Below are 65179 nucleotides of genomic sequence, written 5' to 3' on the forward strand. Positions count from 1 at the left end.
ACACACACACACACACACACACACACACACACACACACACACACACACACACACACACACACGCTCACACAGACAGGTAGACAAACACACACATTCACAGTCTTGCCACCGCAGCCCTCATGTCTACCCACTACGCTCCCAACCGGGGGGACACACCAAACACACAAAGAGACATGAGGCAACATCCACCTCCAGGATAGCAAAGTTTCTCCCCCACCACCCAGCATCCCCATATTCACAGGGGTGGCATCACAGGCTTGTGGGCTCTTTGTGTTCTCTTCTTCTGCTGCAGCGCTACGGGGAGAAAGTGACACTCTGAAGTCTTAATTGAGGTTTACCTGCTGTTTTTTTCCTCAGTGTTGTTGTGCGTTAAAGTGTGGTTAAACTTTATAATCAAGCCTACAGGGTTTACGGTGTGAAGCGCTGAAAGCGAGGAGCGTGTGATGACATTACAAACACAGTTGTTTACTGGGCTGCTAGCAGCTGCTGCAGCTAGCTCGCTCACCTGCACCTACAACAACAACAAAACTCTGCCACACTCTCACTGTCAGTCAACATCCCTCTAAACAAACCGCTGAGTGTTCCCAGAAAAGGAATTCGAGTAGAATGCAACTATTTACTGAATCTTTGGGAATGCTTGAATGGCTCCCTCTCTTTTCACTTTGCACTTGGTCCCCCCAATTGCTGTCTGTCAGTCTGTCTTTGCAAGATCTGGAAGGGACTGAGAGACTGATGTCTCAGCTCCTCCAGGATCCCACCAGGAACGCCTTTTGACAGTTGCAGGAGCAGCAGGATACAGCGCAAAGATGTTGCTGTAATTGCACCTGGTTGCGTCATGAAAAAGTAATAATTTGCTGTCAAGGACGTCAAGGTGTCAGCGTTCGGCAGGAGTTGATAAGGTATTGACTGCCTCCAGAGTGCTCACTCACTCACTCTCAGTCACACTCCTTTATAAAGTTGACTCCCAGAGAAAGAGGGAGACAGCCGAGGTTGGGGAACAGAGGAGAAAGAGAGAAGGAAGTAAAAGAGAAGGAGTGGGGTTAAAAGCAACAAAGAAGTGAAATGAGCAAAGCAAAAATAGGCTAAAGACAGTCAATGTGCACACTCCGAGCTCCGAGGCATTAATTGCACTCTGTTTGCCACTTCACAAACCCCGTTCATTCATAATGCATGCACAGATTGCGTTAAATTATACATAAGCGATCAACAGGCTAAAGCGGCGTGGCGTGCTCTCCTGGTAAGTTGAATAATACACAATTACCACCTGGCTCACTCTTCCATTCACTTTGATTACCGTCACACGGGTCATAACTCACTGCTGAGTGACACTCACAGCCTAAAAAAAGACAAGAAGAAGAAGAAGAAAAGAAAACACAGAGACTTCTTGTTGTGAAAATGACCCTACTGTTCTCTTGAACCTCAATCTTGAGAGAGAACACAAAACCTTGCAGGAAGTTTCCACCTCCACTAAAAGCAAATACACCCTTGTGTGGTGCCGAGCTGGGGTTGAGAACAATGTGATAATGGCTCCAATGGTATTTAGAGAGACTTGTGAATATGAAGTTTGGATGAAAAAAATATTTAAATATTTAAAAAATGTGATGCTTTAGTTTTATAATAAAATGATATGCAGAAACTTTATTCCTTTAAGAATATTCAAAAAAGCATTTGAATCTTTAAGTGACCTAGAAAATGAACTTTTCGACATGTGGTTAAGATTCAAGATTAATTTTATTGTCATTCAGCACTACCTCAAGGATGCAATGCAGAATGAAATGATGTTGCACAAGCATGAGCATAAAAACATATAAAAGAAATCTCAGTACAAAGATTAAAAAGAGGCATGTGGAATATATAAATAAATACAGAAGCAATGGTACAAATTTAAAAACACAAATAAAAAAAGATTTAATTGTTGCACATAAGAAATGCTGATTGAACTGAAATTTTTGTTGACTGATTTGTGATGTGTAATAACCTACAGAATAGGATCTGTTTCTGTGCTGTTCAACAGTCTGATGGTGATTGGAAAGAAGTTTCCACAGATCCGCACCGATCTGCACCTCTCGCTACAGTAACGTCAGCCGGTTCCGGTTATGCTCTAAATTGATGTATTTTAATCTAAACCATCATCTTTCTCAAATTCTATCCAAGTAGCTTTGCTACCTAACCAAACTATGAGTGAAAACAGAAGTAAACACTGAGTAAAATAAAATTTGAGACCCAAACTCCAATCTCACCACTGCCACCACCACAACATGGATTTTTCATGGAAACCCTTCCGTGCAAATTTAGGAAAGCTCTCTGTTTAGATGATAATGAACAACCATAATAATCACTTAGTTTGAAGACTAATATGGATATTTTATTGGTACATTTACTGGGTGCTGCAACACATGTGGTTTATTACCAGCTCACTAGCAGGCACCATTGACTCAAACATGATTATATAACAATTATAGGTAGAGGGAACAGGAGAAGCAACTATTCATATGTTGGTTCTGATAAATGATCTTTAAAAAAACAAACAAAAAAAAGATACCCAAACCAGGTTATTGAATAGCTAGAAGATATTTTTGGGCAGCACTTAAGCCATTGAAAACCAAGTTGTCCATGGCGTACAGCCAAACTGACACATTTGGTTTTTAATCATGTAACTTTTACTATTTTTACACCTCACTACTCTGCCACTTTTAGAAGCCCAGAAACTGTGATTGCTGGAAATGTTATTGACCACGTTTTGTTTAAAAAAAAGCTGCAGGTTTGTTTGAGTCTGGACGGCCAAAAATGCAATCTGCTGGAAACAGTGATATAGAATCACTGATTTACTAAAGTTCAGTTGAAACATTTCAGGTAGACTTACACACCTTTTGCATTGTTACTCTTCTAATTACCACAGCTTCCTCTGGTGATGGATAATGCTTCTGTCTCTGCTGTAATATGTTGCTATATTTGCTTTGCAATGACTCACACGATTTCCAGTGCCATGACCATGGGCACTGGTCAGTTAGTTTCAGTAATAATTCGACCTCATGGTTGGCCCAAGCATGACAACATGTGAGTGTGGATATACCCTTAAACAGCTATTCCCAAAAAAGACAAATTGATGAATTTGCTCTTCTCTTCTGCACTTAAAGCTGCTGGATACATCAAACATCTAAACCAGGGGTGGGCAACTCCAGGCTTCAAGGGCCGGTGTCCCTGCAGGTTTTAGATGTGTCCTTGAACCAACACAGCTGATTTAAATGGCTAAATTAGCTCCTCAACATGTCCTGAAGTTCTCCAGAGGCCTGGTAACAAACTAATCATGTGATTCAGGTGTGTTGACCCAAGGTGAGATCTAAAACCTGCAGGACACTGGCCCTCGAGGCCTGGAATTGCCCACCCCTGGTCTAAAGATTGGAAAGAGAAGAAAAAAAACACTGAGCTTTTCTCTGATTAAAAAATCTTGTCATAAATTTGAATTACAAATTGCAGAACATCTGCATTTGGGGGAAAAAAAGTTGCCACTGGCACAGGTTTTTCTCAACTTTACTTGGTGATGGAAAACTGTGGTTTTCAGCAGAGGCAGAAAAGGGGAAAAACTGAACAGCAAGGAGGAAATCGCTTAATTGATAAGCTGAACTGCTAATACGAACACTCTCGCACTGAATGTCTAGACACTGGCATCCTGTGCTGCAGTATTTCAAGACAAATCACTTGTCATCACTAGCCACCCACTGGAAGTGAGAGTAATTTTCACCATGAGAAAGACAGAGGATTTTACTGTTGTTAGAGCTATAAAAAAATATAGCTACCTTGTGCTTTTCTCTTTTTTTGTGGTTCAGAAATTAGCCAATTACACTTCTTCTTTAATAGTAGGCTGAAATAAGTATGACTCTCATATTCAGTGATCTCTAAATATATATTTACTGTTGTGCAGTTTAGCTACAAATGGTAATCAGTCAGTGAGGCTGATGACCAGAGCCAGCCACAAAAACTACAGATGCTCGACAACAGTAGGCAAGCGACTGTTGGCTCAGCATGTCAGAGACACTCCAAAAGCATTCATTAACAGGTGCTGGCATGCTGGCTACTACGGGGATCAAACCTGCAGGCTTCATTTACAGGACTGTCTATTTCTCTTCCACCCAGCTGCTCTCTGATCTATGACCTACTGCTCCATCTTTGATCAGGGACAGGCCTTCTGAAGTGGGATGATGCCCTGGGCTCGAGGTTTAATATCGAACTTCCCTCCATTTCTCTCCTCTTTGTATAGTCCCAGTCATTTCATCGTCATAGGTAGATGAAAGACAGATTGCTCATGTATGTTTGACAGCTAAAGCATCCACATGTGTGAGGAGAATAACATCTGCTTCAGTCTCTGCTGCTTGCTTTTCGAATGAGGCTTAGCATTAAGGAGGAATGCCCTCTCCTTCAAAGCTGGGCTGACGTAAGATAAAAGCTCTCACTAAGAGTAAAGAGAATCAATGCAGCAATGAAGTAGTTATCTGTCCTCATTGTCACTTAATGAACCGTCAATGGAGCAGCTTGGACCAGCTTATAGACTTCTCATTGTTGCACAGGGGCTCCCAGGGTTGATAGATTCAACGTTAAGGGTCAGGATTTGTGGACTTGGAGGCACAATCCTTCGGCTATTTCCCAGAGATCTAAAAGCTGGTTAATCAGCTCCCCCCTTCATGATCTCCCTGGCTGTTCATCTTCCCATGGACGAATTCTATCATTCTTTTTACCGCTAGCCTCTGCGTGGTTTCTGTGCTTTTCTTCTGCTGTGTTTGTGTTTGGGATTTGCCCAAGTGGCCCCCAGATCAGTTGACCTGACCCCTGCTTGGCGGAGAATGGTTCAGGTCTTAGCCGAAGCCTCTCTTACATTTTAATCAGAGCCCTCTGGTTTTTCCACTGCCACACACGCAGAAACATAGAGAACTTTTTTTTCTTTTTTTTTACTCAGTTAAATTATCAGCATGATAGTTGCTGTGCTCCTTCTCTTTAACCTGTACTTTTAAACTGTGGTGATGATGAACTAATCTCTCGCAGTGCCTCCTGTAATTAAGCTTGCTGTCTTTATTTCTCTTGGATCACCTTGCATTAAAAATTTCCCCCTGGATATCAAGTCCCCCCCCCCTGTCCCCTCCCTCCTCCCCGTCTCACTAGCATCTCCCCCCTTCCTGTGCTGTTTGTCAGCTGAAGTGATTGCCTCCCTCTTCCACCCCCTCAGTGGCATTTAGCTATTCTCATTTGCATGTACATGCCCTCGCTGTGCGGCCCATGGGCTGGCGAGATTGATCAACAATGCCACACCGTGTTTTATTACACGTCAGTCGGAAAGATGGGTACCGTGCGTCGCGTGAGAGCATGCAAACGTGCATCTTGGTGGGTAAGCATGTTGTGTCGGTCGTGATGCTTGCAAATAAAAACACGCACATAGCTCGTATGTCACTTCAAGATTGTGACAAACGTATGCATACGCACACGAGGCACACTTGAGACCTGGTTAAAAGGTATTGAAAACACACACATCATCTTGGACCCTGTGGGAGTTGATGCAACTGAACATGTATATTCTTGCTCGGTGAAGCCTGTGTTTACGGCTGTACTTTAGCGTAGCCTAAGCTTTCATCTCCTCATATTGCATACTGAGCTGACAGATATTAATATGCAAAATAGGAGGATGCTGAACAAAATGCTGATAATTAAGCGAAGATGTTCTGGGTAGAATCGCGCTTAAGAGTGTGCATGTGGGACCCAGCACATGGTAAGCCATATGCCTCTGCGCAGTTAGCGCTATCCTTTGGGGTAGAGGGGGTTGGGGCCTGTTTCCACAAAGGCACAGTACAAACGGCGCATGGGAGACATGAACTGTATCCTTATCGTGCTTTTATAGAGTCATCACAGACGAAAGATGCTCATCTAGGAATACAATGATGCTTTATGTGAGACCGGCACAAAGGTCAAAGGTCACTAGGATCTCCTCACTCTGACATCACTGGTGTGACCTTATGAAAACCGGTGCCTGCGTTTTATCTCATAAAGGCGCATCTCTCCTATCTCAGGTTGGCTTCCTTACCCAGCAGCTCCTACTTCCTTCCCATCCCCTGGCTGATCTTGCCTTCCCTCCCCAGAGGGAGTGAGGGAAGTAGGGAGGATTTTCGTGCTGCCGGGGGCGACAGGCTCTCTGTGCCATCCACTTACACAAACGGCAGGATCAGCGCTCCACACAAGAATAATTAGAAGATAATGGGTAGTAATGCAGCCCGATCTGTCCCGATTATCTCCTGGCACCAACCGGCACAGCGCCATCTGGTGCCAGATCTCGGGGCAGCGGCTGCTCTGCCACATGAAAAGAAGGTGGGCTTAGGCTTAATCTCACACCCCATTCTGTTATTGACTGTCTGTGTGGTGCTGTATTCAAAAGTGAGCGTGTGTGAGAGTGTGTGCGCATGTGTGCCAGTCTCTGTCTGCTCCTCTGAGCTGGTTGATATATATCACAGAGAAAAAGTGAGGTTGCATTTATATTACATGCATAGGTGACAGGCGGTGTTGCTGAGTGTCTTGGTGATCGACAGTAAAGCAGAGTGTTGTTGAGAGCCCGGTGTGAGTTTCTGCAGTGCTGTTACATGGACAAGTGTCTGTCACACTGGGCTCTCTTTCTCAGCTTAACTCCCACCCTGCGTCTTCTTAACCAGCCTCTCTCCCACAGCTCTGGGCCAATTCAATATGACAGTCCATTGTATGGCCAGTGTGGCCTGAGATTTAGCACGTTAAGGCGTCTTTGTGCTTTCTGTTTACAGACGCTTTATGTGCCCAGCAGAATTCAAAAGCCCCTCGCACACCCCGCACCTTTACACAAACCAAACGGTCTAATTCCCATAATACCCCTGCTATTATCTGTTAGCCTGAGCAGAGGCACGTTGCTTTATCAAATCATCCTATCACGTACGTCCAAGCCAGCCGGTGCCATTTAGGAGAAGTTCTGGTTTTGCACTTTAAGGGAGGGAAAGTCCTAAAAGTGTCTCATTGTGTTACTCACCTGAGAGCAGTCATTTTTTATTATTATTTGAAAAAAATGCCAAACACTCACTCATTTCTGCCTGTGAGAAGTGGCTTTTGCTTCTCCCAGTGTGACATCACTGTAAATTTAAAGACAGTTGGCAAAATAAAATCAGCATTTTATGTAATTTTCTCACACTGTATGGAGTATTTGCAGTCTAGAAATGAACACTTGATTTTCTGCTCATATTATTTTATTTGAAAAGTACATTAATTTAACGGCTACATCACGTTTTTTGCCCGAGGTTATTTCCTGTTATAAGAGAGGTTTTCCTTCTCTCTGTCTCCAAGTGCTTGATCATAGGGAGTAATCTGATTGTTGGGGTTTTCTCTGCATTACTGTAAAGTCTTCATGTTAGAATAAAACAGGCAAGTGTTCATCTGATTAGGCGCTATATAAAGAAAATTGAATTGAATCACACTAAATAAATTGGGTACAGTCCATTTAATATTTCACAATACATAAGAAAAATAAATTATTATTTTAGGAATTAGCTCTTGGTTGAATGTTCTTACCAGTATCCAGTGGCAATGATTAAATGGTTGCATAACTCACTCTTGCAGCCGGCGGTTCCCCTTACAGCTGCTTTTCTTATATTATTTGCTTATTGCCCTCATCCTCTATCAGACAAACAATATCTGAACGGAGAGACCATGATGTTTAAATTAAGTAAAGGTCCTGGGAACTGAACCTGGAACCAGTTGGTATCCTAACCACTTGGCTTTCATCATCTATACAAAATACACTCCCCCCAAAAGTTGCAAGCTCTGGCAGATTTCTGGCAGAAAGCAAAAACACATCTGTTTTTTGCGTTCTGACTAATATACATAGACTCTGCATAAAAGAGAGACATAGCCACGGCAATGACACCCACTGATTGAAGTCCAGTCTTGGGTCATTTTCTCCAAGAAATTTATTATAGTAGTACAGGCCCATACTCAGTCCCTGCTCTGCTATATGAATATCACTTTATTCTGTTGGTAGGTGGTTGCTAATCAATAGGATGAGATCATAATATCAAATAAAGATAATAACATAATATTACAATTTTTGGGACATAAATTGCATTGCTGTCGTTAAAATGAAATGATTGTCTTATAAAGTGTTACAGGTGTATAAACATTACAAATGAGTCATTTTAACCTGTTGGTAGGTGGTTGCTAGGCAAGATGATGATGTCATAGCATGTGCCCCTGCTGTTTATTAGAAAGATTGCAGCTTTGAGCCTTCATTGGCTTCACTAATATATAAATATTGTTTTAATAATTTGTGTGATTAAACATGAACTTGTCAAAATGTAAACATTAAGAATTATGTCATTTATCTTTAGGTGTATTATCACCATAGATACACACATTTAGTGCTGCATGGTGTGCATATTTGGGGACAGATCTACTCCTATAATGTAACATCAATAAAACAGTTGTCTTGATCCACACTAGGAATGCATAGAGACTATACTGGAGTCTGTCATTTTTCTAAGTCAGTATCTTTGACCAGCAGGTCACTGTGCAACCCCTAAAAGACAGAATGAAGAGGTTGCATGTCAGGAGCTACCATGTCACCCTTTAAATTGCCTTGATAGACCACAGTCACATGCAATTTGGTACAGTTCGGTAGATCATAGTTTAACCCCACCTGGTGCCAGTTCATATGACTTTCTTTTCCTTCCTCCATCCCACTAATTTGCTCTCCATACACAATCTTTGCTTTTTATTGAGATGCTAACTCTCTTTATGAGCACGTAATCCCGGGGCAGGGAGGATAATTTATGAAGCATTTACATGAAGAAGCCCAGCTAATTGGAAGCATGTGTCTGCGTAAGCCTCACCACTGAAGAGGCACACTGCAGATGAGCAGGCTAGGATTCTCATCGCCTGAAACATAAAATAGTAATGATCGCTACACCTCAAAATAAAGAAATTCTCCATGACTCTACAAGCCAGTGAAGTGCACACTTAGTGGTGCCATATGTCAAGGAGGCCAAGCTATTGCTAGACAGTCCGGGAAGCTGTCTTTTGTTTGCCTGGACATGAACGGAGGCAGTGTTCTTCTCAGGCTAACTGCCCCATCAACAGAGAAATGAGCCGTCGGAGAGGTACTCAACACTTCTCTTAAGGCTTGACCCACAGTCTGCCAAGTCCAGGTTGAGGTCAAAGGTCAGGTAGGTCAGTCTTTGCCAGCCAGCCAAGAGGGTACTGGCAATTTTCATGTCAGATGACACCCTCCACTCTTCATTTGCTGCACCCCAGCTTCCGTGGCCCTATTCTCTCCAAACCGAGCCTCCCTCGGAACACCCCCATCCTCATTTACATCAGGTCGTTTGTTATGACTTTATGATTATATATGGGGCTTTGTCTGGCTGTGCATGTACCTTCACCACTCCCAGCTGGTCCCCATTAATAACAGGGCCCCGGTGTAGACAGAGCCGGAGAGACGGAGGAGCTTGTTAGCGTCATAACCGAGCGCAGAGGCTCAGCATGTGAGAGTGGAAGGGCCGACAGGACAGGAGGGAGATGTACAGTACACACATATACACACAAACACACACACAGAGTCACCTGGAGTATCTTTTTACACTCCAACAACAAATTTGAAGTACATGACATGATGTCCGGCATTTGTCCTAGCAATTGCACAAAGCCATCACGACGTATTTCTGTGGAGCTATATGTGTAAATGTGTCAGTCTGCTTGTGTCTGTGTTTGTGTGTGTTTGTGGGCAACTGGGCATGTGTTGGGGTGAAATCATAATGAGGCTCACTGGACGAAGTGGGCTGCCATGCAGACGGGCTCCATTGTGGGTCCCAAACGGCGGCAGAAGCCCCTAAAATCTGCGTCCCTGATCTACGCTCCAGGAGTCGGTGGGGAATAAAGGCGTGGAAATAGGATTTATTTAGCACGCCTCATCAAAAGGGAATTAGCAGGGTTTGGGGAGGGAAGACGGGGCTCTGTTTAGAGCTAGGATGAATGGCAGGATCATCTCTGTAATCCTGGCCACCCCCCCACTCCTCCTCCTCTCCTCATGCACCCAGGAAAAAGAAGAGAATCACCCACATAGGCTCTGAAACTGCCTTCTGTACCCTCATTCTGAACCTCAAACCAGCGATCCAAAAAGAAAAAACTGTTTGTAAGATCTTGGCAGGTAAGGTTAAACCACAACACCTGGATCCTTTCTTCCTTTTTTTCCCACCCATCCCTATTTTCTAATTCCTCCTCTCCCTTCAAAACATGGCCGCGAAGCTGTCAGACGTGATGATAGCGAGGCTGACGGCACAGAGCTGGCGCACCAACATGCAACAAACAACGAGTGAGCATGTAAACTAAAGCAAACAAAGCCCCTCTCCGCTCCTCCAAAGGCAGGATCCCTCCCACCTGCCACCCTGCGCCGCTGATGAAACATACAGTAACAGAGAACAGCCATTAAATGGGCGAGCAGTAAAATCGGGTTGTACAATTTGAGGGGGGCTTGTTGTGGCACATCCCGCTCCCAGTCACTCGCACACACATGCACACACAATCTTGTTCATTATTATCCCTGCTCGTGTTTGTGTTTTCCGACTCCTCTTCTGCCTGAGACAAGGCGGCATGAGGGGGATTTGATACCTGGGAAAAGGTGACAGGCTAAAGGGTGCTTGACTGGCAAATCTCTGTCAATGAGGCAATAAACTCAAGTTTTGCTCAAGTTCCAGACAAATCTCATCGACATTCCTCTCAGTGTTTATATAATCAGATTTGCAGGCGGGGGTATCAATAATTGACAGGGAGCTCAGTTTCCTGCAGTTGGGCAAAATAAGGTGTAACCATCCATTTTTAAAATGTCACAGAACAAAAAAAAAGAAAGTGTTGTTTTTATTTCTGATGAGCTGCAAATGCCTCCTGGTCAATGTCTTAATTTCTCCCTTTAAAAAACTACTAAGCCACCAAAGCTTAAATGAGGCTAAAGTCCACACATTTAGACAAATGAAGTTTTAATTGTGCTAAAATATGCAACAGTATTAATCTACATTTTCTGCTCCCAAGGGCTCATCTCAATCCCTTGCCGCGTCTACCTCCTCCACCTCCTCTTCGTCTCACCAGCGGGGCTGATATAATGGGCTTGGCCAGAATAAGCAATGCTACTGTGCCCATATATATCTCATCGCCTGGGTAATTCCAGCTCAGTTTATGTGTTCTTGAAGCTGCGACGGAGCCCCGGCAGACCCATAGTTCCTTTATGTAACACCCAGGAGAATCTGCCCCCTGCACAGGTACAGGCCTGTGAGAAACAAACACCATCAGTAACCTGTCTGCTGTACACAAGGCTGCTGGGCCCACCTACACCCCTCTTCCTCCTCCTCCTCCAATCCATCCGTCCTCTCTTTTCGCTTCTCCCTCCATCTCCGCACTCCACAACCTAATCATCGCCGGCCCCCATTCCCATGATTTATCGCTCGGCACGCTGCTGAGAACCAATAGATCAGGCTTGCAGCAGGGAGCCCTGGAGGCAGAGAGGGACAAGGGATGGGGATGGTTGGTGGCAGGGGGGCCGGATGGAAGTGGAGGGGACCTGGAGAAAAACCCACCTAAGATGAAGTGCTCTGTGACCCCGAGGAACATCACAGCTCACAGTTGCCGTCCTTTGGTTCCTATGAGCACATTTCTCTTTCTTTCCTTCACTCCATCTCTGTGCAGCCCTCTCTCCACTGTCCTCCTCTGTGTCGGTGTTATTCTCATTTTTTTTCTTTATGGATAGCCCCCCTTCCTTGTTAGAGCCCTCGCTGTTACTCCATAAGGAGCACATGGATAATTTCCACAATTAGCTTGGATCAGCGGCCTGTGCTCAGTGATCACTGATATGGAATAGGGCCATGGCCAAGACTGTAGTGCAAATGTTCTCCCCGAGCCCAGCCTGTGAAATAGCCAAAGAAAACCCCTGAAGTTCTCAGAAAAGACATGACCTCAGTGTTCACAATGGCAGTCGTTTAACATGAAACCACACAATTGTGGTGTGTGACCGCTGAATATGACACAAGCTCACCAAAGATCTACAAGACGCCTATGTGTTCATCCTTTCCTAATCCTGTCATGCACTTGTTTTCGGTAGGCCATATGTCATTTTACTTGTGTAGTAACAGAAATGAATTTTATCTAGAATGTTCTAGATAAAATGAATCTAGAATATTTATTCAAAATTTAGATAGCAGCGTGGAAATGGTCCTAGTGGAAGAGAATGGATGGATGCACAATCTTTGTGATATTTGATCACATTTTTATTAGCTGTAAATCCTTCTCATTTCACCAAAGTGAAAAATATATTATAACTGATGAAAAATGTGAAAATGTATGGTTGTATGTTTGACATCGTTGGTGTAAAATTTATGTAAAGTAGTGCTCATCACAGACTCTTAAATTGTTTCAATTTTCTTTGATCAAAAATCCAATTTTTTTTTTTTATCAAACTAAAGCGAGAGCATTAACAAAAGCTAATTCTTTCAGTGATTACAGCTGGTATAAAAGTTAAATATATGACTATAATCATTATTTTTCTTGATCAGTGAGTTTTATGAGTTTTTGATTATCCCAAGTAAAAAGTAAAATACATCAAATTTATTGTTTACTATCCGTTTATCTAGTTACAAAGTTTTGTGGTTTACATCCATTAGTGTTTTTTCAAAGGTGTAAACCAAACTCCTTCATCCTCAGGAAGCAGAAGAAATCCTCACTTTTAAAAGTCACGCAGGTACATGAAACACTTGACCTACTGGCCACCTGGTGTCTGCGTCCACAGCAGACGCATGGTGTTGGTCCTTAGAGAGCACACTTCATTACAAACATGGATTGGATTATGTCTTCCAAAACAGACTGACCGTGTCCAATCACTCTACTGCGTCTTTGAAAGAAGAATATTCACCTTATGTCTGGACTGGTGGATCGGGAACGCTGACACGCACACACATGCTCAGAGACCGGCCCTCCTGGGGACTGCTACATGGGGCTGATGGTGGAACAGCGGGGCATGAAAAGAAGCAAAGGTGTGTGTGTGGGTGGGGGGTGCAAGAAAGAAAGAGAAATGTCTTTTAAATGACATTACCATTGTGAGCTGGAGCAGGACGATGGCACTTTGCAAAACTGCTAACAATGAGCGTGGTAGAAATCCCTTATCCTACAGGGGCCTGGCAGCATGCTCACCATTACCATAGTCATTTAAATACAGTAATCTCATTTTCTGCCTCAGCCGAGAGGGCATGCTAAATTTCCCAGTGTGAAAGGAGGAGGGAGGGGAATGCACAGCGTTCAGGGCCAGCAGGATTAGTGACTTTTCCCAATTTGTGTGTGTGTGTGTCTGAGTTTATGAGCTTGTAGCAGAAACACACTGCAAAAAAACAAAAAAAACACAGTGTTTTCTAACCCTTAAACTCTGATTCTCCTGTATTTGAACTTAGACCACCGTTTTGTGGTTGAGTCAAAAAGTCAGGCTTCAACTACTTGAAATACTCTGTTTTAACAGGTTTCTTTAATCTGGGCTCCCTGTGATCTCAAAGAGAGTGGACATCTCTAACGAACACAGAAGCCCCACCCATCTGTTTGCAGGGGGAAAGCAAAACACAGAATTTGGTATAAAAATGTATAAGTATAAAAAAAGTATAAGTGGAAGTATAAAAAATAAGAAAAGAGTTCCCCAGTTCCCAACAGATGAACTTGAAGACTGCACGAAGACCCAGTATACCATTAATAAAGACTGTCTGTCCAGTAATGCCAATGGATCCAAGTTCTGTGTGATGCCAGTGGGTTGACTGAAAAAAAACATTGCACTATTTGACACCACAAAAATGAGACTGTATTGAATGACTTAATCAAAAAAGATGTTACACAGGTCAAGAAACACATGAAGTCGGATTTTCTTCTATTAGTGGCGGACAAATTAATGAGAATGAGATTCAGTTTGTCCAAGTTATCTTTTAAAACATGTTTTTGTTTCAAGAATTAAAAAAAAAAAAACTAAACCAGCAATTTGTTTGATTAATTCCTAGTCTAATAAAGTGCAAAGATTTATGATTAAATCCCTGACTAAAATTTAAAAGTCCAAAAATATTTAATTTACACTATAAGAAAATTTGCTTCTTTTTCCCCCCAATTAAAGGGTCATTTAATCAATTCAGAATTAAACATCTAAACAGGTGCATTGTTTTAACTTTGAGCACCTCATATGATGCCGTCTCAGATAAAGTTGCATACACCATTAATTATCAATCCATCAATCAGTTTCCAACTATGGTTGTGTGGGTTTGGGTTTAGAGCTAACCCCCGCTGACAGTCCTAACCCAGAGGGAAAAATCATCTGCACCTGTGGTCAAATTCAATTCACCAGATAACTTAATGCGAATGAGATAATAGAACTAACGGCATCTTGTCTTTGAAAAATGTCAGTCAGATTTTTAAGTATCTAGTCTTTAATTCCAAAGAAAAAGAATACATCTAAGGCTAGAAAGAGCCTTCATGAGACATAATACGAATCTGAAATAATGAAAATCAAGTATCTTTTTAACTTTTAAGACTCACTGACGGTAAGTATGCATGTAACAAGCCCGGACATCTTTTGCAGTGCAAAGCGTGCCTTTCAGGAGTAGAGGTGAAGTGTGTGTTTTTGTGTGTAGGGGTGGGGGTGGTGATAGGGGCTGCTGCAGCAGCTTTGGGGATATCATATCAGATCGAACAACAAAAGAAGAGCTAGGGAGAGAAAGCTGTTTCCACACAACCTGTTTTCATTCTTCTCTGCTTCCGGTCCAGTGGAACAGTTGATGAAGTTTAAATGAAGCAGAATTAGGAGATCAAGCAGACACAGGAACCAGTGTCGATGGTATCTGCGAGCTCCACCTGCCTTCCCTGCACCCAGGAGAATCGAGCCACGGACAACTGACCTGGATGAAATTGAGAGAAAGAGAGCCGCGGTGGAAGGAAAAAGAAGGGCGAGGAGGAGCAGGAGGGGTGGGGGGAGTCGAGCGGGGCGGAGCAGAGAGAGATAAGGGGATGAAGTATCTCCTAAATGTGATAATCTCCAATCACCTCTAACATCAGTTCTGTCAAGGCCCGGGTTAATGAGCTCACACCCGATCAAGCGTTATGCACCACCGCCCCCACCATCCCCTGATTCTCCCTTTCTCTCCCTCGCAGTTGCTCTCATCATCATTGTTGTTCTTTTGATTTAATCCCTCTTACTTCAGCTGATTTGAGCAAGAGGAGAAAGCGGGATGGAGGGAAGGGAAAAGCCTATTACCCAAGCTCCTCTGCTCTCAACTATCTAAATGCTAACGATGTGAGGGGGCGAGAGAGAGGAGGGAGGGAGGGAGTGTAGGAAAATGATGATAGGAGGAAGACACCGAGGGGAAATGGAAACGAGAGTGCGGACGTGTTGGCAGGAGAGGACAAGACGCAGCAGAGGGGGGCTAATCTGCTGTAGTACTGGGTCTCCGGGATCAGTTTGGTTATTTTGAAAGCAGGTTAGCTGAGGAGAGAGACCAGTGTCCTGTGTCCTGACCTTTCATCTCTGGGGTCAAACCACCTGTTCTCGGCTGTTTACTTTCACTCGAGCAGTTTTGACACAGCAACACTAAGAATCTCCCGCCGTGTCTGTGCTCATTTTTACCTGCTTTCACTTTTCTATTGATTAAAACACCGGGGGAGCACGTGTGCGTGCCGCACTGAATCACATCTTATATGTGTCTGATTCGCTTTGGCTGGTGTAGTTGGTTGGAAAACACTGGGGTAAAAGCTGCGGGTCACCTTGAACTGAGTAATGTCTGTTTCGATCTGGTTCTCTGTAGCGCACCGAGGGACCAGAGTCATTTTCAGATTATGTCGTTATGAGTTTCCACTCCTTGCTCCCTGCCTCCTGGACAATTGTTTTCTTAGTTAGGCTTCTTGATACAGTACCCAGAGGCCCCTAAAAACAACTGAGTCAATATTTGGCAATAGCTTGAAATGATGATTATGGTTTGGCACGACCACACCGATGCAGTGTTTGTGCGCTGAGCTTTAATTGGACTACAAATTCTCCAAAGAGTGTGCGTGCAATTCCAGTGTTCCCTGTCTATAATTTCACTTTTAGTGAACTTTGCAATCATGCAGCGGTAGGTAGCGAATCACCTGCGTGTCACAAATTAATTGCCATACAAGTTCACACGGCAGCTCAGCTAATTTACAAGATGACATGAGGAAGAGAAACAAGGTGCCACGTGCCACTCTTTCAACTCGAACAATCATTTTGATTTGTTTTCACTGTCTGGCACTCAGCATTTCAATTCATCTGGAATACACAAGAACAATGGGAGGAATTTGCTCGAAAACACACGCACCCGTTTCACATCTCCCCGAGAAGCACTTATTCTGTGCATAACAACTCTACCCCTCAGATACTCCTCTTTCAAAAAAATAATAAAAAAATCCCATTTGATTTCACATTGTCCAATGAAACAGTGGAGGGTGAGAGGCAAGTGAACAATCAATCTTTGTAATGTGATCCATGGATTGAGCGTGGTGAGTAAATGTTTGCACAGGCATCCATCCAAGCCTGCAGTCAAACGAATTTTGCAGAAAAGGAATCTATCCAGGGCAGGCCTCTCTCTTTATCTCTCTCCTGCCCGACAGCAGCAGGGTATCAAGCACATTATATTCCAGCGCTCTGTGCATTTTTCATATAGGCTCGCCTTTTATGTTTTATGTACGCCAGCTCAGGGGAGAACAGCTGTGTGGGCGCCACATCCTCTGTAAGTTTAGAGGGAGAGAGAGAGAACTCATTTCAGTGGGAGAAGTGGAGCAGAATGCCAAACGCAGCAAGCGCAGTACCTGCGAACAAACAGGAGCTGCAGACCAAGGCCTGCCTCAACTATAACATTACCATAATACACGGAAACAACACCTCGCATGCTGTTACTGCAGTAATTTGAAAACAGATTGACAGGATTTACAAGTTCTCAGCTTATCTTCACCGTGACCTCTGTGACCTCCATCTTCGCTGTCAACTTTTGGAGTAAACTCGTGTGTTCGAGGCTTATTTGCAGACTTTTCCAGGATAATCTGGTATTACATATACAAAAGTAAATAGATTTTTCTTTTTTATCATATTGCATTTGATTCTTTGAAACTATATACAGACCCCTTCCCCCCGTCCCCCCAAAAAAGAAGAGGAAAAAACATATAGTGTGATTTTATAATTGACCCTACTTGCTCTTCCATGCAGACTTGATAAATCCCCTCCGGCTCAGAGAATAATGCACTGCTTATATGGAAGAGCTCACTACAAGTCTTTGAGAGATTAAGCTGCATTGGAAATTAGTTTCTGTGCTGTCTGTACAAAATGTTAACATTTTTGTTTGCCGCTAATGCCAATCTGCTCCCAGTAAACAAAAGAAAAAATAAAATGAGACAAACATTGTATGTAAATAAGTCTGAAATGCAGAAGTTTTGAGATTTCTAATATTATTTAGATTAAAAGATTGATTAAACAGTACAGTGGAGTATATTTGTATATCGATTATGTGTTGCCCAGCCCTGAGTACGGCATATCGATTATAATATGTCACAAAAATCTCTATTTTTTAACAGTATTTTGAAGGTGAGGAAAACTAATTCATAGAGACTCGGACCCTGTGGTAAGGTCTTTTGTGGAATATTTTTGCCTCAGTTAAGCTTCAGAGTGGTCAAACCTCAGTGCCTCTCACAGACTGAGCTCCTCTGCTGGAGGCAGGAGGTGAAATCTTTCCTGTTTAGAGGTACACACTGCCACCCAGTGTTATCGGGTCTAAGGCAGGAAGAGCTGAAGTCCACTGAAGTTTGTCCAGTGTGCTACTCGTTGCTTCGGCTTGAGCCATCTCTGCTTTTATGTTCCCATTTGGCCCACCAACACTGACTGTGTGATGCTTATGTAGAGTGCATTAAAAAAGCTTCTTAATTAAACATCATACTTTGTTAGAGTTTTCTTAATGGATGTATTAACTCATTGTCAAAAATGTTCATCACACATGAAGCGGCCTGCCAAGTCATGACAAGAATATATGACTCCATCATGGTTTAATCTTATAATGGGAATGTTGCAAGGTTGCTTCACATCATTTCATCAGTCTTTGCTTTCTTTTGGATAAAAGAAACAAGGTGACCTTTAGGAAGCAGTCATGAGTTTAGACAGTATAAGGAAAAATGTGGCTTAGCAGTTGCTGAAGCATTTAATTACCTCCATCTAATATTGTTTGGCAATTTGATTGTTATTAGGTGCTGATTGTTTTTGTTGGAAAACTAAAATATATGTGGATGTATGGATTATAGTGATATTAGAGGAGTACAGAATTAAAAGTAGGTCAGAAAAATGAAGAATAGTAAGTAATTATTTTTGAACCACATGATTTTGATTTTTCTTTGTTTTGGCTTCTCCTACATATAACTCGAGTCTACCCTGCTGACACAGGGCTTGGGGCAGGTTAGTCCATCACAGGATAAGATATTTAAATTTCAGTGTGCACAGTATCGCAGAGGTTGTTGATCAGTTTTTAAAATGCGCGTTCCATTTTATTTTCTGGATTTTTCTATGAGTGAATTATCAGCTCAATGCCTGGTCCTCATTTCATTCCATGTTACGGCCCTGGGCCTTGGAGAGAGTGAGACTACCCTTTTGTGTTTATGCAAATCTAAGTGTGCTAGGACTCGTGGATGACTGGCTGCTGGGAGTCCTGTGCCAGCCTTCTTTTATGCAGATCACAGTGTGCCAGACCTCGCGGACGATTGGCTGCCTGGAGATCCCATGACACTCCGAGACCAATTGACTGGCTGATTGTCTGCACCTGGGAGTATAAAAAGGCTGAAGATTCGTCACACTGTGGGGGATTGTTGTGCTGATGTGAACATGCAGTGCCCTCCTTGTCTGCCTAATAGTTGAACTGTGTTTGTAACCTGATATACAGCTAACCTTAGTTTTATTAGACTCTTGTGTTTGCTGCCCACTTTAGTTAACCCTTAGCTTTTACTCTTGCCTGTTCTTTTCTTTGTGTATTAATTATTTCCCCGGTGGTCTGTTGAACAGCCCCGTCGGTTTTCAGTTTGTTTGTAATAAAACCCCTTATTTACTCTGATTTTGTGAGAGGGCTTGTGTATGTTTATCCCCTCCTGTCGCCTAGCAGAGGGGGTCGTAACATTCCAACTGATTAAAGTCGTTATTTACGTATTTATGTTCAGTCATGACGTTTCTGGCAATTCTGAGTTGATGTTGTAACTGTTGTAACTTTATTCTGACTGGATCAGACAGTGAAATTATTCTTTATGGAAAAATATAATGACTGCTGTCTAGTCATGTTATTAATCCAAAGCCGTTTTCATTTGCTTATCAGTGTTATTCCTGAGATATATTGGCATAAACTACATAAATATCAATATATCAATAAGAGGATCCTCTGTACAGTGAGGTCTATAGCAATTCTCCTGTGCAGTGCGTCAGACAAACTATGCTCTGCTTTCAGTTTTTTTCTGTTTGTGCTGCACCAGCCTATGTTTGACGCCTCAGTTTGTATTGTAACAACTTGCCAGCTGTTTTTGTAGTCATATATCTGCCCATTCACTTCTACATCCAGCAAATTTTTTGTCATAACAGTTCACTCACTGCTCTGTGTGGCTGCCTGCTAATAGTGACACAGTGGATGAGGAACCACCTCAATGACCCCTAGTGGTCAATTATTAAATCGCTTACCAAACGTCTCTAGTCTTATACTTTTGCCTTATACTTTTGTTTATTTTTATTTGAAGAAAACAGTGCTACTAGGATCAAATGTAACATTTCCAGACAAGTTTTAAAAAACATTTATTTACACCTGCTACTTTTCATTTTGGATAAAGTCTGCAGGATGCTGATGTGGCTCTCTGTAATTTATAATTGATCACATTTCTTTGTACTGTGATACATCAAACTAGCTAATGTTAGCCCTATCTAGACACTTCAAGTACTTGTGTGGACTACTTGGATCCTAATTGATTCTTTTGTTCACCTTAATCCCCATTGGCATGAGGCTGAACCTCCATTATTGGCTAAGAAAAGGAGAGACTGAGAAATGGGCAGATAGAGCATGAAGAGAGATAGTTAGGGATGAGGAAAGATAACGAGGAGGACAAAGTACCCTGTAGGATTAGCAAAAAGGGTGGATAATAGGGAGCAAGTCTGGCTGCAGATAGAATAGCCTATCAAGTGAGAGTGAAAATGGGGGAAGGATTGGAAATGAGCGAATCATATGCTGTAACTTATCCTCCCAGTTCACCAGAGACCAAAGACACTTTGGTTTCAGCTGCAGGAAGCCCGAAGCCCAGGTAGCCTCGGGGAGATGGAGGGGTATTTTTTCACACATGAGAGGGTCTTAGCTGTACCTAACTGGCCACATTGGCCACCAGTCTTGTACACTGGTCCCAGCTTGGTGCTTTGTCAATGTGCTGTGACTAATCCAGGAGGGGTTACACATTTTCTCTCACCCTAATTAAAAGAGGATTAGGTGAGGTGGAGCTCTAGACCACTGCAACATGCACAGCCACCATCCCTTAGTTTTCCCCAGGATAATTGCACTTTGCCTGGGTTTTCTGTGCATGCCACCACCTGAACTCAACAACCAGCTCCGTCACTAAAATGATTGGTGTTAATACTGAAGGAGCTTACAAATAAGGATTGATCCAAAAGAAAAAAAATACACTAGCACTTCGTCAACTGGTGTCTACATATGGTCTATACGCTCTAAATCTGCTCCAATTTTGTATTTCATTACTGACTGTAAAATTTAATCCTGATGGCTTTATCTTCATTTGTGCATGTTCTGTAGGGATCTGTAAAGGGATTTAAAATACCGTGGCCTATTAATTTTTCCTCAAAATACCGTTTTCTTTGATAATTATTAATTCTGATTTAGAGCAAAAGAAAAGAAAAAAAATCCCAGTTTTGATGCATTCACATCCTTCAACATTTCATTATTGAACTCGTAGGTGTAGCAGTGTTAAAATGAATATAAAGATAATAAAATAAAGTAAGCAAACTTCAGTGCCAAATTCAGGATTAACTGCATAAAGATAATGATTCTTTCAGCCACAGATTATATCAGAAGTGTTCTGTGGATAAAACCTTTTCCAATTATTTGGTGGCTTGTGCAGTCTAGTCTTTTTTTTTATTTGTTTGTGTTTTGGTTTTTTTAGGATTTATTTTTGCCTTTTAATATTATTATAACATAAAAATAGAGCTTACAGGAAAGGACTCAAACCTGGGCCCCTGCAATAGCCTTTTGGTACATAGGTAGTCTTCCAGCCTACAGAGACTGACCAACTCTCATGTTTAGTATTCAACTGGTTTTTATGGTTGCTTTTTTTTTTAACCTGTAAATCAATCTCATGTCATTTTGAAGCATGTCTTACTTTCTAAAATGCCTCTGGAGGCAACAGTAACAAGTAGAGAGGAGGCTTACTGGAGAAGCTGTAATCAGGTATTTACAGATGTGCCCTTGGCAGAAATGTTCTCCATTGATGAAAGAACAATGCCAAAACACTGGAACACTTGAACCACATCAGGTGGAGGACTCTAAATAGCTAAATAGCTAAACAGGTGTGCCTTTATCAGGTACACCTGTTTAGCTGCTTGATAACTGCTGCTTGGGCTTACAGAGAATGATCCAAACAATAGAAGATTGAAAAAACACTGCCTGGTTTGATGACTGTCGATTTCTACTGCAACAGTTGGGTGTTGGATCAGAACTTGGTGTAAACAGCATACAAGTATGGATCCATCCTGTCTTGTATCAACAATTCAGGCTGCTGGTGGTTTAAATGGTATGGCAGACTTTGGGCCACTTTTTATCAATTGAGCATTATTTAGACACCACAGCCTGCCTAAGTATTGGTGTTGACCACGTCAGTTCCTTTCAAACCACAGTGTACACATTTTCTGATGGTTGTTCCCAGAAGGATAACACAAAGCTACTGTTAGGTATTTTAGTACCATGGGAGCATTTACTGGATATTGTTTTATAGTGACATTATACAGGAAAACTCTGTCATTCAATAAGGCCCCTTTGTTTTAGTTATTTTTCTCTTTGACCCAAGAATTGATGTGTGAGAATCACAGGCTGGTACAAGGTTGAAATACCACAGAGATCACTCCCTCAGCTACATTAGTTTCTAAATCTCTTAGGAGACGCCTGTTGAAGGCCAAATGGTTTGTTTCAGAATTCACTAATGAAAGAACTCTTTATTTCGTGCCTTGAAAATATGTCGCTGAGATAATCACAATTGTAGCTGAACTGATAAACTATACAAAGGATGCTTCTTCACCCAAGGGCAGGAAGACGCTCCCTTATCTTGGTCTGTACTGGTTTAAACTGATAATCTGCTGTCTCATGAATTTTACCCTTTATATAAACTGTTGTACTTGTGAATAAAATTGAGTCACTTTGGGAAGACAATCTGAAGCAGTCTCTGTTTTCTTGTTCTCCCAAGCTACTCCCGAGCTCGTACTAACACGCTGAATGGCATGCTTGAATATTACTTGAGAATATATTTGACTGTGTTACAGACTAAGGGACATTCTCTGCTGATAGGTGAAGGTACATTCTCTGCTGATAGACGTCCATGCCTCGAAGGAAGTCGATCCACGGATTAGGCCCTGGAAACCGTTTCCTTCAGCTACTGCAGTCAAATAGCAGATCTTAACCCAATAGAGCATCTTTGGGATTTTATGGAACAGGAGATTCACATGCACAGCCAACAAATCTGCCGCAACTGTGTGACGCTATCATGTCAACGTGGAATGAAATCTCTGACTGCTGTCGCATAAATTCACTGAAAATATTTCATTGCCTGGGTTATTAATGGAAGCTACTTTCAGTTGTTAGCATTACCCTCGACAGTAGCCTGTAAATAGCAGGTTAATTTAAATAGGCTCCAGCTGCCACACTGAGTAGACCAGGGGTGTCAAACTGAAATACACAGTGGGCCAAAATTTAAAACTGGAACAAAGTCGCGAGCTAACGTTAATATTTATTGAAAAAAAAAATCTTCCTCCAGATTTAAGAATGAATCTTTTCTTATGGACTCAAACAAGTTTTGCTGGAAAACTGAATATGGAACAAGCAAAGCTTAATACTAAACAATATATATATTAGCTGTATAATACCAGTAGGCCAGCTCTAACAGTAATTTGGTATGGCTTCGCGGGCCAAATGTAATTAGGCTGCGGGCCAAATTTGGCCCACGGGCCAGAGTTTGACACCTATGGAGTAGACTGTTAGTTCCACTACATTTTTTGTATGTGAGGAAGCCATAAGAAAGTCAACCTTGCTGATCTTTCTTTAACCTCATGAGGCGGTGCAGACTACATAATGTTTTTAAGCTCATTTGCAGTTGAATTGTCTGACAAGGTCTATTGGTGTATCAGACCATGTTAAATAAAAAATGTGAGCTCCAAGCACTGAGCTCAATGTCTCACTTAAAGGTTCTGCCATTTTTTTTAAATATTCAACTCATCTCATCTCAGCTTCAGATGCCAACACCTACATGCACATTTTTAAGTCAAGCACATATTTGTGACATCATTAATGCTATATATTAGGCTTCAAAATGTAAGCAAACAGTATAATATTGGAAATACAGTATAAATATTGGGTCAAATATGCTTTGGACTCAAAAGTTAAGTATTAGCTTTTGGTGGTCACAGGATACTTTGATCTGTGTGAAAGTCTAGAATATGAGAAATTTTTTTGTTTCAAACCAGAGGCGATGCTTATACATCTAGTATAAATATCTCCCCATCAAACTGAACACATTCAGTTTGACTTGACATGTTTTGTTTCTTTTAATGAGACTTCAGTAGGGATAAGAATGACAAAGTCAGGACAGATCAATCAAATTAGTTTTACAAGTCTTGAGCCACTCCTCACATCTTTATATTTTGCTTCCAAGGACCTATAATTTGTTGTAATTTTTTTCTTATTTATTCCTATTAATTTTTAAGCAATGCTTTTTCAGACTCTCTAAAATGTTTCTTTTGAAATTAAACCAGTAGAAAACAAAAGAAAAAGTGTCGGGCATAAAATACTTTCTACAGCAGATAAACACAATCTAAAGGTCTTACAGAAGGACATTAGGGAAAAGATTGTATCGGTATGCCAAAGTGCACAAGAACTCGACCAAATATTAGCAGGTCTTATTGAGTGATGAATCCAAACTTGACATTTTTGGTTCAGATCATTGTTGACATGTACATAAGAGGTCAGGAAAGAGGTGCAATAGTGAGCGTCTACATCAATCTGTAAAACGCAAAGAGGTCCTGTGATGTAATTCATTTAAAGCCTATGGTGTTTGGGGACCTTGATAAAATTGATAGTATTGAATGCAGAAAAGTACTCTTAGATTTTGATCCACTATGCAATGCCTTCATTTTTTTCAGTGCGACAGTCCCAAACACATTGTCAGTGCAGTGAAAACATACCTGGATAGAAGAAACTCACAATGGAAGTCGATGATGGATTGGCCTCCCCAGAGCGCGGAACTCAACATTACTGGCATCATCTTGACAGAAAAATTTAAAAAAGGAAGTCAACATCCAAAGGAGAGCTCTGAATGTCCAAGAAACTAGGAGAACTATTCCTGAAGACCACTTAGAGAAAATACTGGAAAGCTTTCCTGAGAAAGTTCAGACTGTGAAGAATGACTGTGGTCACACCAAATATTGACTTTCGAGGTAATTAGAACAAACTGTGTTCACCTTACTCTGTTTGTTTTGCCGAATATATTTAAACATTTCTTAGCAAAACATTAAGAAATGAGAAGTGACTCCAGACGTTTGTATAGCATGAACAATAGTGAACTGAATATGAAACTTCCTCGTTCTCTTCTCCGGGTGGTTTTTCCTATGTTTTCTACAGTTATGGGGTCTTCCAGGACGTGGGATGGAGCTGGTCTCAGCCACGCCCCCTTGCGTCAGATTACTGCAAGTAAAAACTTGGGTAAACGTCACCTCGCACTAACTGGCTGTCGCCCATAGTGAATCAATATATCGCTATCATTTCCTGCTGTCACTGTTATTTATTTATTATTTGGCCGGGACTATGGCTGACGACAACGAAGATGCTGAAATGAAACGAGCCCGAAGTCGCGAACGGCAGTTAGGTAACGGCTGCTTAATTTTCTACGCCTTTTACTGATAGCTGGACAGAGATGGCTTCATAAAGTCAGTGAACTTTGGCCCAGCCGAGTTATTTGGCTTTTTCTTTAAGTCGGCACGTAGCTGAAAGTTTTACTTTTAGATTAGCGTGAAATTTCTAATTAAATGTTGGTAGAAGTACATATTTTTTTTAGCGATCATTACTTAAAAAACGAGCTAGCTAGCTCTGACCGTTAATAAGCCGTTAATAAGTTCCACTCACACCTTAACCGTCCAGTAATGTTTTACAAGACAGTAGCGTTCAAGAAACAGTATTAAACCACGTAACATACATGTTAATTACTGTAAAAAAAAAACTATTGTAAGTTAAGTATAAGCCGTTCATGGCATTCTGACTTCTAATTTTGTCTGTTGAATGGATTGACAGAAGTAGAGAGCTGATTTCTTAATTTGTTTGCGTTACATGTTTCAGGTTATCAACAAATTTTCAGATTAGATAAAGAAAACCACAGCAAACGCAAAATGCACTTTCCATTTATGTATTAAGGGGGAAAAGCCATCCAAACCCTACCTGTCCTATGTGAAAAAGGAATTGCCACCTAAACCTAGTAACTGATTGTGCCACTCTTACAATCAAGAACTGCAGTCAGGTGTTTGGATGACTGGCCACATGTGTTTCACACAAAAAAAGCCTTTTTGTTCAGCATTGTGTTTTTTCCTTGGCACTCTTGCTGATATCCTCCTTATTGTTGATTCATGAATACTGTTCGTTAGATGTTGTTTTATATTCTGTTGTGACCTCGTAGATGAATCGTTGATGTGCTCTTCCAGTAAATTTGGTAGGCAGCCTCTTCCTGGGAAGATTTATTAACATTACAAGTTCTCTCCATTCATTGATAACGTCTTTCAAAATGGTTTGCTGGAGTACCAAAGCTTTAGAAATGGAGCACTTTCCAGAGTGATAGATTGTCAATCACTTTGTTTCTTTAGATTGTGGCATGTTGCATTGTTTTTTTGTTTTTTTTAGATCTTTTAGCTTACCTGCTTTGTCAGACAGGTTCTATTTAAGGGATTTCTTGATTCAACTATTTGAAAGGCTGAAAGGGGGCAATTACTTTTTCACATAGGGCCAAATAGATTAGGATTTTTCCCTTCCATTTTACCTTTGAAAAATAAAATAAATAAAAATAAAATCTAAAATATAATTTCTTAGCATCTAGAAGAATATACATGCAGATATGTCCAAATATACAAGATTCACTATGCATTAATATATTCTCATAGTTGGTACAAACCAGTTGAAATCATGCTGTCTGTCTTCTTTCCCCAGCTTTGGAGAACCCAAACACTGACATTGGCTTTTGTGGCAGGATTCTGGTTGGGCTCTCCCTCATTTTCCTGCTGATTACTCTGCCCATCTCCATATGGATGTGTATTGTGGTCAGCTACTTAAATTACAGTGCTATTTGTTTTATTTTAGAAACACCTTTTAAAAGCTGGTGACGCATGGTTGTTTACCATTCACCCAGATAAAATGCATCTTTACTTTACAGGAAAACTCATTTCTTTTTAAAAGTAGCATGCATAAGAATACCTCCATATCTAGCTGCAAGAAAAAGAAATTACTCATACTTACTTACATATTATATATGACCTTGGGGTTGTTTTTCTCTGTATACAGATTGTGAAGGAGTACCAGCGAGCTATTATTTTTCGCCTGGGGCGCCTTTTGTCAGGAGGAGCCAAAGGACCAGGTAAGAAGTCATGTTTTATTTCTTTTTCTCTTTTTATTACACCATTGTGTTTTTTTTAAAAATAGTCATCTAAATATACAGTTCCTTTATTGAAATGTTAGTAGTCTTTAACTCATAGATAATATATTTTTCATGCTCAGCTGTGGTTGCATGGATCATCATTCAAATGTCCTGACATTTCTTTGCAAATGTCAGTTGTTGGACATTTGTTTAAGTGTTTCAGTGGCTCACTTTTAGCTACCGTAATACAGAGCTGCTTCAAATGGGCGGGAGGAGAACAAGCACTAGTCAGTGTCCTGTTACCAGCGATTTAGATTGTCCGTTATTTTAGATGCAGTCAATAAATTTAATATTGATTACTGCTTTTATTGGCAGACTTAATGACATCGGTTGCTATGGCAACCCAGAAACTCAAGGAGGAAATGCACTGTGATAAAGTATACAGGGCTAGGAAAGTGGCATATTTAGTTTAGATTTTTTGCCCCCGCATTCCACTAGATAGTTTTCAATTAAACCTTTATCAGCTGAGCTTTAAATTGGAGGGTTTTTTTCTTGCATTAAATTCAGACAAACAGTGTAGGAACCTTCCAATCGTCACACAGCTGACCACAGTCACTGGACTGATTGACCTAAACATAAATTTTTCATATATGATGTGTATTGTTGAGTTACATTTTTTTCCACCCTTTGTTTTGTAGAGCACACCAGTTGTTTGGTTGCAGTTACTTTACTACAAAAACCTCTAATTCTATCAGTCTGCAAGGGAGCGCAAAAAGTTACATAATGTATATCCAAGTGTCATTACAGTGTGGTTGTTAAAATGCCGGCGTGAAGAAAGTACTGATTAGATGTATGATCCGTTTTGTTCATATAGCAAAGTATTGGGCAAATTTTGCACCCTGATGATGGCACCAGATGACAAAAAGAGTCATGAAATCACAGAAGCAATTGCTGTTGATTCTCGGGGCATATTAATGCGTGTACCAAATTTCATGGAAATCCACTTAATGTTTTTTTAAACAACTCGACTCAAAGTCGCAAAAGCCAACTTCATTTTGGGGGATCACAGAAACATTACCATGCATCATCTGGTAACCAAATGTAGTGCCAATTCCTCCAGTAAATCCTGAGGATTTCTCATTTGGGGGGGGGGGGGGCACGTAATGTGTGTTACTTACTATTTTGTGACAGTCCATAGTGTAGTTTTTGAGACACTGATTGACAGTCCAATATTTGTGTTGTTAAAACCATGAAAAAAAAACCATAGGAAGAATCAAAGAGAAGCATGGGGGCAGTGGGTCCTGTTGTGTTGTGTTTACAAGAGCGTTTTCTTCCTGCTGTTGGGCAGAATGACACAAGGCATGTCATAGCTAAAAATTAAAATGTGATTTTTTTGGTAGGCTTTATAGCAACAAGACCACAGACAAAGTGGGCATGGGTGCAGGTTCACTCAGGCCCCACACAGGGGCCCGAGGGAACCTGCACCCACAGAGCTGTTCAAGCGCTACAGCATATTTTTCTGAATGCCTTATCCATGCGATCAGTTATGTAACTTGTGTTTTGAATGGCAGCAGATTTGTTAGAAGCATAGAAGTAAAAAATACAGACTCCCACGAGGTACAATTTGCATACACCTCACAACTCACTGTCTCTTTATCTTTGATTTCTTGTTGTACTAGATCTAAAAACCAAGCAGTGTCCTCTCAAAATGCTGAAACGTGGCTCCTCAGAGAGCCCCGGGCTTGAGTTTATGACAACATGGGGTTAATAATAGCACCTGCAACCTGCAACTCTTGGCTTCTCTATCTACGGGCTCACAAAGAAAGTTTACTGTAAAATCTTTCATTCTGCCTGAAACTGAGATTTTTATCGATAAACATGCTTATGTGCATCACAAGATGTTTTTCAGACTGTATTAGACCAACTGGGACCTTTTTACTTGTCTGACTGAGAGTGCTTCAGATTTCATGGTGGAAGTGGCACGGGGAGACTGTTGTTATCATCATTGCCCCTCCTGAACAGATGTCTGTGATCTCACCATTTAAATTTACAATATCTTGACAGGAATGGCATCCAACCACTCTCTATCCGGTGTGGTGTTAATGTTTGCTAAATGATTGCACACCTAGCACATGTCTATTTCACTAGTATTGTTTGATGCACTAATTCAATCATAGTGACTTGAAACAGGCTAATGAAAGCTGCAAATATCCACGGCTTTGCCTTGCTGTCAGTACAGCTGCAGTCTCATAAAGCGAGAGCTTGACTTGGCCTCCTGCCAGGATCTCATTCATCCTGGTCTTTTCAAACATTTGTGAGGAAGCTTCCTCATTATTGTGTTTACTGTAGCGTTAGTCTTTGTTGAAACTATTTGCATTCTTGTGATTTCACAGGCTTGTTCTTCGTCTTGCCGTGCACTGACAGTTTTATTAATGTGGACATGCGCACCGTCACCTTTAACATCCCACCACAAGAGGTACGACATGCACCCTTCCAGTTACATTAAGCAGATCACTTTCACTGGAATTCAGCTCATGTAATAATAACTGTGCGTAGTTATTTTATTTGTAGTTTTTTAGCTTATTACACAGTATTGTGTAAACACTGTTCTTCTCTCAGGTTTTGACCAGAGACTCTGTGGCAGTGTGTGTTGATGGCCTGGTCTACTATCGGGTCCAGAATCCTACTCTGGCCGTGGCTAATGTCAGTAATGCAGATGCTGCTACGCAGCTTTTGGCCCAAACCACCCTGAGGAATGTTCTGAGTAACAAGAACCTGGCAGAGATTCTGTCGGACTGTGAACACATTGCACATTTTATGCAGGTAAACTCCTTCAGCTTTTCTCTTAGCTGTAACTGTGACCCCAAAACATGCAAGAAATAATTATATACTTCCAAAATTTACTTCTTTTTTTTTTTTTTTTTTTTTACATCGTTTACATTGTCCAATAAGCCTTTGAGCTGTCACTCTAAGGGTGTGTCCAAGGGTATGACCTTACACATTTGTTATATGTGGTATATCCAAAAGGTATTCCCTCATCTCTGTGAAGTCCTTCTGTCTCTATTGGCTCATTGTTAAGGCATTTTGAGATGCCATCTTGCTCTGAGCCTTGTTTACCAGGTGCATAATGCAGCTGTCACCCGAACTGTGTGTTACTGTTAAACTAACAAACTGCTGTAAACTGAGTGAAGCTTAGCTAATCCCATGTTTCTATGACGAGTCCAGCTTTTAGTTTGCTTTAGAATTTAATTATTTATTTTTTCCATTAAACTTTTACTTCCAGTTTATGCTGAGCTGCTGTAAATGATTAAATATTTATTTCTAATTCAGAGTCACAGAGACAGTGATCAGGAGGTACTTCAGGAAGTGGACAAATGTCTGTGACCACACCTCTTACTCGCTGAATTCAGCAATGCCGTTGGATTGTTTAGCTGGGTTTGGCCTGCGCCTCTTACGTCCACTTAAGGGAAATCTCACTGCTTCAGCTTAACAAGACATTTTGGACAATTCTATGCTTCCAACTTTGCCTGGGGAAAGACCTTTTTTGTTACATACTGTGCCCTAGTATACAAAGCAAAGTCCACAAAGGCATGGTTGGATGAATTTTGTGTTGAAGAAGCTGACTGAAAGTCCACTGAATACCACTGGGATGAACTAGAATGGAGTTTGTGAGCCAGGCCCCTTTGTCTAACACTGGTGTCTGACCTTACAAATGCTCTTCTGGATGAATGGGCAAAAATTCCCACTGGTAAATCTTTGTAGCAGTAACAGCTTCCACTCTCAGAAGAGTTGTATAATCATAGTATGATCAACAATGACCAATAGACACTTTTTCATGAATTCTTTTGCTCATAAAATGTAAAAATAGACATGCAGTGTGTGACAGTGTGTAGATGTAAAATGTGTGTCTGTTTCTCTGCTTTGTGAGAGAAACGTGTCACCACTGTCAGCTCCATCTGCTGGACAGTTCTGAAAAATGTAAAACTTTGAAAGATGAGGGACATCCTTCTCATTCATTTAAAAACTTTGCGATAAAATCTATTGTTGTTGAGGGTTTTTTAAACATACGTTCTATTTTTACAGATGTGGTACTACAAACGGTATATTGCATGGCTGTCTCCTCAGGTCACTCTGGACAATGCCACAGATGACTGGGGAATCAAAGTGGAGCGGGTGGAGATCAAAGATGTGAAACTGCCCCCTCAGCTACTGAGAGCCATGGCATCTGAGGCTGAGGCCACCCGTGAGGCCCGAGCCAAGGTAAGGCGGTTCTACATCTCCATATCACTGTCTAAACACAAGTCTTTTAAGGGAAATGTCTTCGAGGACCATCTGAGAGACGAAATGCTGCAAATTAGCAGCAACTGAATTTCAAAATAAGAGAAGTGGATTGTCTGGCCATTCATTTCCTAATGTGTGGGAAACACTGACCTATTTTGAAAGTATTCAAATAGCACTCAGCTTTTTGCCTTCCAGTTTCCTGTGTCCATCTTTTGCATTTATCGATTGTTGTTATTTTTCTACACTTCAATTTCATAAAAAGGAGAAAAAGTAACATTGGGAGATTTATGTAGTTTGTAAGGTTACATACTGGTCTAATCCTTTTAAACAATAGGTTATTGGAGATTTTAAAAATTGGTTTAAAGGAGATTTACAAATAAAACAAGAAATCTATCGCAACCCAGAAAAAAGGAATTCTGCAAGATTTTGTAATAAGAATAGTCGTAACTGTGGGTGTAGAGGCTTCTTCCACTGGGCTGTGAGATCAAGGCGCTCTTTTCATTTTCTTCCCTCCTGTTTCTCCTCTTAAGGTGATCGCAGCAGAGGGGGAGATGAGCGCATCGCGGGCGTTGAAGGAGGCGTCCCTGGTGATTGCAGAGTCTCCGTCAGCCCTGCAGCTGCGCTACCTTCAGACCCTGAACACCATCGCTGAAGAGAAGAACTCCACCATCATTTTGGCACTTCCACTGGAGATTTTGCCGAAATTCATCAATACATGAGAAAGTGTCTAAAAAAAAGAAAAGAAATGCACATACTCCCAGCATGCATCACTGAGCACATATACATGTGTAATCAACTTCATTGCCTCACCGTCATTACATCTGACAGCAGCCAGCTTATTTTCACATAGGTTTAATTTATAACTTCTTTTTATTTTTTTCCAACTTTATAATCAAAGAAAAAAAGTGACACAATCTAGGGTATCATCTCCTAGCCCACAGGCCTTCTTTGAGAATTTACCCTTTATTACAAACCTGTGAAATTTAGCATATTCTCTGTTTATCAGAGCTGGAGTTGAATATTTGCTTTGCCTCAGGTGCTCTGGCAGCTGCGGGTAGCTTCAGCCAGCAGTGGCAATGCCCCGCAGTCATCTTGGTGTGTTTGCCAATAAATGACCACTGATTCAATATATTATATAACATATATATAATAATATGTAGTATGAGTTTTTAGTCTTAGCATAACCTTTAACTTGAAGTTGTATTTATTTAATTGAGTTTTCTTTAGTTTTTGTTTTAAGTTGTTTATTTATTTATTTATTTGCAAGTTTGTTCATTTAAAGCTTCAGAAAGTGTCCAAGTATCAGGAAGCTGAAAAAATGAGTTATAATTGATCATATTCTTTCTTTCAGCGTGTAAATATTTAAACATGTTTGAATTTATATATTGTGAAAATGACACGTTCTGTTTTAATCTGTTGTTCTGCTTTCCTACTTTTAACATAAGTGTTTGGACTGTTTGACCAAGAAGTGATTTTTGCCTACAGCCACATGTTGTTGTTGCCACACAGAAGATTTCTTTGTTAGGAAAGGGAAAGGTTGTTCGATTTTACTTTAGTAAGTCGTATAGGTTTCTGTTGTGGTAACAATAGTGACATTTAGGGAATTTTGATACATATGGAAACACAACCAGTGGACAACACTGTGCTGCTGTGTTCTCTAAAGACTGTTTGATTGATTGTTGTCCAGTTTACCAGTTTTCATTGTAATTTAAATGAATTTGTTTCTGTAAAAAAAAACCTCAGACACATGAATGACTTTTTGAAGTTTCGTTCAGGATTAATGCCTGTGTTTGCTTTGTTGTTGTTTGTAGCACACATTCTTTTGTGCAGTATGATTTGATATGATTTTATTTTGAGTTAAGTGTATATGACTAAATAAATCTGAAAGCATGTTTGTGTTGATTTTTTTTCTTTCAGGTCAGTGTGAGAAGTTAAGTGTTTGTAAAAGCAGAGGCAGAAAACAGCTGGTATATTTTAATTTGGTTTATTGAATTGATTACAGGAAACCTTAGAAATTGCCACAGAAAGTGGAGCTAATAAAGAAGCAAAGCAGTGGTTTTCCACTAAAAGACCCCGCAGCAGAACACAAGCTTCCTGGGTTAGAATCTGTGGCATTATTTTAAAATAAATATAACATCTAAAGGTACAAAAACATCAATAAAGACAGTACCCTTTAAAAAACAAGCTTACTGTAAGCTCAAGGAAATCATTCTAAGGCATTGGTTGTATTGCTTTTTATAAGCTGTTTTCTTGGCAGTAGCTTTTGTAATATTGCAGGAAAACCAAACTTTAAACTGTCTTCTTTTATGTTTGTTATATTTTGCTAGTAAACAGGTTTTTATTGTCAAACATGGGAAAATCGCCTTGAATGAGAGTCGTAGTTTGAGGCTATATGTAGTGCAAATCCTAAAGGAAAGCCTGTGTATCTGTTGAAGTTCTATTTGTACTGGATGATTTCACTGGTTTCAAGGCACAACAGTAGCATTTGAGACAAAGTGAAAAAAAAAAACAGTGATTCGTTAAAAAAAGAAAAGGGCACGTGTAGCTTAAAAAAAAAGATCTTGCTACATGGTGACAGGTCGGGACAGAGAGGTGGGAACAAGGGAATGTTCAGATGTTCAGTTCAGCCATAGCGCGCTCCAGAGGGTCGGTGGTCCAGTAGTCGTAGTCCCAGCCCAGGAACCAGCCAGTGAACGTGGGCGGCTCGAAGCCCTGCTTGATTTTGACAATGGGCGTCCTCGGGTCTCTCTTGGCCGGATCTGTCTCGATGTAACGGACCGCTGAGGAAGACGAGTTTGAATTAGTACAAGGATTAAAAGGGTAGCAGAAGATGCTTTATGCTTTGACTCTTGGTGACACTGCTGCTCTAGTGATGGGGCACTTTGCTGTTAATGCATGTATCAGTAATTATGATGTCTTTTAAATAAATACATTCTGTTTTTTGATTAAGTTTTAATTTTTTTTATCTAATGATTGATGTTGTGTTAGATAATTTGCAATGCCAGCTGTATTTCTCGTCTCCTATTCCACATGGCATTGTTCTTTCTCCTCATATTTGCTCACCAGATGCCATAGCTTCAGTCTTCTCCTCCTCTTGGGCCTCATTTCCAATCCAGACAAACACCTAAGAATAAAAAAAACCCAAATAAATAAAGGTTTATTGTGGAGTTTATTCTTTTTGTGGGCACTGATTCTGCTCTGAATGCATATAGTACAGCAAAGGCAGTCAGCTTGTTTTTTACCTGCTCCCAGGTGTCCAAGATCATGACATCATCAGTGGCAAGGTCATCTTGGGTCATCTCACCTGGTACCTCCTCAATCTAAGAAGAAGAAGACGGATTTAAGGGGGCTTTATTTTTATGTACACGTAACGACAAATAAAGACACAGTGCACTGTTTTCAGTAGGTACTTTGAAATATTCTTGACATCCTGCACATGCTCGTGCAATACCAAAGACTTGAAAACTCGAGTCAGAATAGGACAAAACCAATCCAGCAGGAGAAGAAAACGTACTATAAAGTTTCCAGTCTTATTGGAACAAGCAAAGAGACGGGGTGGATGAGCATCCATCTTGTCCTTGAGTCTAGTGGAGGTGCGATACTCCGTCTTTCCACCCAGAGCCTCCCAGAACCGATCTGTAAAACGACAGAAACACTTCAAGCTATTACAACCATCAGAATTTGTAAGAGGGCAAAGCAATAGTTTGACATTTGGGTAACTCTGTTCCTTTTTTGTTGGTACAAAGCCAAATCAGGTTTTTAGTTTAGCATAAAACCTGGAAGTAAGCCTGGTTCTGTCTAATGGGGAAGAAAACAAAATGCTTGGTTTACATTATCAGGTTATCACTATTTTTAACTGAGGTAACTGCTAGAAGTATCTGTTAGTGGACAGATGTTCCAGTGATTTCACTGTCATCACACTGAAGCCGGACAAATTCCTCTATTTGCACTGGGAGGCAGTGGGATAAGAGATGTGCATGTGGGAAAATGTGTTCTGAAAATTTCAGGTCAGCCAGTCTGACACTTAAATCCCATTTCTCCCCAATCCTGGCTCTCGCTTCAAATTCCAACACATCATCTTGACCATGCTTTCATGCCTATATGCACTGAGTTGCTGCCGTGTGATTGGTTGATTAAATATCTGCATTAACAACCAGTTGAATAGGTGTACCTAATAAAGTGTCTGGTAAGTTGGGCAACCTTATTTTGCTATTTATTCATTTTATTTTGCCCATGTGGAAACTGGTGGTTTTCGTCAAGTGAGCAGTGGTTTACAGGTGAGATAAGAGCACTGAAAACGTCAGTGCTGTTACATCACCTGCCATAGACCAAAAAAAAAAAAAAAAACCTGTAAACATATATAAAGAATGAAACAAACCAGGAGCTAAAAGCTTAATGGACCTGCTGAGGTGTGTGACCAGGAGATATATTGTGCAATATTGTGTAGTTTTTGTTACAATTATTCTTGCCCTTCCAGCTATACAGCTATTTAATCAATTTTTAATATACAAAATTATTGTTAGAGCACCTTTAAGGGTAAAATAAAGCAAAATAAAACAAAGTGTAAATGTAAATTTGCAACCAGCATCTGTGAAACAGCAGGTACCTGCACAGTACAGCATCAATTTTGAATAGAAAATCTTTTCAACCATCAGAAATAAAATGGTGAATTTCTCGTTTGTCTTTTGCGAGGCCCCAGCCGAGGCCAGTCCTCAAAAGCAGGGTGTTTATGAAAAATTGAATCTGTTATGTTGTAGCCTGAGGTGTTTTTATATGTGAAACTGTTAGCAGGGAGTTTCTTCTTCTTGAGCTTGGAAAGCAAATAGCAAGACTTCTGACAACATCAGAAGGGGTGATGCAATCAAGTCTGCTTTGTTTCAATATGGATGAACATAAGCGCTTAGCCGAAATACAAAAAGGGAGCTATTTAGCCTCGCATTAAAGCGCTATTTTAACAGCCAGACCACACTTTGTAGCTGACACAGATACAGTTCTGAGTATGTTAACAGCTGTTGGGTTTCAGCTTGACTTAAATGCAGCAAAAAAATTAAATAAAGGAGAGAAAATGATAGTGGAGGTAACTGTGTTTATCCTGTTTCCTCACCGCTCTCTCCTCCCTCGGACAGCTCGGAGACAGACACGCCCAGGATGTCACACAGCTGCTGAGCTCCCTGCTTCTCTGTGTCGCTGGCACCCACACCCACCCACAGGAAGGAGTTGCCGGGGGTCACCAGAATAAAAGCATCATTGGAGTTTAGGTTTGATGCCTGCACGTCAAGCTGCATAGAAACAGAGATATTGCAAGTTATCATGAGGAGCTGTTGTACGTTGACCTTCTACGTTGACCTTGTACGTTGACCACCAAGTGTTGGTGGTTTTTCATTTTTACCAATATTCATGCTAGCATAATGCTTTGTTTGACATTTTATGCCCTCTAACACCAATTCGAGAGGATATTTTAAAGGAAAGGACATCGGTGTTTTCCATTCTTACTATGCATTTTTCCCTTTTCCTCTTAAATACCCTTCAACCATTTACTGAATACTTAAAAAAAACTTCAAGTATGAAGTGCTTCTGCTTTCCTTTAAAACCTCTAATTGTTACTTCATTGTTAATGGACAGTGCTTATTAGATTAGAAAACAAATATTTCAGAAATCTGTTAGAAACTGTTTTGCAAAAGAGAGAAGAAAAAAATAAAATAATCGAGGAATGATTAAATTCAGGTAATGAATGAGACGTTTCCTCTCACCTCCACAGCTCGTGTGTGTCCTGCAGAGTTGGAGCGCACCTGGAAGAGTCGAGTCTCAGCTGGAGCGGACTGACCTCCTTCTCTGGACGTTCCTCCCTTGTACACAATCATGGGCTTTCCTCCAAACAGACTCATCAAATGGGCCGGCTCTTTCCCCTGCACCACCCTCACCTGATACACAAATACCGAATTTAAATCTCTGCATCTAATGAAGTTGTTGTCACAGCAATTCATATCGAAAAATACCTCATGCATTTTGATGTTACAAGCGGTGCTACCAAATCACTGCAGACACATCCTCCCTAATTGTGTCCTGTGAAATATGCATCAACAAGGTGTGGAAAAAAAGTCTGCAGCAGTTCCCACCACTGACGCAAGATGGCAGCACAGAGCCAAATCATGCCATACCCTGAGGTGAGAGTGAGATCTGTGATATTAGTAACCACGGTGAAGATAAGGTATGTCGAAAACAGTCTGCGGTTTTTTGTAATAAACAGTCATAACTCTGAGGTGTTGCAGTCAGTGGTTCCTCTAATTCAGTAAGCACTGCACATTACACTAATCCTGAGCTTGCTGGGGCAAACAGAGAAGAGATAAATATTTACTGATGAGTTTACAGGGAGAAACTATTTGTATTACATGAAGTTTAACATAGAAAGCCAACATGCTTTTTTATGTTCTGCTGTTCCTTCAAATATTTGACATTTGATGCTTTTGGCTTGCTGCAGTTGCTGAGAGATTAAAGTTGAGTTCATAGACTGTATATACAAGTGTGAAAATTCCTTAATGCTTATAAATGCATTCTATTTAATGGTCAGAAGGGGGCAACTTCTCTTAGTGAAAAAAGCCTCTAAAATCTATGAGAAACCAGCACTGCTCCTCAATTTGGATCCACTGGGACTTTGCTATGACCTGAGTAGAAACTTTCCTGACAAGGTTTTGGACAGCGTAGCAAGTCTTACTTAACATAACATAATGCTCATTATCTAAATTAATGTAGCATATGCATCTCGTGATTGACAAGTCCCTGCAATGAGAGCGATTTCTCAAATGAGACAGAGGTGAAAGAAAAGCTCAAACTCTGGCTTCAGGCCAGAACTTGACCAACAGGTGACATCACGCTTGCTATGCTCATCCTTAAGTACAGCCTGTGATTCAGTTTAGTTTGACAGATGAGCAAATGCAAAAAGTGTTTGGTAATTGCAAGATGAGGAATCAGGAACATGAGGACAAATAACTGGGACTGCTGCTGATTCCTACACACAAATTCAAACACATACAGAGTCGTGCCACAACACACGGACAATAAGAAGGCCGTACATGCACACGCGAGGAGTGAGCAGTGAATGACCAAAGACTCGTATGAGTTCAGAGCCACTCGTGAATATTTAGGCCTCACAGACAGGCTAAGGCATCATAATGTTGGTGTGACATCAGTTCAGGACAAAGGACAAAAGTAGTGTGGCTTATTTATGCTAGCAGACCGAGCTGGCGACAGAGAAGGAGGGAGCCTCCCATGAAACTCCACAGTGGAATGTCCTGTTTGTGTTTCAACGAAACGAGTCGTTTTCATTCGAAATTCACTTTAGCTCATTATTACAGTCACTAAACCTGAAAGGACTTCTCAAAAATGAATAACACAATACCCTCCAGTAATTATAAAGAATGGGAGAATCGAGAGAATATGTCCTTGTTGCTTCTATTTTTGCTGTGGCTCTGGACACGAAACACATGAGTCCCTTAGTGAAGATGAGGAGCAGGGAAGGAATGAAGGAAAAATACCTGAGTGGTTATAGGAGCGCCAACAACCTGAGGAGATAGAAAAGGCCAGAAACCAAGCAAGTGAGGAAATGAGCAGCAGCACGGAAACCATGAGGAAGAGGGAACACAGTGAAAGGATGTAAAAGTCAGACAGGACGTGCTAAGGAAGCCAGACGTGAGCAGAGTCGTTGATGACAGGGAAGATCAAATAATATATAAGCATATGGAAAAAAAAACCAGAAGCACGCTAAAAGAACAATATGTTGTACCTGCACAGGACCGCCGCCGAGTTCTTCATCCAGCTGTGCGCCGAGGATCGCAGAAGCCCCAATTTCATCCTGAGTGGAGTCCGCTCCCTGCCTGGAAAACAAGATGAGTTTATCAGCTCAGCATTCAAACATAACAAGAGGAACTGACTTGGACACAGCATATGCTTACAGCCCAACCAATAAGATTTATGACTGTGATTAATCTAATATATATCAACTTTGTGTCTCTCGCTGAACTTTCTGAACTTCACACCTTCTCAATCTTTCCTCCGCGTACTTTTCACAGTGAAACAAAAGTGCAAAACTGAACTATGATTTGTTTATTTCCAGTGACTATTACATGAAATTCAGTGCTACCAAAAAGAAAATATATCCCCCTTTTTATAGTATTGAATGACTGATACTTAAATTTGTGGCAACAAGTTTAAGCTCCAGTGACTGAACTAGCTCTGAAAGGGGGATGCGATGAGTGCAAAATAACAACTTCATAATGTATAAATTTCTATGTGAAATCCCTTTGTGCTTTACAAACGTAATGTACCTACAAATTTATTTCTGACTCCTCAGCCTCGATGTTTGCTTATGAATCAGTAAATCTGATCAGACCCTGCTAATTATCTAAAAAAAATAATACTCCAGCTCCACGCCGGCTGCTTATATTTTAGTGCTATAGTCTGATGACAGGTAACTTCACGATACAGACTCTAATTATGGTTCCACAGTCTTGACAAATTTATGTCTCACCACATGTAGATGATGTGTCCCTGGCGCCCTCCATGAGAGTAGTTGTAAAGGATGATGTAGCTGTCTCCTCCATAGAACTGTCCATAAGTGGATGGATCCACTGGGACTTTGTCAGATCCCTCTGTACGCCAGATCTAAGAGGGGGGAAAAGAATAACATGGAAAACGTAAAATTAAAAAAATCACATTTAGTAGGCTGTAGATTTCAAGGTGCACCTGCTCCCCCTACTGGAATGGAAAGTAATGACACACACAGGCAGCACTGAAAGCAAATCTGACACATAATCACAAGCTGAATGACAAACCCCCACCTGTTTCTCTCCGCTGCCATTGTCCACCATGCCATGCTGGGCGGCCATGGCGGAGGATTCATGTAGGGTGGCGGCATCGAAAGGCACCTTCTCAATCTTTGCGATGCTGTTAGCGATGTAGGCCACGCCCAGGCCCACAGTCTCATCTTTATCGCGCCAGTCTTTGAAGAACTGCTTGAAGAGCGGCGTCTCGCCCATCTCAGGCAGGATCTGGACCTGTGTGTGTTTGGGGTAACCCATCTTCTTGATGAATTCGTCTGCTGCCTTCATCGCTGCTTTCCGCTCTTCCATGTTGGCGTCTTTGCCTGAAGAGAAAAGACATTAAATACTGGAGAACGAAATGGAGAAATGTTACTGAAAATCAAAAAAGGAGGCCAGAAATTATTTCTAAACCTGAGTGAGAAAGGTCATTTGGTGCATTGACTTCAGCACTAATATAAATATTACAAAAGAGTTCTGAAAGTTGAAGAGTTGGTAACGAGAAGGTAAATAGTTTAACTTTTGTGAAATGCACGTATTTGCGCTTTTGCTAAGAACGACATGAGACAGCTGTGTTGTCTGCAAGAGTGGAAAAAAGCAGCTCAGCCAAGAGCCATTTCTTGAGTCCGCTGCACCACCCTGCACTGACCTTTCCAGAGAAAGATCTTTCCATCAGAGCCGTGGTCCAGGATAAAGCAGTCACCAGACTCCAGGGTGCTCTGAGCGAAAGGGTTCTCTGCTGCCACGAGAGTAATCGACATGGCTCCGGTAGCATTGGACACCTGCAGGGGAGGATGGGAAGGAGGATGAAGGAGCTGCCAAGCAGGGAAAAGTACCGCTTTTCAGGAGATTGAAAGGCTGCTGTAGACGCTGCTTCCTCTTGATCTTTTAAGCCAGGCAAATATGAGCAAGGGTTTTATAAAAGATACGTCTCTTAATTGATGTCAGCTGGCAATTTTACTCTATGAATCTTAGAAATATGACGCTCAGTACTTTATATTTTAACTGATGAATGATCACAAAAAAGGGGCTGCAGTAGGAAACATTTTGGGGGTTAGTTTAGAAAAATGTAATATTTTTCTAAAATAACCCCACAAAATGTTTCCTACTCTCTAACACATTATAGTTTTACCTTAATTATTATCTAAATGTGTATTCCTGATAGGGAGTTTGTATTTTTGGACTATATCGATTTACACTTACTAGTCACTTTATTAGGTACACTTTCCTTTTACTGGTTTGGACACTCTTTCAGCAAGGTACTGGAAACATTCCTCAGAGATTTATTGGCAGATAGATTGGTATGACAGCATCCCATGATGGTGACTGTGGAGGTACAGTGAGGCCTGCCCAAGAAACCACTTTGAAATGATTTGAGCTTTCTGACATGGGATGTTACCTTACTTGAAGCTGTCATCAGTTGATGTGTACACCAGTAATAAAGAATTGTCAGCAATATATCTCAGGTATACTGTGGCTTTGTGGTGTGACCTTCTGCTGCTCTAGCCCACCTGCTTCAAGATTTGACATATTGTCTCTTCAGAGATGCTCTTTTGCATACTTTGTTGTGCTTATTTGAGTAACTGTTGCCTTTCTCTCAGCACAAACATTATCCCTTATTCAGACCACTCTCTGTAAACTATAGAGATGGTTGAGTGGAAAAATCACCCCAGATCAGCAGTTTCTGAAATACTCGTACAAACCCGCCATATTTAAAGTTTAAAGCCACTTAAATCTTTTTTCTTTCTCATTCTGATGCTTCAGCAGGTCGTCTTAATCATGTCTACCTGCCTAGATGCATGCAGCTGCTGTCTGGATTGCCTGATTACTTGTGTTAATAAGCAGTTGAATAGGTGTACCTAATAAAGTGTGAGTGTATATATGTGCAAAATTAACAAAACATTTACTACATTTTTTTTAATCTACTTTATTTTTAGTACTTTGGGTGCATCGTTCTGGAACTAAACTAAAACGTTTGTGGTCACTTGTAAATTGTTGTTGTTCACAATGAATCATGAATATATTAATTCATCATAAATAACTTTATTAACCTTTTGTAATGATGTTTCTGTATTGGTGTTTAGAGGCCCATTTCTAGCAACCAACATTTTTTATGTTGAAGAAGCCACATAATCAGCCTGTGCACAAACTCACAGGAACAAAAACTTTCCTTGCTCATGTGCCAGGCACGTTTCTAAGTGAGTGAACGCCATGTTTGTTTCTGTGTTGTTGCTTTTTTCTTAACAAATCGATGCTCTGACCTTGTAGAGTTTAGCCCTCATCCTGTTTGAAGCATCAGCTTTGATGTCATCCGAGTCTCCAGCTGGTAGATCTGGTTTGGGACCTAACACCTGAGGACAGAGGCAGAGATTTTAATAAAAAAGCGACGCCTGAAGACCTAAATTTGATCTCATAATGCACTGATCGCACCTCTATCATCTTCTCTTTCTCCACCCCCTCATCACAGACATAAACTCGAGACCTCCCACTGCGCTCATTATCACGGATCCCCTTGGCAACCTGAGTAGCCTTCAGCTTCTCAAAGCGGTTGCTCTGGGAGCCACACCACTGGTAAATCTCCTGTGGGGTGAAAGGAAAGACAGTGGATTGAATGAAGAAGAGCTTTTACAAGTCATTTTTTAAGATAAGATCTATGTATAAGATTTACATCTCCCAGGTCCAGGATGAAACAGTCTCCCGTGTTGAAGCTGTCCCAGCTGACCGGCACCTCCGTTGCCCTGACCACGCGGCGTCCTTTAATCTGGAGCACTCGCTGCACCGACACCTCATTGGTGACAACGTGCTTGAAACCAGATGCCACGCCTCCTTTCTGCAATATGAGCGTCGCATTTAAAAGTGAAATAAAATAAATAAATGAAAGTAAAGTCACTCCAACTGTAAATAATAAAATGTTTTTTTGAGCCCTGTTCCCTCTGCAAATTTACTGCCCTCTTGACACATCTGCGGCAAAAACGTACATACACATAGAAACTGTACAGAAAAATCCTCATATATCAATATTTCACTTACACAGCTTGAACCCTTATCAAAATGATCAAATCTTCTATTTTTGCATCTTACAGTATACTATGGAGCCAACTACGGGGATTTGTTTCTATGCATGTGAAACATCTAAATTTACAGCAGATGTTTCATGTAACAGTGAGCGAATAAAGGAACTGAGATTCTGTTTCAAAATATGTGATAAATATAAAGTATTTCTTTACATGAGCCTGGTTTTAAAAGCATCAAAAACATAAAGGAAACACACCCCTCTAATCATTTCTCATATTCCTCTTAGGTAAATTCAAATGTTTCTGCTAGTTCAACAGTGACATCTTACCATGTATTTGATTCCAGACTTGAAGTAGCCCAGAAAGGTTTTGGACTCGTGTCCCTGCACCTCACGGTACTGGATGGGTTTCCCCCCGAGGAAATCGTCCATTTGGACCGTAAAGATGGCTGCTGAGCCGCTCTCATCCTGGGTGCAGAAATCACCTGTGCGAGAGAAACCAAAGAAGGGATCCATCTTAAATCCAGCCCTCACAGTTCTGCTGAAAAATAACCCAGTTAGCCATATTTTGTGTCTGACCAGTTCTCCCAGTGAGGACTTCAGTCAGTTAGGAGATCAATATGTAAGAGCAGCAGCGGGTCACATTAATACATGTAACATTGTTTTATTTATGGGCACACAGTGTAGTCCATCAGCATGTGGGTGGATTACATCACATCCTGCTTATTGGTAAACTGTCTGTGCCAAGATCAATCAAGCTTACGAAAACAAAATAAAATTAATAATCTGACTCAGCAGTGTAAATAATGCGTTACCTAGTAATACCCATTTCCCATTATTAATACCAACACACACAGCACAGATACAAACAGTGACAACTAACTGGGATTTGAAATTGGAAATGAAAATGTTTGGTGATTAAGATGATTATCTTACCAGAACATCAATGTTGGTTTGGACACATCCAATACACAATTATAACTTTTGCCCTGTCTCCCTCATGTGCAATGTGCACACAGACAGGGCAATTTTCCCCATTTTCCCTATTTAACAAAGTATTTTATTCTATTAGTACAGTATTGTTTTCTATTTGTATAGTACTTATTCTATTGTATATAGTATTCTTTCTATTTTGTATAGTATGTTATTCTGTTTATCTTATTCTATTCTATTGTTTTTCTCTTTTTCTCTTAATTTTTTACTGCTCTTGTATTTTCTGCCGTGACCAAAAATTTCCCACGTGTGGGACTACTAAAGGTTTATCTTATCTTATCTTATCTTATCTTATCTTATCTTATCTTATCTTATCTTATCTTATCTTATCTTATCTTATCTTATCTCCCAATTTTAATCAAATAAAGAAGTATATAGTATATAATTAATTTAGTTTTCTCTGTAAAGCTCCTAGTGCTTTAAAATTTTCCCTTGACATAAAGTTTTTTTTATTTTAAACCGTCATGAATAGTTATACATTAAACTGTATTGGGTAAGTCGTTGGTGAAATAATCTACAAACTTTTGCATGCACGGTTTAAATTTTCAGCACTTCAATGTAAGACATTATGTTGCATTACTGGCAGCACTTCCTCCTCTTTCCTCTGCTTTTTTCCCCCTTTCCTCCCTCTCGGTTTTGAGTTTGCATGTGTGTGTGTTATTGTGCATCTGGGAATGACACCGGGTGGTCATCTCTCCAAAACACCCGCTGGCTTTTCACTTCACACTCAGCCAAACAGATCGGCATCCTAAATGATAGTGCGCAATAGTAAATGGTTATACCAAACTCCTGTAAAAATACAAGAGTTTGCACAGCAAATTCTTTGTGAATACTGGTAAAGGTGTGTTTTTTACAATATGATCTGTGATTGATTTTTATTGCTGTGGATGGAGATGTAGAGCTTTATCGTAAAATCATAAAATCTCTATGAATATTATGTATAATAGGAGCTAATTGTGTTAGAAAAGGGAAACCTGTAATCTATACAGCAAAGTCTTCTTTCGTTATGTAAATGTTATATTACCTAGTGGCAGATAACAGCTGACACAACCAGCTGCCAGTACAGTGCTGTACTGTAATTTAACAGGCAAATTCTCATAGCATGCAGTCAGGCTACGTTTTAGTTCTCACTTCCAGGTATTTCAATTTCCAGGAATTTATTTTCCTGTGCACCTGTGCACCAGGTCTTCACGTGGTATTCAAAACCAATTATCTGCAGGGCGGCTCCACCTGTCACATTCTTCTTTGGCTGACCTGCCTCTCACCTTATTTGCTCTTACTCTCTACTTCAGCTCTCCACTCTGGCCAAGATTGCCTGGACTCCTGTGCTCACCTTCTCACTAACATCAGGCTGACCTCCTCTACAAAAACCACGAATCATTTTAAATATGCAATAAAGTAAAATAATTTTCATAATAATCCTGTTTATTAATTGTTATTGAGTTCAAACTCATGTTCACTAATACTTTAGCTTAAAAGGTCATCTTTTACACGAATCAGCTTTTTTAGGGATCTCCATACTTCATTTGCCACTGAGAATATCTACATTTAGTCCTTATTAGGTTTTAAATGCATGTAAAAAACATCTACTATTAAACACCAACCCTCATTCGTTTCACAATCTGATAGAAATGATACAGCTTATTATCTGATAAAACTGTTTGCCAATGAGCCATGTGGCTTTCTGTTGCTTTATGGCACATGACTCACTGTCCTGACTAGTTTCAGCCTCTCCACTGCAGCAGCAACAACGGGCAAAATTATTTTCCAGGGCCTTCATCCTCGTACTGTTCCTCATCTGCTTTGCAAGTCAAAGAAGATCACACTGGAAAACTGAGATCATCTTTATTTTTTGCCACATCACAATGGAAACAAATACAAAAAGGCATGTCTCCCATGTGCTACTAGGGGTTTTGTGCTCAGTCTCAGTGTGACCTGTGATATTCGTGGTTTACTTTCACATTTGAATAATCCAAAAGAAAGAACAGCACTGTATGGTATCCCTTCCAGTTATAATGGTCGACTCTGAGTAATAACCCAGAGATCATTTCCCTTTCACGGCACTCACCCAACCAGAAGTGGAGGTCGTACTGCAGGCTCCCGGAGCGCTGTTTGATAGTATTGAGGATGAGGTAAGCATCTCCGGTGTAAAATCCCCCGCGCAGGTTCTCAGGGACAGGCACCAGGTCAAAGTTCTCCACCCTCCACACCTGGAGGCCTGGCTGCTGTCCAGCTCGCTCAAATTCTGGGTGGTGCGCTGCCATCCTGCATTCAGGGAAGTCACAGACCTTAAGTTAAGGGCTTTTGCTACTGCACAGGCCAAAAACAAATGCAGGTCAATGAGCTAAACAATAAACTTAGTTGGTCAAAAGGCTACTGCACCAATAAAACTTGCAGAGGTTGTAATAACTTTACAAAGTGAAGCAGACACTGCCCACATGAGAGCTATAAAAGCCACTCCCCTTAAAGCTCAGTGGTTGCCATGAATATAAAGATAAAGCTTTGTTCTAGTTAAGTATTAATACAGAGCAAAGTGATTCATCCACTGTGCTCAGGGTATTTCCTCTAGAGAGCAGCAAGAGGAAGCCATGGCAGTTATGACTCATTGTTATCATCATAAACTGTTAGTGATGGTTGGCAATAGAAACACTTCTGTGTTTCTGTATAACTGTCTATTTGTATATCCTGCAACCAGGGGTTTAAAAAAGCCTTTAAATGTGTCTTTAGATAACTACATAGTGGACAAATCTGCTCAGAGACATCTGTCCAATCATAAACACACACACAGACACACACATAGACCCATTCATTCATGTCTGACATAATGCCACCCACAAACAGTTTCAAGTAGGTGCCTGTGCTACACTAGATTACTGCCTACTGCCTTCTGGAACGCCTGAGCGGATGTCTCAGATGCTAAAATGAGAGCGGGACATCCTGTTTAAAAAAAGAAAAGTGGTTAAAATTTGAAAAGTTTTTCACTTTTTGCAGCTGTTATGTTGTTTGGGTAAAAAATTCTAATGCCAACAACACAATTCATACTACGACGAGGCAATAATTTAAACAAAATTATGCTACAAATTCTGCAGTAAAGATCAACAGCCCACACAGTCACAGCATCCTATACCAGCTGCTTGTTATGACATAAACACTACAGAGATAACATTTTTTCTGCAGTGGAGTGGAGTAGTGCTCTAACCCAAACTACAATATCAAGTTTAGATGTTATAAAACTGTATAAACTAGAGTTCATGCAGTTCAAAACGAACACAGAACCTAGTTTTCCACAGGAATGCTGCTCGTGTACTGCCTTTCAATTTGCATGCACACTGAAGCAAGAATCGGCCATTCTTCTAGGCAGGCGCCTGCCCACAAACATGGCAGGAATCTGTTATTGACCCGGGAAGAGGAAAGTGGCTCCGAATTCATGCAACCAAGCCAACAAACGTGGGGCTTCTTTCCCCCCATCTGTGCTCTCTTCTTATGTCAAACTCAGTGCACATTACTTTGTAGCTAAGGAATGGTTTGAAATGGAAAAGCAGGCGGATAATTTCACAGTGAAACACATGCAGTCAAAACAGAAACTTCCTGGAGTCATACGAGGCCAGGAACCACCTGACCTTCCATGACTACACACAGGTTTGGCTGGACGGGAAAGATCTGAAGCCATGAGGCGATGCCATCACGGCATTATACACAGTCCTTGTAGATTTCCCCTTGTGAGAAGCTTGACGGTCACAAAAACCATAAATGATGCTTCTTTAGCCACGTAAGAAGAATTAACTAACGATACCAATGTTGAATAGCCAGTTTCTGAAAGCTTCAACACACATTAGTGGCTTGGGTCATAAAGTTCTCATATGTTTTATTTGATAAAAAACAGTGTAGAGAGTTTTCATAACAATTTCACAACAAAAGTGACCCAGAAACTATTTCTAATTTGGATTTTATCTGTCTTGGATCACCACATGGGCTAACCTCAGTCTTTCTACTTAAGCTGTCAAACACGAGCCAGCCAAATTTCCTACTGAATTCCTGTTTAGATCTATTGCTGTGGTCTGGAACATCAAAATGACACAGTTCAGCCTTTACATAACCAAACTTTTGAGTTCAGTAGTTTCTGTAATGCTGTTGTTCAGGCTATATAGTGAGAGTGTATATCATCAGTACCTTTTGAATTCGTTCTTGCTTTCTTTCCATAAATATCATAGGAAAAGCTGAAGGTTTGCAACTTTTTTGGAGAGCTAGATGAGAGTTTCAGAGAGCTACCACTTCCATGTAGCATGTTGTATCCTGGCCTAGCATGATAATTTAAAGCAATGGAAGAAGCTAGCGTAGCTCTGACGAAATTAAAAATGCAGTAAAATGTAACTTCCTGATGTCTTATTCCCACACTGAGGTTTTCCTGTACCCCCAGAGGCTGTAACACCCCCTCTAAGACCTCAAATTTCTCTTTTAACACTTTCCCAGTGTTTCATAAACTTATTATAGCACAAAGCCAAGCGTGTCTCTTTTCTTTATGCTAAGCAGCTAATCATCACCTTGTTGCCAGTTCATCTAAAGGTTGAAAAAGAAGAAAAAAAGTGATATTTCCCTCCCAAAAAAAGTTTGGTTATTTCTTAGAGCTATTTTTATTATATCAGTGAGCCCAGATAGCATCCTCAAAACACACCTGATGATTCATATTTTTCAATTATGTATTTTCAAAAGTCATCTAAGTGCAGAAGCAAGCACATCCTCCCAAGATGGCTACTTCCTGGCAACTAGCAAAACACTGTAGTGACATACAATAACACTGTGCTCTCATGCAGCTGGTAATAAATCTGGTGCAATGCTACAGCATTTCTTTAATGAAACCAACATACCCAGAAATCTGCAAACAGCTTCACTTTAATTTGAAATCAAGCGGTAAAGGGAATATTTTTACCCCAAGCTGGCCACTACACAATCATTTAATATTCTCATGTAGAGGGTGCAAGTTTTATGAGCGGTTACCTCCTAAATCACATTCTCAAAAACATACCTGAAAACAAAGCTAGGTTTCCTTAACAACTGAAGGGTTTTCATTTAGTAGCTGCTAAGTAGGCTAACTTCCCTCTTAAACATACCACTTGTGGAAAAGACAGTATCACTTCTGTGCAGCTTCATATTCTGAAGATGATCATCTCTGTGGCACTAAATAAACATGACTGGCTGTGACTGTGATCTTCTCCTCTGATGGAGAAAAATGTTCTGTCTTGTCTCCTGCACATCAGAGCTCTTTCATCCTAGAGTTAGGTACGATCTCTGACTTAATAAAGCAAACATCAGAGGGGATACACTCAGCATCTGAGCAACCTTTGAAGAATCAAAGCCAGTAATGGTGAAAAAAAGAAGACGAAAACTTACACGGGGAAAAGGTTAGAGAATGAAGTTTAAGGCACAATAAGACTCTTACAAATACAAATGTTTTTGCTTGTATGAGGGGCAGCAGCTGACTAAAACAGTCATTTACTATTCAGGGTTGCTTCACACTGGATAAAGTGACTCAAGGAACGGTGGTTTGTTGACTCAACACAGCCTAAATAGAACCGGTCACATGACCTGTGGTCAGTCACGGGCATGCTGAAGAAGGGAGGCGTCTGCCACCAGCCACACACTGGCATCCAGTCAGTTTGTACCCCCTCATCTGTGGACCCACCCACCACCCCTTCGCCTCCTAACAAACAGGGAATGAGAGCTCATTCCAGCTCCAGTTATCTGATCCCCTCCCCCAATCCTCACCAACCTCTCTTTTGTGTCTGCCTTCGCTCGAGGCCCGAGTGAAAACTCGAAACTTGTGCAGGTTACAGCATTGGATTCATATGACAAGAAATAAACTGTTACATAAGCCCTTGTGATTTGTCTGCTGGTGTCCATTCTTCAAAAACAAACTCAAAATAGCGTTATCTGGAAAATCTTGATTCTTGGGGGCCATGGCAGCATATCATTCCTGAGTTTCTCCCAAATAAAACAATATTCCTCCTTCAGGAATGGTGTGTGTGCGTGTGTGTGTGTGTGTGTGCGGGGGGGTATTTCTGGTGACTCATTTCCTCCATGCATGCCACTTTCAGCCTCTTCAGGGCTGCTGAGCTGCCATGTAGCTTGTTCAGGACACATCAGATAATGCTCTGTACAGACTCTGTAATAGCCACTCTGCTTCCCTCCCATCTGTTGACACTGTGTAAAACAAGGAGAATCAAAATGGCTGTTTATGACTTTGTAAATAATCTCCCTGATTTATGGATGGCTGTCAAATGATATGAGAAACTTATTTCAGGAACAATCAATATGTGAGTAGCCATAGCTGAAAAACTCTGTAACCACTTCTCTTCTCATGTAATGTGCAGAAAGTTTTAAAGATGGGATTTCACTCTGTACGTGCGCATATGAAGTGAGTTCTCCAGTGAGTAATTAAGTAACAAGTAATGTGTTACACATTACTTTCTTTTTCAATTATGGCCCCAAACAATGCAATTTTACACTTTTAAACAGGAACATTCCTGATATTGTGTGCTCAATTTCACAGTAACAAAACTACAGTAAAATGTTTGCTTTATGTATCAGTTACAGAGAAGTCATTATGATTGTGGTTGCACTGCTGCCTCAGGAACTTGGCAGTTTGCAATCATTCGTTCATCTGCGCACTTAAAGTACCCAAAGACAACATGAGGCAGAAAGCTGAAGTTAAAAAGTAAGCTGACCGTTATATTGATGATCCTACAAACATAATTACATCCACCATGAAATCATTCAAAGCTAATAATTGGAGAGTTAGAGGAAGAACTACGAGAACTTTGCATGTTTAAAAAAATCAGAAGCCATTGTGAGCTACACATAAGACTTACAAGAAGTCAATGCTGCTTAATGGGACAAGACTGGCTTCTGGGGCTTGAGGTGTATTCACATATATTCATATACAATGATGATCACTTTCACAAGTCTAATTTAAATGGCATTTAAAATAAAATATTTTATAAAATTACCTAGATCTAAACTTAACTTTAACTTGTGGTTGAAGGCAGCCTAGATATCCCTAGTCGTGTTTGATTCATTTGACAGTCAAATCATAAAATAAATTTTTGCGGTGACTGAATGCCAAACATCCATCCATAGCCACCATAGCAATGCTTTACAACATTGACACACAATCTCAACTTTGTAAAGAATGGGGCAATAGTCAATACTAGACTGCATGACCACAAGAGGCAGCTGGTCAGGAAATGGATATTTAAAAAACACAAGACATGCTCTCATTTTTCATGCAGAGTCAATCTGCCAGGTTGTCTGAACTTAGCAGCTTACAGCTCTCTTGGCCTTTTCTGACATAAAAGGTTGTCTTTTTCTATTGGTTTTGAGCCTCAACAATGCAGACTGAGTGCTAAATTATAATAATAAAACTGCTATTGAAATTATTTTACTTTAATCCTACTGAATGGGGCTGCCCGGAATGTGTAATTTCTATTAAATCTCACAGGACCTTTATTTTACACAGGTAAAATATCCACTCCTGCTTATCTTAACAGTGTTATTAATTGTTAATTGAGTTCATGTTTGCAATGAGTTATAAGTATCAGACACTTTCAGTGGTTGGGGCACTCTTACTTTGACGGGCGCTGCAGATTTAGCATACAAAAATGCTCTGCTATAAAGACACACAGTACTCTCATTAAAGTAAGATTCTGTTAAAAGTTTGATATACAATATAAAATTTCTAGTGCTGTCAACGTTAACGGGCTCGCTCCATGCGAGGGCTGCATGGCATCAGCTCGTTAATGCGTTAGCGCCGTGTAGCAACTCGCATGGGGCGATCTGCGTTAACTCGCTAACGGAGATTTGCCGCGTTAATGCGGTTATGGCGTTAACGTCATTTTAGCGAGATTAAGGCTGACAACACTAATAATTTCACAATGAAATGATTTCTGAGTACAAATAAAATGTTTATGATCTATTGCACAAAATAAGACTGCACAAAGATTAACATTAGCCTGTTTTATCCATTCCAAAACCAGTTTTCATGTGTGTTTGGGAGCAATTGTCCTGTTGGAACATCCAACTGTGACCACGTTTCAATTGTCTAGCTGTTGATTTGAGGTGAAGTTGAAGAATTTAGAGGTAATCTTCTTTCTTCGTCATTCCTTCCATTTCCTGCAATGTACCCACACCACTGACAGCAAAACAGCCCCACTGGTGACGCTACCACCACCATGCTTGACAACTGGTACCGTGTTCTTGAAATCCTCACTTTTACTCTTCCAACCATACCTCTTGTCATTGTGGCCAGGTAGCTCAAAATTTCTCTCATCTGAACAGAAAACTTTTTTACAGAAGGCATGTGGCTCGTCCATGTGGGCAGCTGCAAGTTACAATGGAGCTTGAAGCTGTCGATTTTGGAGCAGGGGCTTCTTTCTTGGTTGGCCCCTGGTCAGTCCATGGCGATGTAAAACTCGTCTCACAGTGGACAGTAATGGTGGTGTACCAGCAGTTTCCAGTTCATGTCAGGCTTGAACCTGCCATGAACTGGTGAGTCCTGAGTTATTCGTGAACATCTGAACTAATTTCCTTTCATCTGACGGTGACAGTTTGGGTCTTCTTCCAGACATCAGCAAAGTGGTGACACATCCGAGTAACTTGTACTTACATACAATTGTTTGAACTGATGATCTTGGAATTTGTAGTTCTTTAGAAATAACTCCAAGAGACTTTCCCAACTTGTGTAAATCTACAATGCTCTGTTTTAGATCTTCACTGAGTTCCTTGGACTTTCCCATTGTTCTGAGTATTGGTCAATCCAGCCAGAATTTTTGCCAGAAGCTTGTTGATGGCTACCAAAAACATCTGGTCAAGGTGGAACTCACTAAGGGACATTTAGCCAAATATAGTGAGCGTAAATACATATTTGAACCTGTATATATATACTTTTGACTCTGTGTGCAGTAAAGAAATCCAAAATAAATTCCAACTTGTGCACCCAATTCTTGTTTTTGAATGGTATTAAAGATGTATGCTGTACAATCATTCCACCCTGGAAAAAGAACAGTTCAAAGACATCATTGAAAGCCCAATATTACCATAACATTCATGCCCGGGATAAGTGTATGTAAACTTCTGACCACAACTTGGTATGCACCCATTCTTGTTGTTCCCCAGATGAGCCCTAAAGAAAGCATGCACACTGTTTTTTAAGGCGTATAAATTTAAAGTAGGGTGTAGTTCAGACATCACTTAATCTCTGGAGTGAGGAGCTGACTCAGTTCTTTCTAACTTCTGCACACATCATACAGTCTGATGAACTCAGTATATGCTCGCTACAACTGTCACGAAGAGGATGTTGTGACGGATCTGCTCATAACTGTTTGGTCATTTCTGTGGCAACCACAGCACAGTAACTAGTGTTTAGGACAGACGGGTACACTCAGTTTAGTCCACGGGTGACACATAACCCATTTTAATCTAAGACCAGTAAAACTTTTTGTATAATACTGCGTTTGTGTGTAGTGATATTAGCTACACCACACCATGAATAACGGTGCACTTTATTAATAAAACTCAAATTGTTAAATGGTTTCTGTAATTTTCATGCTTTGCAACAACCAACCTTTGGTCATATGTTCGACACTCCAGCTTTAGGATACAAAGCTGCTAGGTAGAATCTCACAGTTTCTACCATAGATCCTGAAAAACAGCATGTTTCTATAGTAACATGTTGTTTGGGTTTTTGCATCACCTCATGAAAGTCACTCTAAATACAGTCAGACAGAGTGTGACGTCAGTTTTCATCCACACTGCATTTTCAGGAAACATTTCAGGTTTCCGTCGACTTGTCCTTATATGGCAACACTGCCTTGCATTATAGCTAATTAAAAGCTAAGTTTAGCACTTTTTCTATTTATTAGATAAGAAGAATATTGGTTAAAGTATAACAAAAACCGTAATTTCACCCTGTAGGTTAGTCTCTCTCTGTTAAACCTATAATCCAGACAGAACTAACGGGCGTTAAATAACGCATCAAATTACCATCCTGCAATCTGTGCGTCAGGCTACATATTTTCTTCGAATAACGTGGGTTAATAACACAAACCTTACCTGAACGCGGAGGTTGTGATCTGGGTCTATAACGGACGGACGGGTGTGGACCTGAGCTGCAGCAGGAGCACAGAGTCGGTAGTTCAGCAGAGCGCAAAGCAGCTTTTTATGGTCTGGCCCGGGACTCACTATATGACACACCCTCTCCGCCTGTCTGCTGCACCGCCTGCTGCATATCTGTCTGTCTATGTATAATGTAGCTGGGACAAGATGCACAGAATAACCGGTACAAGTAATAGCTGCTTACATATTTAGGGGTTCAGTACTGGCTTGGCTATTTTAACATTTTTATTTATTTTAATATTATTTATGAAAGAAAAAGAAAAAAAACAACAACAACAGCTTACAAAGGTGTTTTTGTTTGGTTGATTGGTTTTGTGTGCCTGTATGTGAGACAGTTTATTTTTATTGTATTTTTATTTATCTTTTGCTACGGGTATTATAATAGAATCTCTGCCACAACTGTAACTTCCGGCCACGACTCACTCTTCGTTCAGGAGAGGGCTTCTTAAACAACACTGCCCCTGTCTGGTACTACTATACTACCATACTATTACCTATTCTACCAATAAAAGCTCATCAATGGCCCTCTTGTGGCCTAAAAAGCAAAGAGCAGGCTAGTTTTTAGTCCCCTGGCATACTCAGACCAAACTTGTTTGAGTGACTGAGCAAGAAAGGTGGTTGGCTGGGCAGTTAGTTTAACTTTTGAGTGATGTTTAACAATAACAAACAGACCTTAGAAATTTCCCTTACTATTGTTAATATTATTATTATTATTGTTATTATTATTTACTATTCTAGGGGATATTTAGACACAGTTCATGTTGAATAAATGTTGTGATAATGAGTGCCTGTAAATAAAGCATGATTGCTTCTCGTTCACACTATCTAATATGATGATGTAGCTGTATGTTCTTTTGCATGTTTTTATTTTTAGTGATATCTCTTGGCAGCTGCTTACAAAGCTCAGAGGATGACTGCTAATGACTCTGGCAACATCCTGATCAGCAGGTCGGCGTTTTCCATTTTCCTCATGAAATACTTTGGTGCTCCTTCAGTTGACCGGCACGCTAATCTGTACAGGCATGCATTGCTTAGGAGCACAAATCCTAATAATTTGGGTGACCCCAGGCTTCCCTTGTACTTGAATGTCACCATTCATATTTTTAAACTCCCATTTCCACCAAGTGATGGTGCTGTTGACCTCTTAGTTCTTCAGCTATCATTGCTTTGCTAAAGTTTTCATTTATTATTCTTTTGCTTTATGATTAAATATAAAATTGAAGCCTCAGCTGTACTTTGTGTTTAATGCTAAATATTATGAAAAGCTTTAGCGTGGTGGCATTATCATCGACTAAAATTCCTGCTAAGACATGATCCCAAGGCAGTGATGGAAAGAGTTGTTTTTAGAGAATACTAAATATATAATCCCAGTGGAAACAGCTAGCTGCAGGGTTTGTGGATGATTCTTAAAAATAGACTTACATGAAACTTTGGCTGCCAGCTGGTCCGTGCAAAATCAGAGGCATTCACAAGGGGTGTCCATTACTCCCATCTGCTGTCCTTAACCTCCCCAGTTAAACTTTCTTTGTCTCCTGCTTTCTGATGAGAAGGTCAAGCAAACAGATGCACTTTCGCTGATAATAACTGAGATGGGGTTTTAACTGGAAATGTCTAATACTTGAAAACACTGACAGGTAAAGTGAGTCAGAAAGAATTGTCTTGCAAAGAACTGACAGCTTCACTAAGTCTAAGATATTATATTTGGCAGTAGTGTCTCTCTCCAGCTGAACAAGCATTTAGAAACAAAATATTCATTTCAATCTCTTTCTTCTTCAGGCTTGTCTTTTGATGGTATTTCTTGCGTTCCTGAATTAGCACAGATAACGGAATGGTGCATTTCTATTTTCTTCGGTAGGCATACTTCCCCTGAAGAAGATAAAGGATCTCAAGGATCCATGTAGGTGGTGAAATGATCTCTTTGCCATCTGAAGGCCTGTGTGTTTGCAGTGCTAACAGACACTGGTTCCTTTACAGTACGCATAACTTACTGAAAAAATAAAGGAAGAGGCAAAGAGAAAGAGCTTGTTTTGAAATTTTGACTGCAGTAAAATTTGCTGTGAAAAAGAAATTTTGAAATACATTAGTCAAGACACATAAAAAAAACATTTATAAAAGTAGAAGCAGGGTACTGTCAATATATCAATGTCCAACACCTCTGCATCTAAATAATTACATTTACTGGTTCCTCATGCTTCCATGCATCCATCCATCCTCTTCCACAAAAGCAGTGATTAATTAGTTGCTAATCCGAAGGTCACCTTTCACCTGACTGTTTCTCTGTCTGATCTGGCCTGCGGTAACCGGGTTTCCTACTTTAGGTGGGACTGTAAAGCAGTCTGCCACATTAACTGCATGTCCTCATTCACTACATCTTCTGAGGCACTCCTATTTTCCTGTATATCCACTGTTCTTCTTCTGTATATGTCCAGAACATCTCAACCATATCTCGCTAACCTCATCTCCAAACCTGCATTCCCTCTGAACCACTCATTTCTAATCCTGTCCATTCCAATAACTTCCAGTAAAAATCTTAGCATCTTTAAAATCTGCCTCATACCTTTTTGCAAACATCACACATGGACAGTTCTTGCTACCATCTTTCTTTCCTTTCTCTACCTCCCCTTTCATTCTTGCTCAGGTCTTATGTCTAAACTGTGATTCCCTCACTGAGACTGTAAGTCATATTTTCAGGAAATGTACATATATATTGACACAAGTTGTGGCAACACACATTCAGAGTAATCGTATTGGGAAGTGATTTATTATTATTATTTTCATAAGATTCAACCTGCATGCTGATTTGATTCAGATTTGGTCATCCTTGTAACGGAGTACAAGGAACTACAAGAACTATTAATACTTCCTTAAGGTTTGTATCGAGTTGCAGTATTAATGCAGAATACGTTTATACCCTCTTCATCCAGATGTGAGTACGCGCGTGCCCATGCATCTACTTTGCTGTGTGCGCGCGCATTATAAAGACCTTTTAGTTCACGTGCGGAAGAGACTGTGGTGCGGGGTGGGGAAGAAATGACTTGTGGGATGCGAAGTAGCCGGCGGCAAGAGAGGCAGAGGAGGTTGATTGACACACAGAGAGAAACGTCAGGGAGCGTAGCGGGAAATAAAATAAGGAGAGTTATAAAACATCCAGCTTTACGGTTAATTTAAAGCCTCGCAGACATTTCGATCTGCGCACACAAACAGCGGATACCGAGCGGAAGAAAAAAAAAAGTTCAGATCCCACGAATCAGCGCGTGGGAGTGGGAAGCAGGATCGTGACTGACTGAGGCAAGCTCCACTGTCTGTCTCGTTATGGCAGGTAATTGACTTTAACCGTTACACATAAAATAATATGGACGGGCTTGAGTCTTTACAGCGAGACCCCGCTCCTAGGAGCTCTTAGCTGCGGTAACTGCGAGATTTCGCAGTCGAGTATCGGTTTAGCTAACGGTAGCTAGCTAGTGCTAGCGTTAGCTAGCCAGCTAACTCAAGTGTCATCCTCCATCTGGCCTGCCCTTACCGGCTAATGCTAGCTAGCTAGCTAGCTGGCTGTTTACCGGCCCGGGACCATTTTCGTAAGCTAACTGTGCACGCCGTATATGCTAGCTATCCCCAAAACCTCAGTGCTCAGATTTTTAGTCTAAGGTTGATTTTTTTTTATTTCGAAAAGATTAAACAAATGCCCAGAAGGGCAAATTTTGCCTAGCATGCCGTAATTGGCTTCGCTCAAACTTTGACATTACCCACATGCAGGCTAGCCCTCCAGGCCCTGCTGCAGACTGAACAGTTTTTGCGTAAAATGAGTTAAAAGTCATCAGACTTGTTTTTTTTTAACACGCGCATGCTCGAGCGGAAAAACGAAGAAAAAAAACAACAACCTCAAAGCGAAAGAAATAAAAGCACTATGATCTAAACCATGACTCTGGCAGAAATGGGTTTATTTAGCGCAGTGTTGATTTTCAGTTCATTCATCAGCTCAGTAGTTGTTTGAAATCGTGTTGGCCTTTAGCTCCCCCCGTAGCCAGACGGGACTGATACTTGTAAAGGAAATATCTAGTGACATATTTGGTACATGCATTTGATTCATTAGGGTGGAGAAATTAATGACACTGCATGTTATCCTGCTTCTAAAACAGATTTTTGAGTTCATTTTGAACGCCTTTTTCTTTTCTGGGATCTTTGTCTTGCAGAAAGTGCAGGCACTGTGAAGCTATTACATTTTGTCCAGATCAGTACTTTTATGATTCAGTCCAGAATGTGTGTGTGTGTGTGTGTGTGATGAATCCGTGGTGACTCATAGATGTCCTTCATTTTTCTTCAAAGCGCGTGTGTTTCAATGTTGTTAAAGACAAATCGGACCAGTTTCCACTTAACCAATAAGAGAAACGATCATCTGTGGAAAATATGCCAAACATTTTTGTTGTGCAATGAGCTATGCTGATGGAGAACCTGTTGAGGCAAGTGATTAGAAGTTATTATTGAATCAGACAGCAAGTTTTGTCTTGTTGATGTAGATTTTAAAAATAAGAGATGGCATTAGGAGACCATCTGCCTCCTCAATTGACCAGGCCTAAAATAAAGAATGTGTGGAGATAATTACTTTCACATCCAGACCATTTGCAGTTTAGTTGGTATTTGTGAGATTTGAACCAGACTCTGTATCTCAAAGTGAGAAACCACACTACCAACTAATCATGGCTTAGATCTAGCATGTTTATATTTATTTAAAAATCGCCGGTTTCTACTTGTTGCTTAATGTGCCTGTGACCCAACAGTAATATCTTTATGTTAATGTTAGTTTGGAGAAAAAATTACATTTTTGTCTGTTTTCTTTGAGGCTAGAATTACAGAAGTTGTGAGAGGATATGTGCACATCTGTGACCACACGCATTTTGCAAGAACCCTGTCTCTTTTTAATTTCTAACATCTTATCAATTATCCCTTGCTGTCACAGGCAGCAGGGGACACTCAAATGATAAGTTTTCTTAGGAACTTGTTTACATTGTCCAGAATGTGAAATGTTATGTAATAAACCTGCCACCACCCAGAACTAAATATTTATAATTGTATTTCTGTAGGTCCTGGAGGTGACATGCAGTGGTGCTTCTCTCAGGTGAAAGGAGCAATCGATGATGACGTAGCTGAGGGTAAGTGATTTGATTAATTCAGACTAATGGATATTGCACAATTTAGCCATAGTGGGGTATGCCTTGGTGAAAATTCAGACATTTTTTTCTGTTTCCTGTTGGCAGCATTATGCAAAATCTACCAGAGAGTGAGTCTGAGGCTAAGGCAGAATCGACAAAATATTGGTGCTGATGCAAATCCCGGTTTTTCTTTTCATAATTCAGTCATACTAGAAGCTTGTGAACAGACATTCCAAGCAGCTGTGGCCCCAGGCTTTTAGGAGACCACCAAGAGCTGACAAACTTTCCTCCTTTAACCAATCAATCTAGGGATGTGCAATGATATTTCTGTAAGAAACCTCCCCAAAGGGGCCCCACATGGGGGTGGGGGGTGCAGAGTACACCAGCTGTTTCAGAAACCGTTACATTGAACTGATCTAATGTTGCTCCTTTCCTGCTCAGACATGTGTGATGTAGTGATTATGAAGTCTGATCGGACTGTTTGCCATGGTAAAGGACTGTGCCTTTTAAGTGCCCTTCTAGTTTCCACTGAAGAGATACAACCCAAACACTTGATGCTGCTCCTGCTTTACATTAAAGGCTTTCCATTGGTGAGTCACCGGAAAGCTCTTTTTGAAAAAGGCAATGCAGACATTTAGGTTGCTGCTGGAAACTCGCTACTGGGTCCTTCTGTACCTTCTGTACATGGATCAGCCACTAGATTTGGAGGTTTTAGCATTTTCAAGAGGAATGCTTAAAAAAAAAAAGGAGCTGAGTCAGGCGTTTGGATAATTACCTGCTGATAATGCAGGGCCACTTGTGCTGTTCCATGCACTCTGTTCTTGGTTGCTCATTGTGGGAGTATCGTACTTTTCAGGAAAATTGGAAAACGGGACCTCCAGATGGCTGATGGACAAAAGCTCCGAGGCTGAAAGGATAAATCAATAGCTGTGAACCACTATCAGATGCTGTAGAGTGGTTTGCACCTCTGTTAGATGGGATTTTTGGTTAATTATATCATATTATAATCTTAATTTTTGTTAAATAATTTTGGTGATGTAGTTATATGGAAGGTGAGCATCAATATTTGTATTTAATTAACTGGTAAGTGAGTGAGCATTTAAAAATATATATTTAAGTCCGTCTTTCTTTATTGCCCCCAGTATTTTGCGAGAGCGCTGTAGTGTTACATATTGTTGAGCTTGTGGGTAACTTTTGTATCTAAAGAGTTCGTGGATTGTTGCAGTCTTTAAACTGTGTGGTAAGACTCAACAGCAATGGACTCCTATAAACAAGTCATTGATGTCAGCAAAGTAGGGGAAGGCCATAAAAAGATATGAAAACACTTCAGCTCATATTTACAGCTTTAAAAAAAAAAAAATTATTTGAAGGAGGAAATTATGGGCAAATGTGGAAGTCAAAACAAGATGGAAGAGCAACATGACTGCATGTTTCCTTTTCCAAATGGAAATATTATTGCACAGGCAGGAGTTGCAGGAAGGTTTAGCTGAGAGATGGGTGGACTGTACAGCACTGCTGATATGAACTATGGGCCATCATATAGAAATACAAGAAGAGTTTTCTAGCACAAACTCTAAAGGCACGTTCGAAGGAAAAAAGGAGCAGGATTTGATTAAAAGAGCACTTAGTCAGATGTTAGGCATGTGGATGGAGATATTCTGTTTTGAGGTGGGAGGTCAGTCTGAGCTTGTTTTGCAGGCAATGGTGGAGGAAACAACTAAATAATAAGCTTATTGTGGAAATAACCTGTAACGTGACATGGCTATCACAGATATGAAAATGATGGATAATGAAAGTCAATATATATCCACACTGTATGCAGTGAAGTGAGAAATGTACTGTCTTTACTGACAGAACATGTGAAAGGGTTGGGAGCTGTCAGACTGCTACAGAGTTCCACGTGAAGCATGTTGCCATTCTCTAGATGCCAGGTACATGACCATGCCTGGAGTTTTGCAACAAAAAACATACAGAGAATACCATAGTACTGATATAGTTATTTCACTGCTTTACAAGTAGCAGCATGCCCAAGCTTTTCAGGTCATTTCAAGCCACATTCTAACCTTATTTTAGGATTTGGCATTTGTATTTTTGATGTCTTTACTTTAAAAATTAACCAAATACAGTCTGTCAGAATGATTTGCTTGGATATATTAATCCTTACTCTAGGCCTCAGGGACTGTGTCGTTAACAATGACCACTCGCTGCAATTTCTTGGAGCATTGTCTTTCTGCTCCAGTGGGCAACAAAGGGTTAAACAACTGTCTATGTGTGAGTGAGCTTCAGTGTATAAAGCAGCATACTGCTGCTGGGGGGGAAAGTGTAATTCTGTCAGAGTAAGAGGGAAAGAAAAGATGAAAACTAGGTTAGCGATCGTTTTCATTCTGCCCGACGTGCTGTGACATCCTCCTGCATCTTCAGGGCCACTTGCCTGTCTCCTCTCTGATTCTCACAAGGATAAATCCAGGGTTAGTTGAGAATAACTAAGTGGTTTCCTGGTGTACTTTCTGAGTAGTAGAGGGGCACATCTGTCTTGGTACGCCACTTTCAAAATGTTAAAATTGCACATGTAATCTTATGTCCTTTTTATTTTATTTTTTTGCAGCGGACATTATATCTACAGTTGAATTTAACCACACAGGGGAGCTGCTGGCCACAGGAGACAAGGGTGGACGCGTAGTCATCTTCCAACAGGAAATCGAGGTACAGCTGCGTCGTGGTTAACTTCTGCCTAGTTTGATTCCCACACATTTTAGAAAAGGTCATCCTCTGAACTTGGTGACACAAAGTCAGAACAATTATTCTAGTTTTTGGAAGCATGTCTGTAAACAAACAATAGTGGGCTTTATTTAAAAGATGATTTTGTCCGTTTTCATACAAAAAACCCTTTAAACAAATTTACTCATCTCTGGTTCTCAACAGAACAAAAATCAGCCTCAGTTCCGGAGCGAGTACAATGTTTACAGCACTTTTCAGAGCCACGAGCCAGAGTTTGACTACTTGAAGAGTTTGGAAATAGAAGAGAAAATCAACAAGATTCGCTGGCTTCCTCAGAAGAATGCTGCTCAGTTCCTGTTGTCAACTAATGGTAAAATTCTCTCTTTAATTAAGCTGATGATCAGATATTTAACAACAGTCTGCAGTGAGTTTAATTTTGAATACAGGCATTAAAGAGAAATGAGTGACTCATAGACCCCGTCACACTTGACTCAGATGTGAAGAGAACTAGATATTAAAACATAATATTATAATTTCCTCCACAAGATGGTGAAATTAATGAATCTGCTTGTTAGTTAAGAGTAGTACTTTGTCTATCATAAAATTGCTACCTGACTCTTGTGAAACCACCATCGCATGTATGTAGACACCATACACTTGCATTTTATAGACGGCTCTGAGCAAAAAGTTCATTATTTATAGCACCAGGTGAAAAGGCAACTCTTTCAGAGTACAAACAGTTTAAGAAAGTCTGCTGTATATTGACTACATGAAGACCTGAATTGCTTTAAAAATCTCATAAATCTATAAGAAAATAACATTTCCATTTAGTGTGCCCGACAGTTGGTAATGTCATTTAAAATGTCTTTTTTTTTTTTTTCCCACAGATAAAACGATTAAATTGTGGAAAATCAGTGAACGAGACAAGAGGCCAGAGGGCTACAATCTCAAAGAGGAGGATGGGCGCTACAAGGACCCTAACACTATCACATCTTTGCGGGTCAGTTCTCAAATCAACCACTGGCTGGTTCAAGGGTGTGGTTAGTCAGACAAACCAGTAGTTCTTTGGAAGCAAAACTTTTAAAACCTGGGTGTGTCAGAAGTTGGGAAGGGCTACTGGTTTGTCATCCTTTGCTGTTGCTGATGGTAAAAATGACTGTTATTACTAATCCGGGCTGTCTTTTTAGAACCTTGTGTAACCTGTTATTGCAAAGCTAAGACTGTGTTCTGTGTTCCTGTGTAAAGATATGATGGTGCTTCTTATTTTCATCTAGCTAATAGCTTGATGTTGTTTCAAATCTGTGAAGAGCTTTGAGCCAGCTAACTCTCACTGCCTTTTCTCATCACAGGTACCAGTTTTAAAACCCATGGACCTCATGGTGGAAGCCAGTCCACGGAGGGTGTTTGCCAACGCTCACACCTACCATATCAACTCTGTCTCAGTCAACAGCGACAACGAGACCTACCTGTCTGCAGACGACCTCCGCATCAACCTCTGGCACCTCGAGATCACTGACCGCAGCTTCAGTATCCTTAGATGCATGCAGGCATGTTTGTCTGTGCACCTGACTTGTGCATTAACCTGTCTGTCATCAGCTTGACGTTTTTGTCCAACTGGGGGTGAACAGTGAACATAAAAGCATCATTATTCCTACACCTCAGCACAAACCGGCAGAAAGGTTCTGCCTCACTCACTCTACTGTGGCTGGTTTGCGTGTGTGCTCTCACCTCTGACACAGAACAGAAAAGATGGGGACTGAGATGTAACCTGGTCCATTGTTTTCTAAAGTCTTGCATGGAAAAACATAGCTGTAGCCATGTCCAGTGGCTAATATGACTGTCCTTTGTGGGTCTTCAGTGCAAGGGGAAAACGGAAAAGACAAACAAAGAAATCTTGTAGTTCCATGAAAAAAACATTTCAGGACCTACATTGGGTCACACTGTCCTGCAATGGCTCTGCAGAGGTCCCAGAGGGATAGTTCCTGCAGTTCCAGCATGCACACATGCAAGGTACAGGTTGCCCTGAAATGGCCCATTAACTCTTGTGGTAGTAAACCAACTGTAATCGCCCAGTTTGAAAGTCACTTCAGCTTCTTTTGGTAGGTGTCAGAGTATGAAAGACGTTATCCCTCCTTACCCGCATGCTCCTCAGATATTGTTGACATTAAACCGGCTAACATGGAGGAACTTACAGAGGTGATCACAGCAGCAGAGTTCCACCCTCATCAATGTAACACCTTCGTTTACAGCAGCAGCAAAGGAACCATCCGACTGTGTGACATGAGGGTTTCAGCTCTATGTGACAAGCACTCAAAGTGTGAGTACCTACTCATCATACTTTTATATGTCCCTTCTTCTACCCTGACAGGCAGATTAAGTACTGGATTTGTTATGCAAAGCACTTTCATGTCACAGTAGACCTTTTGGTGAACACTGCAGTTTGACTTTTTTCATCTTTCTGTCATCCAGTGTTTGAGGAACCAGAAGATCCAAGTAATCGCTCCTTTTTCTCTGAGATCATATCATCAATCTCAGATGTTAAATTTAGCCACAACGGACGCTACATGATGACTAGAGACTACTTGTCTGTAAAGATTTGGGACCTGAATATGGAAACCAGGCCTGTGGAGACATATCAGGTGAGAATGACAAATAGAAACTAGTGTGTGGTGTCAGGTTTACTACACAGTTATGAACAGTTATGAAACGACTGGCAGTAGGTTCATACACTGATGCCCTGGTTGCCACAGAATCTTCAAATTGTGGCGATTAATTTGTTAATAACTTTGTGATTTTGCTGCTAATATTTTACTATCAAAATGATTACAGATCATTTATTGTCATTATTTTGCATAGGAAATAATAGCATATAGATTTTTTTTCATTACTGGAATGTAATAATCTCAGGTGGGCTCTTACTGTTTGCTATGTCTCTCAGCTAGAAAAGGCTATAGGCATATTTTAGGAAATGTGATTGAGAGGTGATGCATGGAAAGAGGAAGGAGGATTGACACCTAATATTGTCTGATAGTGTCCACAGCCTGTTAATGAAACTCTGGTTTTCATATTTACTCATTTGATTTTAATGTACTTTT

The 65179-nt window shown here is 40.7% G+C and overlaps 3 protein-coding genes across 5 annotated transcripts in view; 2 read left to right on the forward strand and 1 right to left on the reverse strand.

The window, feature by feature from the left end:
- Positions 1-24955: 24955 nt before the first annotated feature.
- LOC102204468 (erythrocyte band 7 integral membrane protein-like) lies at positions 24956-33120 on the forward strand. Of its 2 annotated transcripts, none has more exons than XM_005725607.2 (7): positions 24956-25203; positions 26529-26638; positions 26880-26952; positions 29346-29428; positions 29572-29775; positions 31078-31212; positions 31764-33120. In XM_005725607.2, exons 1-7 carry the CDS (start codon positions 25143-25145, stop codon positions 31950-31952), a joined length of 855 nt encoding a protein of 284 aa, XP_005725664.1. In that variant the 5' UTR covers positions 24956-25142; the 3' UTR covers positions 31953-33120. The 2 variants fall into 2 exon arrangements, with proteins under 2 accessions (XP_005725664.1, XP_005725665.1); XM_005725608.1 differs by lacking the exon at positions 24956-25203 and adding an exon at positions 25236-25264.
- An 81-nt stretch (positions 33121-33201) lies between these two features.
- Positions 33202-54291, reverse strand: gsna (gelsolin a). 2 transcript variants are annotated; one of them, XM_005725609.1, is made up of 17 exons: positions 54157-54291; positions 46121-46317; positions 43390-43544; positions 42715-42876; positions 42477-42626; positions 42308-42397; positions 40696-40828; positions 40068-40372; positions 39758-39891; positions 39014-39104; positions 38766-38792; positions 36984-37154; positions 36338-36512; positions 34748-34869; positions 34476-34553; positions 34297-34357; positions 33202-34013 (listed from the first exon to the last, which is right to left on the reverse strand). In XM_005725609.1, the coding sequence occupies exons 2-17, from the start codon at positions 46314-46316 to the stop codon at positions 33844-33846; spliced, it is 2220 nt and encodes a 739-aa protein (XP_005725666.1). In that variant the 5' UTR covers position 46317; positions 54157-54291; the 3' UTR covers positions 33202-33843. The 2 variants fall into 2 exon arrangements, with proteins under 2 accessions (XP_005725666.1, XP_005725667.1); XM_005725610.1 differs by lacking the exon at positions 38766-38792.
- A 2931-nt stretch (positions 54292-57222) lies between these two features.
- Positions 57223-65179, forward strand: part of LOC102205387 (serine/threonine-protein phosphatase 2A 55 kDa regulatory subunit B alpha isoform-like) — an 11307-nt gene continuing 3350 nt past the window's right edge. Inside the window, exons 1-8 of the mRNA XM_005725611.1 lie at positions 57223-57538; positions 59298-59366; positions 61972-62069; positions 62289-62454; positions 62972-63084; positions 63434-63611; positions 64237-64401; positions 64554-64744. Of these exons, the coding sequence (XP_005725668.1) occupies positions 57532-57538; positions 59298-59366; positions 61972-62069; positions 62289-62454; positions 62972-63084; positions 63434-63611; positions 64237-64401; positions 64554-64744 (987 nt within the window). The 5' untranslated portion in view covers positions 57223-57531. The remainder of the gene's footprint in view (positions 57539-59297; positions 59367-61971; positions 62070-62288; positions 62455-62971; positions 63085-63433; positions 63612-64236; positions 64402-64553; positions 64745-65179) is intronic.

This window comes from Pundamilia nyererei, unplaced genomic scaffold (assembly GCF_000239375.1).
Source record: "Pundamilia nyererei isolate P.nyererei 1_Seehausen unplaced genomic scaffold, PunNye1.0 scaffold00016, whole genome shotgun sequence".
Classification (NCBI taxonomy): domain Eukaryota; kingdom Metazoa; phylum Chordata; class Actinopteri; order Cichliformes; family Cichlidae; genus Pundamilia; species Pundamilia nyererei.

What these genes read in the sequence shown, in the direction of transcription:
- gsna (XM_005725609.1), bottom strand. Translation starts at nt 46,316, where the DNA reads ATGGCAGCGCACCACCCAGAATTTGAGCGAGCTGGACAGCAGCCAGGC. An exon ending in TGAGGGCTAAACTCTACAAG is followed by an intron (nt 40,829 to 42,307) that starts GTCAGAGCATCG and finishes CCTCCCCTGCAG; the next exon opens with GTGTCCAATGCTACCGGAGC. An exon ending in GACACACACGAGCTGTGGAG is followed by an intron (nt 36,513 to 36,983) that starts GTGAGAGGAAAC and finishes GTTTCTATGCAG; the next exon opens with CTTGACGTGCAGGCATCAAA.
- LOC102204468 (XM_005725607.2), top strand. Translation starts at nt 25,143, where the DNA reads ATGGCTGACGACAACGAAGATGCTGAAATGAAACGAGCCCGAAGTCGC. An exon ending in CCATATGGATGTGTATTGTG is followed by an intron (nt 26,639 to 26,879) that starts GTCAGCTACTTA and finishes CTCTGTATACAG; the next exon opens with ATTGTGAAGGAGTACCAGCG. An exon ending in CCCGTGAGGCCCGAGCCAAG is followed by an intron (nt 31,213 to 31,763) that starts GTAAGGCGGTTC and finishes TCTCCTCTTAAG; the next exon opens with GTGATCGCAGCAGAGGGGGA.